General features: G+C 44.7%; 3 protein-coding genes and 1 long non-coding RNA gene across 12 annotated transcripts in view; 2 read left to right on the plus strand and 2 right to left on the minus strand.

Moving 5' to 3' along the window:
- The window catches only part of CCDC57 (coiled-coil domain containing 57), a 51,482-nt gene extending 51,055 nt beyond the window's left edge, over positions 1-427 (minus strand). The window contains exon 1 of one of the 2 annotated variants that reach the window (XM_049813496.1): positions 319-427. The gene's annotated coding sequence lies outside the window, so the exon portion shown is untranslated. The remainder of the gene's footprint in view (positions 1-318) is intronic. The other variant, XM_049813501.1, reaches the window with a different exon arrangement.
- The window catches only part of SLC16A3 (solute carrier family 16 member 3), a 12,311-nt gene extending 558 nt beyond the window's left edge, over positions 1-11,753 (plus strand). The window contains exons 2-5 of the mRNA XM_049813502.1: positions 7,520-7,764; positions 8,235-8,378; positions 8,771-9,538; positions 10,858-11,753. Coding sequence (XP_049669459.1) covers positions 7,542-7,764; positions 8,235-8,378; positions 8,771-9,538; positions 10,858-11,144 — 1,422 coding nt within the window. The 5' untranslated portion in view covers positions 7,520-7,541 and the 3' untranslated portion in view covers positions 11,145-11,753. The remainder of the gene's footprint in view (positions 1-7,519; positions 7,765-8,234; positions 8,379-8,770; positions 9,539-10,857) is intronic.
- Positions 11,754-21,180: 9,427 nt separating this feature from the next.
- Positions 21,181-41,061, minus strand: CSNK1D (casein kinase 1 delta). 8 transcript variants are annotated; one of them, XR_007507587.1, is made up of 11 exons: positions 40,758-40,964; positions 35,246-35,356; positions 33,362-33,510; positions 32,634-32,862; positions 32,093-32,263; positions 30,353-30,501; positions 29,619-29,790; positions 29,116-29,255; positions 23,862-23,928; positions 22,167-22,229; positions 21,181-22,017 (listed from the first exon to the last, which is right to left on the minus strand). XR_007507587.1 is itself a non-coding variant. In XM_049813503.1 (10 exons), exons 1-9 carry the CDS (start codon positions 40,831-40,833, stop codon positions 23,896-23,898), a joined length of 1,230 nt encoding a protein of 409 aa, XP_049669460.1. In that variant the 5' UTR covers positions 40,834-40,964; the 3' UTR covers positions 21,181-22,017; positions 23,862-23,895. The 8 variants fall into 8 exon arrangements, 6 of the variants coding, with proteins under 6 accessions (XP_049669460.1, XP_049669463.1, XP_049669462.1 ...); XR_007507586.1 differs by having other exon boundaries at positions 22,167-23,533; XM_049813503.1 differs by lacking the exon at positions 22,167-22,229.
- Positions 41,062-58,373: 17,312 nt separating this feature from the next.
- Positions 58,374-61,801, plus strand: LOC126043473 (uncharacterized). Its single transcript, XR_007507454.1, has 2 exons — positions 58,374-59,422; positions 59,809-61,801. It is a non-coding gene; the product is annotated as an uncharacterized LOC126043473 (long non-coding RNA).
- Positions 61,802-71,120: the final 9,319 nt, after the last annotated feature.

Consider the following 71,120-nt stretch of genomic DNA (forward strand, 5'->3'; position numbering starts at 1 on the left):
TGCCGTACGCGTCGCCGGCGCCCCCGCCGCTGTCGGCCTGACAGCGCTGTCCGGGCGCCGAGCGGTGCTGGCGACCGAGCCCCGCTCCGGCTGCTGCTGCGAGAGAGCGCTGCCCCCGGCTCCCCGCTTTGGCGGCCGGGTCACGCCTCGGCGCGCGGTGCCGCCGGCCCCAGCGCACGTACAAGTGCCACAGCGGTGGCTCGTGAGGCACCCGCCAGCTCGGGCTTTGTTGCCGCCATCGCTGGCTTCCTCCCGGTCGCGGGAGACGAGGGTCTCGGCGTCCAGCGCCGCCTCCACGATCCGGTCGCTGCTGCTCACCTTTCATTTCAGCGTCGAGGCGCGGGGGGGTGAATTCCGGAGCTGCCTTTGTCACAGCGGTGGCAGTTTAGGTCCGCCGAAGCGGGTGGCGCGCAGTCTGAGGCACCGTCCCCTCACAGGGGCATCGCCGCAGCCCGGGCGTGAGCTCCGTTACTCGGTCCTGCGAGTGCTCCGAGAATCGCGCGGCCGCCTCTCCAGGCGGCGTGAGCATCGGCGGCGGCCCGAGCGCTCCGCGGGAGCCGTCTCGGCTCCGGGCGCCGCGGGCTACGTGCCCGCGCCGGAGCGCCGCGCGGGCGGCCGTGGCCGTTGCCGTTGGCGGCGCCGCGACCGCCACCATTGTTCTCCGACCCCGCGCCTCCCCCGCGCGGCGGGCCGCCGCAGCCCCTCTGCCGGGAGGGAGCCCTTTTTTGCTACTGCTCGTAATCCACGTGGAAAGGTCTTCGGCTTGCCTTATTCTAAACGGTTCTGCGGGGAAAAGAGAAAGCGCGCAGGGGTGAGGTTGACTTGGAGCAATACAACTTCCTCGCCGGCGCAGACCTTTAGCACCAGTTGTGAAAGCGCGCTCTTGGCCAGCAGGTTTGCTTGCTTTTTGGGTAAAGCAGTTGGAAAACCGTTTAGCTTTAGGTGTCACAGAGTGAAGTCATGTATGGTTTTGCAATGTTTATTTCAGAGGGAGCGGTAGTTTGTTAAGGTGTGGCAGTCGGCCGTTTAAAAATGTAAACCAGAATCTGTTAGTACAGTACACCTGTTGTGGCTCAGTCTGATGTATAAGTCAAGGTAAATTATAAAAATATCAAGGTGACGTTTTAAATCACCTTTAAATCATGCGGGAATTCACATATCTCGATGTATGATGACACCGATGTTATGCAGCTGCGCTGTCCAAAGTGATGTGTAAAAAGACACCGCTTAGCCAGATGATCTTTTCCTACTATACTCAGCTACGTGTGCTAACCTAGCATGAGATACAGTGCACGTGCATGCGAGCACTTTATGTATCAGGGTAGTTCCATCCTATTCCACAAAAATAAGTGTGTCCAGCTTGGGACAGGACCAGACCCTTAATTAGTATTTATCTTGCTCTGTCACTTTTTGGTTTTAAACAAGACAAAATAAGGACACTTCTCTACTACAAACAGTTGGCAAGAATTTCTATTTTTCTAAAGCTGTGACACATTGCAAAGCCACCGTACCTGCAGGGCTGAAATTAATTTTCATGATACATGAAGAATGAATTGTAAGTATTTGACTGAAGTTGGGATTTTGCAACTTCTATTTTTGAAAGCATATGGAAAGCAGCCAGATAATTCAAGTGCAACTGAAGGCATGTTTGTCACTTTTTCTGTGCACACAGAACAGGCATATGCTGTCTGGTCTTGAGGTGCCGCTGTGATGCTGACGTTTGTGTACTTATGGTAATGGATGTCATGTAAAAAAACTGGTAGGCTTTAGAAAAATAAGTTCGCTTCTCCAGAAACTGGGCATTTGATATAGAGGCAATAATTAGGGAGGTTGAAAATGCTATTGTTATAGAACGACTGTATTTGTTTCAAAAGTGGTACCTGAGAAGATTTAGTTACTGTTGTATTTGTAATTAAAGAAAATACTTATGCAAGTATTTATCTCAAGATGAAAAGAGCTGTTTCTCTCTTGTTAAGAAGAAAGCCACTTTAATACTTCCTTCTTTAAACATGAAGTTAGTATGCAGATCTGTGGCTTATTCTTCTGCTTATGGCAAGTTAGGGGTACTTGTTGGTAACATGCTCATTAAGGAAAAATAAAAAAACCCCCAAGAAACCAAAACAATAATATAATCTGATTTTCCTAGATAATGTAAAGAACAGGGTTCTAACATTTTTATTGTAAAAATAAAAAAAAAAAGCAAGCACAAGTTCCCCTGTAGAGCACTTTACCCAGGTAATAGAATCTACACTGGTTAATATTATTTGCTACGTATGAAATTGCAATGTGAATTTACTATGTCATTGCAGTCTGCTAGTAACTTGTGATGGTCATTACTTACTGTGCTGTAGCAGTGAACGCTAAAATGGTTTAAGGCTAATTGGGGGCTGGAGATTGATTAATAGTAAGTGTTGGTATGGAACATCACCTACAGCTACAGACAGCATAGAATTACTGTAGGCTTTATCCTAGGAGTTTTGAGAGAGAGAGAGAGAGATGAGAAAATGGTGAAAGCTGGCAAATCCTGGAGAAAGGCAGATGCAGCGGAACCGGAAGACTGTCCCTGATAAAACAGAGGAGGGCAAAATGGAAGAGTGAAAGTCACTGTGGGGTCTTGCAGGGAAGGCAGGCATTGGTAAATACGGTAATGATTTTGTAGGGAACAGGACTTTGCAGCACCCTTTGGAAATGAATGTATAATTCAATTGGCTGATAGTTAAGCAGGTAAGCCACAAGAAATGCACTACTGTGTCATACCAGTGGCCCATCAAAATGGCTTGTACGAAGTACCTAAGAAAGACTTGTAATAAAAAAAAATTCGAATTAAAGATATATGCATGAGTGCTTTAGAGCATCAGGAAAGAGTTAAAGTCATGCTGAATAGGCAGATGTCAGTGATGTCAATGCAAAGGGCAGTTGTTTTATATGTAGAGGGCTATCACTAGGGTCTGGAGGATAGAAAAATAAAATCATTTTTGCAGTAGTCATTCCCTGCAAAATTTCTGTACAGCTGGTTAGTCTTAGGAGTCGTCACTCAAAACCAAGGGTAACATACATCTTTTGTTTAGTCTGCTTAGATTTTAATAACCTTGAGCAAATATAGGAGGTTTATGACTCCTATTAACCCAGTATTGAGCAGTCTATGCTTTTCAGCATATCCATACTCCCAACACCCTGTGAAAACAGAATCATTATTCTTTTCATTCCACAGATAAGAAACTGAAGGTGGATCTCTGCATTGCCCAGCTTAGACCGCCTTCCTCATTTTGTAATTGTACAGTTCTCAACCTGGTGGGGTTCCAGACTGAATTTCGGTTTCAACTGGGTTCCCTACATGGAAGTTCATGTTTTATTTTTGATAGCCATTACTTATTTTTATCCTAGGAATTCAAGGTTGGGTAGATTTCTGCCGTAGCTAAAACAAATTAATTCAGGGGAAGTTCTCAAGCTATATAGGTCAGCCTACATACTCATAAATGTGCTTCCTACCCATACTGCTGACCATAAAGTACGGCTGCGTGGCCAGTAAGGGTATTGGCTAAACACCGGTATGAGATTCGTGCCATTTCTAGCTGCTCCTTTTTATAATGCAAATGCTCTCCTTTTATATACACTGCACCATCACACCACCCACAATGCTATCTACAATCACCTAATATTTCCTCCTAACTGATCCTGTATTAGTTTCCGTGGCAACAGGAAGATAATCTCAGGAGCATGAAACGCCACAGATTTAACTACATTTGCTCCCTTTGTTTTACACCTTACCAAAGCCAGGACCCATTTATGATAGGAGGAATCTGGAATAAATACTGACAGTACTATCATGTCTGTTGTGGAGACGCTGAAACTGAGCTGCAGCCAGTCAGATGTAATCCTTTGCCTCTAAACAGGGCTGAGCTAGCAAAAGCAGAAAGCGAAGCAGACTGTTGCAATAGTTACGCAGTAGCCCCCCGTCTCAGCAGGCTTTGGCAGTATCCTAGTACTCAAGCAAAATTCTAAGTAAAAATTTTGCCTGTGCAAATCGGCCACGAGCCCACCTCTTCTAATGCTAACCCTAGTTTGCACGTTTCACACGGGAACCTCCCTGCTACTTCCTTACTAGTTCTTGAGGAGGTGAATACGGTCTAGCCTAGCAAGGCACACCGCAGCAGGATGGAGTGCATCTTCCACCGTGTTTACAGAGACGGGGTTCATTTAGTTCTGGTTAATGGTCTTTTAATTTTGATGTGTTAACGTGAGCTACTGATGGACTGAACCAGGTAAACAAGACTGATGTATGCGTCTGCGTATGTAGACCAGTCTTAAGAGGATGGCGTCTGAAGGTCTGCTGTGCTGGTTTACGGTGACTTTTAGCCAAACATGGTGATAGGCGTGACGTAAAGAAGAGTAAATGGATGTAACCGTTTCCCCATAGGCTTATTTTTATGAAATGCTGGCAGTAGGCCGGGTTCCTCCACCTCTGCAAGTCTAGCTCGTTCGTCAGGCCGGAGTACAAAGCCATGCTAGCGACCGTTCCGCCGAGGGCGCGCAAAGCTGGTAAGGCCCGCCGGCCGGGTGGAAGGAAATCCGGCTCTTGCAGGCTGCCCTGCTGCGCTGGGCAAGGGCGAGCGCGGGACCGGCCGGGCCGGCGGCCGCCGCCGCCGCCCTTTCTGAGCGGACCGGGCTCCGCGCGGCCGCGAGCGCGGGCGCTGCGCGGGGGCGCGGCCGTAGCCCCGCCCGCGCGGGGCGGGCGCGCAGCTCTGCGAGAAGCGCGGCCCGCCGCCTCTGCCGCAATGACGGTAGGAGCGCCGCCCACTCGCCCAGTCACGTCCCGCACGTCTCGGTGCGGCGGCCGCCAGCGCGCGCCTCTGCCGGGGCGGCCCGCGCCGCCGCGCGTCACGGCGGCGGGGTCACGCGGGGGCGCGGCGAGCGGGCCCTGCCTCGGGCCACCGCCGGCGGGCCCGAGCCCGGGCCCGCGGCGATCCGGCCGCCTCCTGCGGGCGGCGTTTGCATCGGGCTCGGGGGGCCGGCTGCCGAGCTGGCGGCCCGCGGCCCGCGCCCCGCGGAGAGGCGCGGCGAGGCTGCGACGGGTCTTTTCTGGCAGGAGCGGGCGCGCCGCCGAGCCGCTGTTCGCGGTGATTCGTCTCAAAAGCCACCCGCCCCTCGAGGTGGCCTGGCCGCAATTCGCCGTCGGGGCCCAGCACTGTAGGTCTGCAGAGACTGCCCCGGGAGCATCGTTGCTGCAGGCTCGGTGAAGGAGACTGGCCCGGCCTGTGTGCGGGAAGAAGCACGGCGGTGAGCGCCGTGAGCCGCTTCTCGGGGCTGGCTGTTCCCGCCCAGCACTGCGTAAGCAGTCTGGAGAAAACGCCGATTGCCATTATTCAACAAAACTTGCTCGCGTATTATTGCTGACTTTGTGTTGCCACGAGATGGTTAATACAAAAGGATTACGCAACCCTTCCCCCAGCAATTTTAAACGTGGGCTCCAAATGAAATGCTGTCCGACAGCCTGGAAGTAGTGGGAGTGACGATTCCCCCTGCCGCCTGCACTCCTTCTGTTGTACATCTTATTCCTGTTCTTCATATACTTGAGCTGAGATAACTTGAGTCAGCATTTTCCCTGTTACACTTAACACTACAGAGCTAGCGGTGTCATGAAGGATTACACTTTGTGCACCTACTCTGTGCTGTCTGGTTCTTGCTTTTAAAAAAAAATAAAATACCCTTTTTTGAAGAATGCTTTATACCTTGTATCATACAGAAGTTTCTGGGAAAAAGGGTTGTGAAGGGTAGACATCCACAGAGATGCATCTTAAGACTTTCATTTAGCAACCCAAAGCCTGGTGCAGAAATTGCCCAGTCTAACAAGCTGTGCATTTTTACAAACTCTTGCAGCAATCCGCAAATCAGCCATCGGTAGTAAGCAGGCACCTAGACATCTAGATTTACTGAGGTATTCTGTTTCACTTCTTGTTTAACTATTTTAGGTTCTGGTTGTATGGACTTAAGAAGACAAATGGTTTTCTGTTTATATTTGATTTCCAGAAAACAAGAGGTTAAGCCAGCAGTATGAGGCTTACTGTCCTTCCTGTACAGCCCAGGGTAATAGAACAGCTATAGTCATGGCCAGGTTTATTTCTGCATCATATACATAAAGTTGTTTCTTCTAAGAAGTGGCAGTGCTGGTCGAAATGCCATAGTAAGTATGCTCATACAGGCCTATTTAGAATCGTGCATTTGGTGCTCAGTTGTCTAGACAAAGTCTGCATCAACTAGATTGTTGTGCTTCCGAAATGGATCTCTAGGAACTACACAGAATTCCCAATGCACAACAATCACTATGCAGACCTATACTTCTGAGAGCAGAAGCATTCCTTAGTGATGAACATCATCTCTGATGTGCAGCTGTGCTTGCACTCCTCTTTTAGGTACTATCATACAGAAACATTGATCCAATGAGTAAATCAATTGCATTTTAAAGAAATAGTCAATTTTGGTACACGTAAGATTTAATGTGTAACTTGTTTGAAGCTCACTTTAACATTTTCAAAACTTACATAATACACAGACCCTACAAAAACCTAACTGGTGTGATGCAAATACCTCCCTGCACTCTTCACACATAGGGACACTTTATCTGCCTTTTCAGTGTCCTTCCCAACCCCCCACCCTCCCGCCCCGCATCTCTTTCTACCATGCTCATGAGAAGAGATTTTCTTTTTTAGATGCAAAGGCGCTTGTGGCTGCATATGGAAGAAGTGACAGATAAGATTCATCAAATAAAATATATTAAAAAAATCACCCATAATGTAGTAACAACAATGGAAAGTATTTGCTTCAGGCAGACAGTGATACTGAGCATTGCTGCAGTTACCAACTCCCATCATCCACAAAAATTGCCTGTGCAGATTTTCACTGCAGTTTAGCTTAGGTACTTACTTGATGCGTGAAAACAAATAGCTCATCAGAAGCTCAAAGGGATCTGTCTATCTTTTCAAGATATCGGTGCATCAGGGCTGCATTGCTGTTCTCAACAGGGAACAAAAAGCCTGGGTGATTTGTCCGCTGCTCTACAGAATGCTTCTGATGCACCAGGATTTTGCATCCAGGTCTCCTAAGTGAATCGTCCAGGCGCGTCACATAACAAGGTCTTGTAACAAAAAATCCCACAGACTTTAATGCAGTAGTTATTACATATTTGAGAAAGTCAGATACACCCCTGAACTGCTGTAATGGCTGCACTTTTTCTATGAAACAGTGATTTGATTGAAACCCAGGTCTGACTGAGAGAGCTGTGAGGGGACGTTCATTTAAAACTCAAACTGTATGCATCTCATTTTTATGTATTTTTTTGCAAACTTTGTTAAGGACTTAGCCCGAATAAGGAATAGTTAAAATTGCACTGCATCTTCCAAGATTTGCATTTAAAATAGTCCCATACCTTATTTGTAACTTTAACTGTAGTGCAATTTCTGCCTATTTTGGTTAGATAATTGTCCCAATGTCTATTAGACTGTAATTGCTTTTTGTTTCTTAGGGGAACACTCCTGACCTTCGTCATGGGAGCTGTAGTAGCTGATGATGGTCCATCTGGTGTTAAAGCCCCCGACGGAGGCTGGGGCTGGGCTGTCCTTTTTGGCTGTTTTATCATCACAGGATTCTCCTATGCCTTTCCTAAGGCAGTTAGTGTCTTCTTTAAAGAACTTATCCGGGAATTTGGCATTGGATATAGTGACACTGCATGGATTTCCTCCATTCTGTTGGCCATGCTTTATGGAACAGGTAGGTAGTTCTCTGCTTTTGAAACAGTATTGCATCATACAATGATGCTTGTACATCATACAGCCATTTACAGCATGAATCAGGATTCCGTATCATTACTTGTGTGCAAGTAAGGCATTCCAAAGAAGAATTACTATTAATGACATAAATCCAAAAGTTACTGTAAAACTAAATCTCTGTAACTCAGTAGCTACTAAAGACAATTAAAAAAAAAAATTGCATGGCACTCTGAAGATGAAAAAGACCAAGTATTTGACTATAGAGGAAAAAACACTCTTCCAGATTGGCCTGACAGTATGGACAAAGTATAGAAATAATCACAGAATCATGTAGGTTGGAAAAGACCTTTAAGATTGTCAACTCCAACCGTAAACCTAACACTGCCAAGTCTACCAAAGATGAAATGCAAACTGACATCAATTGCAAAAATTGGTTTATCTTAGCAACTGTAACTTGCTCTTCTTGCCTAGGTCCACTCTGTAGTGTATGTGTCAATCGCTTTGGCTGTCGCCCTGTCATGCTGGTGGGTGGCCTTTTTGCCTCAATGGGGATGGTGATAGCCTCCTTCTGCACGAGCATCGTTCAGATCTATCTAACTGCAGGTGTGATTACTGGTAAGTAGTGTGCATGGTTGAAAATGAGTTAGCTAATGTCTTAGGTTTAGGTAGAAGTTTTGTGTGACAAGTATCTAAATCATCAGGATCACCCAAATGGGCTTTTATGAAGATGGCAGCTAAACGTGGAATTAAACAGTCATTTATTTTTTAATGAATGTTAATTTTTCTGGTATGTCTAATAGCCGCTGCTGTAATCAGTGAAGTGTAACCGTAGAGTACAAGAATATTATGGAAGTGGAATGCTTTTAAAGATGCTGTTTTAGAAGTCTTTTGTCCATTTGAAATAAAAGTATTTTAACTCATGAATCAGAAAAACTCTTAATTAGATTTTTTTTTTTTAATACTGATATTGTAGGCCAGTATTAATTTTTATGTACCCTCTGTTACAGGTTTGGGTCTGGCACTAAACTTTCAGCCTTCACTCATCATGTTAAACCGCTACTTTGACAAACGCCGGCCCTTAGCCAATGGACTATCCGCTGCTGGGAGTCCAGTGTTTCTTTGTGCTCTCTCACCGTTGGGGCAGATACTACAACATGAGTATGGTTGGAGAGGAGGATTCCTGATACTGGGTGGGATGCTGCTCAACTGCTGTGTATGTGGAGCATTAATGAGACCTTTGGAGCCACCTAAAAAGTCTGAAGCTACCAAAGAACCAGCTGAGAAGAAAGTGAAGAAAAAACTTCTGGATTTCAGTGTGTTTAAAGATGGTGGTTTTGTAATCTATACGCTAGCAGCATCTATCATGGTGCTTGGCCTCTTTGTTCCCCCAGTTTTTGTTGTGAGTTATGCCAAAGATTTAGGGTATCAAGACACCAAAGCAGCTTTTCTTCTGACTATTCTGGGATTCATTGATATCTTTGCTCGGCCTATTTGTGGAATGGTAGCTGGTCTTAAATGGGTTAGACCACGCTGTGTCTACCTCTTCAGTTTTGCTATGATTTTCAATGGCTTTACAGATCTCATGGGTTCCATGTCTATTGATTATGGTGGCCTGGTGGTCTTTTGCATTTTCTTTGGCATTTCTTATGGAATGGTAGGTGCTCTTCAGTTTGAAGTTCTCATGGCTATTGTTGGTACTCAGAAGTTTTCCAGTGCTATCGGTTTAGTGCTCCTGGCAGAAGCTATGGCTGTTCTAATTGGTCCACCATCAGCGGGTAAGTATTCCATTTAGTTCAGAATTCAAATAATTTGCATTGCATCCCTTTACATAAATTGTATGATAAGGGAGCAGAGAAAAAGACAACATGAGTTACTCAAGAAGTACGTATTGTGCTAGTGTTGCACATGCTTCAACAATTTGCTGCAGTTACAATCTGAAGACAGGGTGGGATGAAGCTTTTCCTTCTTGGATCTATTTCAGGATTGGCTGAATTGCCATTTGGAGATGCTGTGCTTTCTCCACTGAAAGCCTACACTGGACCTCTTATTAGTAGATGGCTAATATTGTATGAGATGCATTTTACACAGGCAGTGAATAACTTTTGTGAAGTTCAGACCTCTTTGGAGTTGGGATTCAGAATATGGAACCTGTAAGTTTTCTTTGGAAGGTACTAGGATAGATTCTCTATACCCATGATAGATTTGGAGGAGGAAAGAAAACGTCAGAAGAAGGAGGAAAAAAAAAATCTTACAAAGAAGACTATAAAACTGGACTATTTTAAGGAAGGTAGACTGCTTCTATTGCACATGTCTCAGAACCCTAAGAATAAGGGGACATTACAAAATATTCAAATGCATTAATTTGAATTCAAAATTGCAAATTAATTACTAATCAAAACCCATAAATTTTACAGACCCTGAACTGAAAAAAAATCCCACCCAAACCCCACCAGTTCACTGCCATAAAACGTTTACTGTTTAGTATCAGGCACTAAAAAGCATCAAGTATCTTTATTGTGACAGAACTCTTCATGGAAAAAAAACAGTACTATGTACTACTTCCTCTGATCTTCAGGTTTGGAGAGGCACTTCCTTCACCTCCACCAAGTCCTGTGAAAATTTAACTTGACTAAAGCATCAGAATCAGTCAGTTACTCCAGACTGACTATTACGTAAGATTTGCATTTTAAGCAGACAGTGCGCTGCCTGTATAGGAAAGGAAATAAGGAGTGAGAGGAAGCTGATGATACAGATCCCGGCCATGGGTGCACACTTTTTGATCTGAAAAACATGGCACTTGTCTCATCTCTTGCATATGAAGGCTAGGCTGGTTTTATTCCAGTTGAATTGCATGACTCTGCGCGTGCAGGGGAGCATGTGTTTCGGGATGTGACGTAATGTCAGTGAATGTTAAACTGTATTGAAATAATTGAGAAATTATAGCATTTTGTTATAAACTTGTTAAAATGCTATTTCAAAAAACTTGCTTAGATAGTCATGGTACAGGAGTCGTTTAAATGTTTAAAAAAAGCAGAAAAAACTTCATTGCAAGACAATCACTATTGTTAATTACCTGGGATGTTGTCTTTTTCAGGAAAACTCTTGGATGCAACAGGGAGGTACATGTTTGTGTTTATTATTGCTGGAATTGAAGTTACCACCTCGGCACTCGTATTGGCCTTGGGAAATTTCTTCTGCATTAAGAAAAAATCAGAAGAACCACATACAAAAGAAGAAGCAGCAGAAAGAGAGGAATTAAACAAATCTGAAGACAAAACTCCTGAAGATGCCAAGGTGGACTCTATTGAAGTGGAGCAGTTTCTGAAAGATGAGCCTGAAAAAAACGGCGAAGTAGTAACTAACCCAGAAACGTGTGTGTGAGCATGACAAGAAACCAACAAAGCGTTTAGAAAAGGAAGATTTTCAACACTATTTATTTTAGAAATAGAATTAGTTTAGGGCTGGGCCATCTGCTTTATTAACTGGAGGCTGGTCGGCTCATCAGGTCTCTCTGGAAGCTGATTAGCTAGACAACCTTTTATTGGAAAATTAGCTTTATCGGTAAGAGGTGGAGCATTGTGGTTATACTTTTTATGTAAACTAAGAAGCTTTTATAAACACAAGTAGAGTCTTGCTATGCATCACCAGAAACTGCTCACTTGGAAGAGATATAGGAAGAATATATTTTAAGAAAAGTGGAATTATATGTTTTCAGACAATATTGGTGAAATTGCTGTGTTGTTGTGCAGCTAAATATAATTTCCCTTTCTGTGTTCTTTGTGAAGGGGAGAGTTTGAGATGGAAAAAAAAATCTCAGGAACTTAAAGGTCTCCAATAGGTTTTTGAACTTCTTACTTTTTTAGATTTTTAGATTACTTGGCTCAGCCATAATTTAATTTTGATAATATCTGGTACTTTGATTTATGTAAATGTATTTCTGAGTTTTGTCTAAACCTGTAATCTTTGTAATTATCATCTGGAAATACTGTACATGGAAAGGCACATTACAGTTCCTGTCCTCAACAGATCACGTAAGTGGTATTCCAAGGTAGTACTAAAAGAAAAGAAAATGAGCAGAATCAATCCTGACAGACTGTAAGCAAACAAAGTTCACCTATGTTTACATACAGGGTTTTCAGTTTCCCTGCAGCATTGAAAAATATTACAAGTAACATGGAGAAGACAGATATTAGGTTTAGTAGAATCTTCTGAAAGTGTGCATTTTGTATATAAAAGAAACTGTAAGTTTCCAGATGACCTATAAATTAGAGTGGGTAGACTTAGGGAAGGGCTGGACTATTTTGAAATGAGTTAGCCATCTTTAAAATGCAATGTTAGCAACATAGGAAGGTCTTAACATGTTGCGGGTTGGTTTTCTTTGGTTTTGTTTTGTTTTGTTTTGATTTACCCCACTTCCCTATGCTTTTGCTTAATCTATGGAAGTTCAAGGTACCATTCTTGCTGGTTGAGGAAACATGATAGAACTGTTGATCATATTTACGATAGCAATGGAAAAGGACCAATCAAGAATGGGGTCAGCTCTGCTACTCATTACACAAACAGAACGGGGGGTCTCTGGCCAGTCTTCAGATCTTCTCTGACATCAGTATGGGGGAAGGAGATGAAACAGAACAGATTAGACAAGGCAGTGACAGCACATTTGAAGAAATGTGGAAAGGGAAAAGATTCATTGTGAGGACACTGAATAGAAAATGAAGGTAAAAGGAAGGCATTCTAAACTTTATTTTTTCCCACCCAAACACATTCAAGAAGTGTAATCTTTTATACAAAATCATGCTACCACAAGCCACCTTTCAGATATGTTTATAAAACACTCTCTAGGCTTTTTGACTGCAATAACAATCTTCAAAACAGACTAATTGTAACATTCAGTTTTCTTGTTGGTAGCAAAGGCATATTGGCTTTCAGGTGCCAAAATTGTTCTGCTTAATAACTGAAAACTAAAAGACCCTAATCCCTTAAAACCCCGTATCCCTTTTAAAAATAACACCGTTAGTTGTTTCATACTCTACCATTTTAACAGAAACATACAGTAAATCCAACAAAGTGCCAAAACCATGAACCTAATGGAACTATCTCAGATACCAGCTTCCATTCTGGTAGTTTCTTCAAAATGGTTTTGCATTGTCAGGACAACCTTGCACAGAAACTGAAAAGTTAGGATTGTGATGATTTTTTTGAGCGATTTTAAAAAGAAATGGATGCTGCACCGAATAAACTGTTTATTTTTATATTGCATATAGTGCATTACTTTAAAACTTTCTTATTAATTTAGTGGCAGGAATTGCACTGGCATATCCTAGTTATAAGAACTTAGTCACTGAACTTAGCTCCAGTTTGCTAAAGACTAAATCAGTACTTGGAACACAACACTGCTAGCTCCAGAAGGCAACCATATGAAAGAGCAAGAGGAAAATGGAATCCACAGATCAGCTTATGATATCCCTGGAGGCTGCTTCAGATGATATGTGAAGGCCTGATAATAGCTTTCAGATTGGAGTTCCCTGTTCTGTTTCAAAAAGCAAAAACTAGAATCCTTCCCAAAGGTGAATTCAGATTCTCAAATAGCCATTTTTGTCTTACTGTGGCTTTTGATCACCAGATTTCTTTGCTAGATAATGCTATACTGTTATCACAGAACTATTTATTCCTTTGACCTCAGATTTTGGCACAATTTTAAGTTTCTGTACATTCTGTGAATTGTCTAGACTGTAACATCTCAAAAATTTGGGTTTATACTGATTTTCCAGACTATTTTCCAACCATAATACCTTTATGCTTAAGCTGGAAACAAGAAGTGTTATGTTACACATTTTTATGTGATTGGGGCAGAAGAAGTTATTAAGACAAGGGAAACACATTTCAACAAGACACCACAAATAATTCCTAAAGTAGTGTTCATGGAAAGCACCTCGTTGGTGTATACAAGTTCTTTTCCTCAGCTCAAAGATGTACTACTCTGGGACTGCCAGTGCTCTTGTGCTATTTTCAGCACAGACCTACCACTGGATTGCAGTATTTGTGAGAGCAGGAGATGGTTACTGCATGAGAAAGGTCAAATCACACAACTCTTACCGAGTGTGAGAAATAAGGGTTGGAATTAAATTTGCTAGAGCAGTCTCACACAGGCTATAAAATCTTTTACCCTTTTGATTATTTAAAAGAAGCATCAATGCAGAGATGAGAAACTCCTAACGCAGATCTCTGAGCAACATCAAAACTGGCAGGCTTGAGAGTACTTCTGAGTTCTGGAGCCAATTAAGCTCCCTTGCTTCCATTCTGTCCCATTCAGGGCTGACATCCAGGTGTGTGCTAGCCTTCCAGTCCTCCTTCCCTTCAGCTGCCTTTATTTCCTTGGAAAGAGATTGATTATACTAACGAGAAGGAAACCTCCATGCATGCCAGATCCCTAGCACTGACAACTGCGAGCCAGTGTGCTAGGCTGTGCTGAGGCATGTACCCAACTGCTCCGATGGACATGGCCACAAAGGCCTTTACACTGAGCTCCTGCTTTATAGACCTCCCTCCTTCCTACCCCAAGATGTTTAATAAAAAAAGCAAGCAGCGAGTCCTTGGGTTCCCAGCACTGTCTTAGAACACCAGCTAGGAGCTGTTACATAGAGAAGGAGAGGACTGTATTGGAACCCTTTCTCTTGGCAAGACTAACCTGGCTCCTTGTTAATTTAACGCTGGCTATTTTAAATTCATGAGGAACTGCTTTTAAACCCCTCCAGGTAGCAGAACAGTTCCATGCAACATCTATCTGGATGAACCTTTGTTCAACCTTCACCTGGTTAATATTTAGTGATTTGAAAAAAAGGAAAGGGAAGAAAGGGGGAAAGGGAAGGGAAGGCAGGTAGTGACACAACTGAATTGCCAAGCATCCCAAAGACAACATTAGAATTTGCTCTTGTATCATACGCTATTGGAACAAATGTAATTTCTTTAGACACATAGTTCATGAATCTATTTAAGAAGTCTGTGAGGGAAACAATTGAAAAACACAAGTGCAAAAAATCCAAGTATAATACTATAAAACAGCTGAAAGATAGTTTTCATACATTATTTCTCTGAAACTAATGAATGGTCTTTTAGCGTACAGGCTAGCATAATTTTTAAAGCTTTTTAGATCTTTGCACATTCTATAAATTGTGTACTATAGGATTTATGGTTAAAATATCGTATATTTGATCAGGTAATGGATCTTAGGCCCTTAATTTCCTAATGCAAGGAGAGGGTGTGTGTATAAATGCCTGTAACACACAGACAATATATAAGGAGGTGTATATGTGTGTGCATATATATGTATTTATATATGCATGTATCAATCTATACACATCAAACATGCAAAATACCCAGCAGAGTAGAATAGAGACAATTTGCCTGTTTACTAGACAATAAGCAAGGCAGTTAAAACTATTTTCTTCCTCCTCCTATACAAAGATAAGTTTGCTTTTTTAACATTCCTAAATAAAATATCTTTAAGCTATTTGGAGCCTAGAAGATCTCAGCGTAACTAAAAATCTTAAAGTGATGCAGCTGTGTGTTTCAAATCATGATCTCTGGATTTTTCTCCAGTCCTTAAATACATTACAGTAAGTCTTCAGGAGTACCTGCTGCTAAAGCAGCTAGTTCCCTAAACTTGAGACTTGTGATGATACGAAGGTATGGTGTGAAAGACTGGACAGATCTTGTGCTTGTTAATACTAAATCCCATCCAAACAAACGCGTGTGTTAGACAATGTAAAATCATTCTCTAAAAAGAAATTAAACATTCCCCTAACCAAGCAATCAAACTTCAAAATGAAAATTCAAAATACTCATGTATGCACCTTGTTACGTCCCAAAGAAAAGCTTCAGTCTGGTAGGCAATCGTGAACAGAGGGCTTTCAGAAGAATGCAAACTCTTACACGTTACAGCAGTAAGTACTGACTTGTGTATGTGTGTCTGTGTCTCTCTGCCACACTTGTCTTTAGGATTATGGGAGTACACTTCAGTTTTGTGGAAGTGAGATGACTTTTTGTTTCTTGTTAACGCACTTTAATGTGATGTGTACATTTATACTTAGATTTTTTTTTTTTTATGCTTTTCTAGCAAACTGTTGCAAATGTGAATAAATATGTATTTGGTTGTCAAAAACTGTGGGTGTGAGAAAATAAGCTTAGAAAAAAATAACTTTTAACACCCAGATTTGAAAATTTGGCTTCATTTGCACATGCTCAAATAGCTATACAGAAGCGGACTGCTTATAGAGAAGAAAATAAGAGGTGACACCGAGCTGACAGGCAGCCAGAATTTAATGTGGGCGAGGGGACTGCTTTTGCCATGACTCATAGTTTGGCCAGTTCCAAAATGGAAATGGGCTCCTGCTGTAAATAATCCTGAAGACTGTTTTAAAAGCATCAACTAATTTATACTAATAGCTATTAATTTTGTGGTGCTCCATGCAGAAATTATCGTCCTTGTCTTCTGAAGAGTGCTCCAGGTTTTGTTTGCAGGTGAAGTTTTATGAACTGCTATGACTAAATATCTTGAGTACTGACCTGCCAGCCATCTGTCTTTATCATCATGTGATGCTCTTTAGAACTGGAAAGCTCCTAAGAAAACACAGTTTAAGAATACATTTATGGTGGGGTTTTTTTGGATCCTATGGTACCCCAGCTAAGACTGGCTCCTCAAGGTATAATCTCAAGGCTACACCCAAGTGAATCAAAATTAGAGTCTCCAATGTAACAAGAGCTACATTTTGCTATCTAGAAGCTATCTAGAAGGCTCACACCTATTTGTGCCTAATTCTAAGTACCTGCTGAGAAATTTTGGAGGAATCTCTCTAAGCTCAGCTTCTGAAGTGTCTCTGTAGATTTACACTGAAAAGATCATAGGTCTAGTTTACATAAAACCCCATGTTTGAATAAACATATGCTTACCTTTTTTGTTCTAGTTTAGTTAAAATTGGTAAGACTCAAGATGTAATCAAATGCTTTGCTACCCCGCTGGCCAGATCAAGCCATACGCTACTACCGGAATTGAATGTTACCCGGTGGACTGAACTGACAGAATTTATTAGCATGCAGTCAGCATGTCCTTGTGACAGAAAACCAAAGAGTTTATCTTTGCCTCTGGTACTCTTTGAGTCTGAAAGAAAGGAGTTGGGCCATTTGCTGTGGAGCAAAATGGGCATGACCCGAGTTGCACAGCTGTTGTTCCCTGCTGCTGGACCTGTTGAAGGAAGGTGACCCACCAATATTTGAAGCGTTAACAACTTTGACAAATAGCAAAGGCACTGCATATGAGAAGCAGCAGCTTTGGAATGTATTGTTTTAGCAGCCTTCTCAACACTTCTTGAATAGAGCTCATCTTTGTGCAAGTAGGAAAAAGGTGCATCTACTGCAAAAGTCAGGGCTTTTAGAAGTATCTCAGTAGTGACACAGTCCATCGTCTGAGAAAGTATGGAAAGTTAGAGGCAGACAGAGTAAAAAGCTACTTACCTCTAGTTATACGGTGTTCGTTCCTTGACTGTTCTCAATACCTGCTTCATCATCTCAGCAACATTCCAGCTGGCAACTTTCCTCACTATCCCTAGATAAATGCTTTGGAGCAGTAAGAAATGAGGATAGCTCTTGCTCTTCTGACTCTTCATCTGCTACTGTTTCAGCAGTTTAAAGCCTTTCACTGGAAAATTCTGAATCCAATGAAGAAGCGTATCTAGATTTTAGTATTTAAAATTCTTTTCAGTCCTGCTGAAAAATGTGGCGTAGGACCCAGTGGCTGACAATGTCAGACAAAATTAAAATACAATTTCTTAGCAGTGAGAGCAGAGAAACATTTGCTGTTTGGGGTCTTTTAAGAAAAAAAATTCTGTGTGTGACCTCAAAATACTGTGAATAGCTGGTTTATCCTTTCCTTAAGGATTATGGGAAATACCAGAACCTCTGCTTGCCTTTGTGCCTGTAACGCTTGCAGCTTTGAACCAAGCTGAGGACTGTAATTAAACTAAATGTTTTGTCTGGTTATGAGATCAGGACTAGACATTTTCTTCCTAGTGCATAATGTACCAAATGAATTCCTGTTTTGTTCCACATCCCACTCTACTCCAAGTATCCTGGACTGGTCACAGCAAAGACGCAGCAGACTAGGGCTTAATGCTTTAGGATGATATACACAATTTCCCTTTTTTCCACATTCCTACTTGTCCATTATACTTCTCAGACCTAGATCTTATCTATGCATTTTTAGTCAAGAATTTTCCCAAAATGAGATTAACAAAGAACACTATCTTAAAAAAAGATTTTTTTTTTTGGTAGGCTGCATATTTTTGTAGATCATGTATATACAGATCTCATCTACTTTTCTGTTGTCCTCCTGCCTGCAGCATGCAATGGTTTTGTCAAAAAACCCGAAGCATATTAGTCTTAATAAGATTTAAGCAGGAAAAAACAAATGTCTGAAAAAAAAGTCATGAAGTGTTACTCCTGTGCAAATATTTGCTGGTAAACTTAGTAGGATTTTGCTGTGAAACAGATTTTTATTGAAGATCAGGCCTCTGAGCACTCTCCTGGTACAAAACTACTGAATGATGCAAATAGTCCATACAATTCAGGTTCATACAATCACTTAAATCTAGACATACACGTGTAACGGCAGTAATTGTCACCTGAATGAACCAGAGGGAAGTGTACTGTTTTAATAATGAAGTACTGCATTCTTTAACAGCAAACCCTTTTTATTATTAACCTGTCTCATCCAGTGAATTTTAGAAGCTATTTTGCTGTAGGATTAAGTTAATGGTGGATTACACTTCCTCACAACTGGATTAAATCTAGATTTCTGACCAGATGGCTAAGCACTATTAAAAAACCAGCAGCGTTGTTTGTTTTCACTTAGTATTTTGTACACATGAAGTGCTGCTTTTGTAAAGCAAAAGTTAAAGAACAAAATAAATACCTTTTTATTCTTTTACAAAGAGAAAATTAATGTTCTTGAAATGAACATGTATGCTTTAGCCAATGATCTGCTTACAGTCTGTAAATTCATTGTAAAGATTCTTGTCAGGAAATTAAATTTCTGAGTGTTGCCTTTGACAGATTTTATGGAGGAGCTGCTACTCACAGGTCTGGAACATGGGGAAACAAAGACAACAAATAGTTGTGCTTATGATATTTTTCACTGGAGTATGAAGGATGAGGTGCCTCTGAGTTCTACATGCTTTCCTCCAAGGGAGATTTTGAGTACTTTCATGAAGTTACCATGGAATATATGCTTTTTTACTTAATATCTCTCTTGAAGCGTAGAATTTATTTTCAGTTGTTTTCAAGGTACTTGTACCACAAAGAATTCAGGGACTCTGTAATCATCAAGATTATGTAAAACAGCAGCACAGGTGGTATTTTCCACATAAAAGCACATAGGCAGTTCTAAGTGAAAACTGTGAGGATAAATTAAATATCCTTCCAACTTTTAAAGGCCTACTAATCAGAAACACAGAGGATTCTTGAAGGTGCATTTGCCCTCCGATTATGAATAGTCTTTTGAGAATTACATAGCAAAAGCCAGGACTTCTATTATACAGGGCATTGTGGGTAGAGCTCAGTATTGTTCTTGCTTTTACCCTAGCTCCCATAACTAATCAAGTCTCAAAAGCAATTCTCTTCCCATACTTCCTATCAATACAATGTATTACTTGATAAGAGACAGCGTTTGTAAAAGAGGCTTCTGGAAAAAAAGCAATATCCAAACAAAAACATTCACCTTTTGTCTCTTTAAAGACATGCTTTCTGTGAGCAAAGCAAATGAATGCCTTCTCTTTCTTCCTGTATACCCTAACTTCTGCATTCTGACCCTGACTATGAAAATCCTTCAGTTAAAGTTTTAGTACCATGTCTTCAAATGTTTACAACTGACAATGCTCTTTGTAGGTACAGAAACCCCTTATTAAAAAAAAAAATAAAAAAAAATAATAGAAGAAAGCAGAAAGTTACACCAAGTAAAGAGTAAGTAAGTTACACCAAAGAAGAATAGAAGTTATTATGAATGTATTTACACAATTGTTAAGGTACACAAATACAGTGGTAGTACAAATGAAGTGCTCTGAGATACTGGTTTCCAATACACAGGTTTATATAGACAGTCTAACTATTTTCTGCATGATGGAATTTAACTATTATGAAGGACAAAAACTGCCCACAAGTGAGTACAATTCTAGAAGTCTGCAGTCAACTTTTAAGTATAGTACAGCAATCTAATGTTCCAGATACAGAGAGAATAAAGAGGCTGCCTTTGTAAGTCCCTCTAACAGTACATTATTAACCACAGATATTTACAAGGAAAGCACAGTGAAGTGTAAAACTCTTCAAATGGTAGTGCACATGCCTAAAATACTGAAGTTTATAGTAACCGAGGAAATAATTTTCCTATGGAAACTTACCCATGGATCAAACTCTTAAGCTTTTCCACTATACTCTCCCCAAACAGAGTTTTCCCCAGTCAGACTCAGAGTACACACAAGCAAGTAGCTAATGTTCTGAAAACATCCAAAGAAGAGTGACTAATACTTAATATGTGAACTTTTGAGAGGGGCAAAAAAGAATTTTTAAGCAGTGAAACAACAGAAATTACTCTTCATAAAGCTTTGAAGACCAATAGGCCTTTAAAAAAATTTGTTTTCCAGCAGGGAAGAATTTCTCAAAATACCTAACTGTTCAAACAAAATCTCTGTACATACTTTCATTTCCAACGTGGAACTTCCCATTACTTCAGTCATACTAGTATAAACAGTACTTCTGATACCGTTCCAAGTACTGTGAGAACAGAATACCTACTTTTATTTTACGAGACCATTTACAGTAACAAACAATGTGAAGAATCTCCCATATTCCATAACCAACAGATGCTAATAACACCTGCAACAGTTTTTTTGGACAACCTAAGCATGCTGAGTCATTCATTCCTAGCTAATGATTCTGGGCATACTCAGGTTGAATACAGTTAAGAATTAAATATGGTATGCACCTGAACTGTACTCAGGATTTCACAGCAAGAATAGTTTTGTTTGTTTTTTTTTTTTAGTTTTTTTTTTTTTTTAAATAATTCCTTTTTTGAGTCTTGGCATGAAAGAGAAGGCCTGAATCTATTTATTTATTTATTTTTAAACATGTAGATGCTGAATGAAACATGCAAATTCACTGAAGACTCAGTAGCAACGTGTATTTTCCACTTGCAACACCCTCCAAGCTAACCAGCCTCAGAGTGCAGGAAACAAAATTTTACCAATAAAAACAATGTTTGACACTATCCATTTACCCAAACTAAGCAGAGAGATAGGACAAGCTTTCAAATTCTAAATCCCTCAAATGCCAGAGTCTTTCACTTTATCTTTCTTATTCTTTACTAAAAAAGAAAAAAAAAAAAAAAAAGAAATCCATTATCACCGTCTCTACTATACTTAGACTCTCCTGCAGGGTATTTAGTTCTTTTATGTAAAAGAACGAGTATTAAAAATGAATTTGTGTTACACGGAAAGTTAAATGTTAAGTGTGAATGAAGACAGCAAACAGCAAAGGAAAATCCTAAGTTTTAAAAACTTCATGAGAAAACCGTCTCAGTCAATATAGGACCATACAAATAAGTAAACTTTTAAAATAAAGTCAGATGGTTTTGATTCATTTACATGTTCCCTGCCAGACTAATTTTTTTAAACAAGAAATTTCAAGCCATTGCCTTTAGTTTAGGTTTGTTTATATTCTACATTTTTAAATCAGACAAAAGCAAGAGTTCTTTACAGAGAATTAAGCCAATAATTTTAGCAAAATGATACAAAAAACTTTCTTAAACCAAGTAAAAGATTTATAGTTACAGTAGAATAATAAAAAGGGGGTAAAGTCTGCCGCCTGTGGAGGTAAAACTGAAATGGCCATCCGATAACAGGCGGTCAACTCTGTAAACCATCTTTCTTTTCCAGCCCTGATACCACAGGGTTCTCTTAAGGTCATTGGGTTTCTGGCAAAAGCGTCCTGTAATGGCAGCTGCTGGAGTCTGTCCATGTTCCTCCAAGTGCCTTTTAAGTCACATGGAGAACTCCAATTGTAATGTTTCCACTCTAGTTTAGGGTATTTTTGCTAGTAAAGCCATTGGTAACATAGGAGATCAGCCATGCATTATTTGCCCTCCATGGCAAAATAATTTTCATCGGTGCACAGCAGACTGGAGAACACTGGTAGTTACCCGAGCAGGAATCTACCAAAGCCAAAAAACAAGACAACATCAGCAACATACTCTTCCAGTTAACATACAAGTGGCTCTCAATGCACTTTTAAATAATTCATTGCCAAAAGTTAAGTGTCTGAATTGGAAATCCAATGAGCTACACAATGTTTCGCACCCACCTGTAGCTACACGAAGTTCCCTGTATTTTCCTCCTTTATTAGAAGTTAACATGGAAAATTCACCTTTCCAGCCAGAGGGGATGTTTTGAAGAAAAGTAAACAGAGCATAAACATGCACAGAAGAAAGAACAAACCAGATGAAAACACTACCAATGCGCAGAAATAGACTCAATGAATAATTAAGGTTGGAGGAAGAAAAAAAAAAAATCCCAGTAAGAGAGTAAAAAACAATTAATTATTTTCAATGGCTTTTCATTTTTCATGGGACTTTGTGTTAAAAGACACTTCATTAATTTCCATAGCTTGACCTATTTCAGTAACAGTGTAACATTATTTCAATAACACTTTCCCTGTGAAAGTGAAAAACAACTACACATCACTGCAATTTAAGAAGCGAGAAATGTCTAAGTAGGTGAATCAGTATTCAGTATTAACTTCAGTTGTAAACAGCTACAAATAGTAAGGCATACAGTAATAGACAACCAATGCACACACAACCCTGAGCAGACCAGAATCTGCATGTCTCCCGCACATGAGCTTTCCAATGCAAAGCTTTAGGTTTGCCTTTTAAATTTTTTAAAATTTTTTTTATTTTTGACTGATGTCTGATAATTGGACTTTAAAGTGTTAAGGTGCCATTTGCAGTTGGATCTTTTGAATGTGGTTTACGAAGCAGCTTGTGCACAGTCAGCCAAGCACACAAAGCAGAAGGAGAAAAAGAAAGAGAAATAGCAGGAGTCTTCACCAACTAGAGATACAGGATTAGTGCAAGCTTAGGCTTTATAGAGAAAGTGAGGCAGCAGATGGAGTTATACAACAGAATTTATTAAGGAACAGAAAAATCTCACAGCCTTTTTTTAATAAGAAGCAAAGCAAAGAAGCTCCTGAAATACTTAAGAAAGCATCCTTCAGCCATCAAGGTTCAGATTCCAACTGAAACTTGTTATTTCCCTGATGAAACCTGTTATTGCCAAAAGCAGAACAGACTAAAAAGCCAAAAGCTGCACACAGAAAGGCAGAAACTTCTACTGCACTGAACTGTGGAAAGGAGTTCTAAATACCCAAATCCAAGTCTGTCCACCTCCGAGATGCTCGTGTTCAAGCTACTCTCATTAGAATGTGAACATTTTTAAAATATAGATCTGAATAGATCTGAGTATTTTTAATACAACAGCTTATAAGGAATGGAGAAGAATATAAACCAGTAGTGACAAATGGATAGGGCTGTAGTAGGACATTCCATTCATGACAAGACAGAGCCTCATTTGAGTAATATAGTCAATTGAGTCTTCACACAAGTATTTTGCTTTTATGATTCTGAAGCAGATGTGGTTTTGAATGGATGACCCACTGCTGCATGAACATCCCTGGAAAGACATGTAATTCTCAAACAGCTAAAATTTAGACTTGGTTATTTTATTTTATTGTTGATGCTTGAACGATTTTAGGGACTTTTAAAGTCACTATTTTTGTAAATTCTGCTTAGGAGTCCAAGTGGAACAGCAGCAATAATTCAACTTTTGGAAGGACATTTACTTTTAAGTTAGAGAAAAAACAATGCTTCATCAAGCATCTGACCAGAAGGCACAGGTACAACTATGAGATAATGTGAGGAGAAGAAGCAAAGTTGGATGATTCCAAAGATTTTTTTCCCCACCCCATCCAAAGTTTTGGTGTCTAATGAGAAGCACTCACCCAGTGCTGCCTTCCAACGAAAGGAGACGAGCAGCTACTTGCCATGGTGTTCGAAAGGAATGCTATTCTGAGGTAGGGGAAAAGACAGCAATTTGTAACAGTTCCACTGCCCCAATATATAAAGATGTCTAACAAATATGCAACCTAAACTTGCAGTAGCAAATGTATCTTTTGAGGAACTCTGATTTCAGACTTCTGTAAGACATTTCTATCATATTAAGAGATACGTAAAAGGAACAAATCATTATTCCTCAAAGAAAGCTGACAGGGTCAGAAGAACAACACGGAGTATGATGCCTATTAAGATGGATATATGGAGAAAGATTTGCTCATGAGGAGATGGAAAATGCAGAGGCATTGGAAGTATGTTGCTTTTTCCCCAGGGAAGTGGCACAACACTTAAGTTGTTCAATGCCAGTGTTGGTTACAGTCTTCTAAAAACTTCTGCTGTCAAAGAGACTTAATCAAATATTTCTTTGTGCAGCATTCCAATCTTTTCTTCCAACTACAGAAAGAATACCTCTATTACCAGTAGGATTTATGCACAGTTTTGACTGTTGGGTGCTGAACGTGATACATTTGGGAAAAAAAATGAAACAACTTACTCTATACTATGAACAGTCAGATTGAACCTTCTGTGAAAGGAAATGAATGCTACTCACCCATAACTAGACTCTTGAGATGATCACTGCTTTCAGAATGCAGTCTGTGCAATGTGGACCAACAGAACTGATTCAAAATAGTGTTTACTGGAATACTCATGACCTCCTTTACTACATTTCTTAACGTTTAAAGACTGACTACGTAAAGGAGACTTAGTGAACAATTCACCCATACAGCTTAAGAGAAGAAGGACAGTTTAACAGCTGGTGTGATCTTCCATCCAGCACAGATCATAACTCTTCATTGCACAGAAACCTGTAATTTAGGCTTGCTTTAGACCTGAATGCGCCACCTAGAAATGAATCCAGTTTTGATGCAAAGGCAAAGGGGACAGATGATCTGCTTCTTCTAGAAGTTGTTTCAGTGGCTAACTGCCTTCACTTAGACCTCGGCTTTGCTTTTCTCTAAATGTGAGTGGTTTTAATTTTAAGCAGTAGGTTCTCCACATATGTTTTCTGCATAAATGTCAGTTCCTGTTAAAATTATTGTCTCTAAAATACTATGCCAACTAATTCAAGATGATCTGTCTGTTACCTTTCAGAAAACTGAAAGATGCTGATTTGAAACTCTTGCATTGTACAATCTGTTTTCCCAAGCTCAGTTTTTATGGCTCTTCTCTGTGTTACTTACAGTTTTCCAACAATTAAGATACTGAGAACTGAATTAAGCATAATATTCCAGCATCTGTCTCATTAATGACATGAAATAACCTCTCAATTTCTGTTCATTACTGTATCATACATAGATTCAAGGATGAAATTATGCCCTTTCATTATGACACCACAATAACCTCTCCAACATTACACCTAAAACCTCCTCAGTCATTGCGTACCACAGATATAGTTACCACATACAAGACAATGGGCTCCACACTCCTTCATCCTAATCAGGTTTTGGAGTACTGCAGTAATACATGTTTTATTTGTATAGGCTTTACCTGACCGCTCAACTCTTACTAATGTTTATCACTGTCAAACATCTCACAGCTTGCAGGTTTTTAGCTGTTGCCTTCATTTCCATATAACTGAGAAAAGTACTGAATAATGTGTGCCATGAAATTTTCGTACTTTCATTAGAAACACTTAAGTTTCACAAACCATTTCCTAGACATGCTAGCTGTTACTCCAATAAACACTCGTTACTTAGTGTTACAAAGTGCTAGTATTTCTAATGAGAATGATTTAGGTACTATGTGGACAATACCTTGGAGGTGGGGAATATACATGACACCTATTTTACTATCCTTACCAATTATAATTTTTCCATGAGTGTTAAATTTTTCTGAGAAGACCTATTTTCCATAAGACAATGTTGGTTCATATTATCTACATTCCCAGCCCTAGATTTCAGTTTCAGTCTGAACTGATCAGAACTCATTTTGGAAAAAAGAAAGATAAAAATGCAGAGTCATCTTTAAGAACTCTACTTAGAGGTAAGTAGCCTTCATTATTTCTTTAAGTAACCTCTGCACATTTCCATTGCCCAGAGTTTAACAAGCAGTAGCCCTTCCTCTAGATGATGAGAGGTGGAGATTACAAATGCAGCGTTGCCTTACCAAACCATGGCATCCAAATAAAATAAAATAACAAAACTAATTTATCAAGTTATAAATATAACAACTCTAACAAATGTAGTTTTTAACATAAGACATCTGTAGATCTGCATAGCAAACTTTAATAGCTGCTTTCTACCAGGAGTATGGTCTAAGCACTTCCTGAAAAAGGAACAGTGGTAGCATATTTACTTAAGACTTACAAAGAAAACTAACACACTTGGAATGGGCATGGACAAATAGTTGCTGTTCTTTACTGTTCTCCTGATAAGAAGTGGTATGGATGATTTTCTATATTCTTACACCTAGCCAATCAAAACTCTCCTTAATAACCATGCCATGCGAGTTGGATACTTTACATTTTTCTGACTAAGAACAAGGTATAAAGATAATGGGAAACTCATGGCTTTAATTGGTAACCTGGTTAACATCTAAGGATAAATTTTGATTATGGAAGAACTACTTTAACGCTACGAAGATAGTAAGAACGTAAGCTATGCAAACTTGCAACTTGAGCCATTCTGCCTGCTGTGGAGTGAGAATTGGGAAAATGAAAAGCAATTTTCTCTAACGAGCTTAAGGGGAAGTGTTATAAGGTAAAGTCTAAGTAAATCTCTCTTGCCTTCCAAATCCAAGAGGCCCATGGGAAGCTGTTTAAATTATATTACAGTTGCACACTGTTAATCAGTTACCGTGAATGGAGACCAGCAGTGGTTCACTGCCTTGATAAGAGCTAAATGAAGACAACAGATGATGAATGATTAATTCTAACAAACTCAGAGAAGATCCCAACTAGGCTGCTACTGGAACTGTAAAGAAATCGACTAAGTGATCCCATACTTGGAGCAGAGGGTTAAAAAGAGCAGGTATGGAAATGTGCCATTAAGCCAGATTGTACTGTTGGCCCACACCACAAATTATACATCTGGATATTCAAAGACTACTCAAAAAACTTCACAGTCCTACACAACCTGAGTATTCTCATTTTACAAGTTATGCAGAACCGAAATGTATCTGTAAACCCATCGGGATTATTTGTACCTTACAATGTTTAGAAAAGTGTCACATGCACACTGAGCTACATGTCAGCAATATAGCAAAAAAGAGAAAGATGTACTCTTTTCTAACATCGTCAAGTAACATCACTTCACTTATTTGTTACTCCCATTAATTATTTATCTGCCTGGTAACAGAGACAAAGCTTCTGAGATCTGCTCAGAATGCCAGAGACAAACCCTGGGCACACACATTTTACCAGGAAACCATCTTTATATTTGATTAAACACTCGGGGGATCTCAGTGTCGCAGCCTTACAGAATAGCTGAGGTCAGAAGGGACCCCTGGAGATCATCTAGTCCAATGCCACTACTCAAAGCACAGTCAACTAGAGCAGGCCCCTCAGGACAACGTCCAATTGAGTTCTGAGTAGTTCGGAAGAGGGAGACTCCACAACCTCTTAGGGTAACCTGTTCCAGTCCTTACCCACCCTCACAGTTAAGAAGTTTTTTCTTATGTCTAAATGAAATTTCTTACATTTCAATTTGTGCCCGCTGTCCGTTGCCCATTCACTGGATATTGCTGAGAAAGTCTGGCTGCACCTTCTTTACATCCTCCTATCAGGTGTTTATGCATATTTACATGATCTGTAACTATGCACAGTTCTACCCTCTTTGTTTTCATACTGTTTACAAACTTCAGCCATAAAATATTTCAACGTCAGAATTTCTGGTGGCAAGAATTGTAGTTCAGTCTTGTCCAGTCATTTCTGCTCCTGAACTGTTCATCCCCTGTGCAAGCACAAACATTTGTGCAGCTACATGGTGAAACAATTCATTCAGCTGAAAACCAACCCCCAAAATCCCTCTTCACTTTTGTTACAGCAGAATTGTTTCTCCAATCCAGTTCACCCTCAGTCTTCATTAGATATACTCACCTGGCCTCCATCTAAAAGAGTGCTCCCTTTAGCGGTAAAAGTCTATATATAAGAACACATACTATCCCAAATAATTAATTTTGCCAATTAAATGATGAAGCCAAAAGGAACTGAGTTAATTTTTATCAATATGCTCTGCCAACGAGAAGTAAAATGAGTCCATGGCAAAAATTATGCAGTTAGAACTCCAGCACAGCATTGAGGCGTGATGGGAAAACCCCTAGGCAACTGCATCAGTCCTCATAACCGACTACTCTCCCAGTAATGTGGCAGTATGCCTACAGTACAGGTGATTCCCCATTCTGTAGGTAAGACTGAAGGTAAGTTGTACAAAGCCAGGCCACACACTACTTAGGACAAGTCTGTGTGAATACCCTGAAAGCAGAATGTTTCAGCTATAGCGTAAAGAGTTAAAAATATATTTAAACATTGCTTGTCAGTCTTAAAAAGAAGCATTCCTAAAATCTCTTTGCTACGTCACTGTGACCAATGAGGATGATTTCAGTGCTGACTATGGCTATGAATCACTCTATCATTCATCCTCCTGCCATCCTCTTCAAATGAGCCTTCTGTGACCTATCCATCATCCACGTATGTGGCTTCTTATCTGCTCTGAATTACAGTGCTGCACTACAACATTTCTTCACTTTAGCACTTTTCTGTTCTTCACCAACTGTATCTTGTCTACTCTGCACCAATGTTCTCTGCTCTGTTGATTTGGAAACGTGACTCACAACTGCCTCTAACTTGCTTTGCTTCCTCATTGATAACAGATATAAGAAACCGAATGAGCAAAGGAGCTAAACACTATAATGGTACGTAAAAATGCTGCATCTCCAGGATTTTGCATCATCTCATACACCAATGACTCTGAGTATTTTATGCTTATTGCAGCCAAGGTAAAAGAAAAAATTTTTTAAAAAAATTTTCTTTACAGTAGTCTACAGCCACATCACAAACATTCAGTTAAAATGTCAAGTATTTATACGTGTCATCATCATCTACAAAATCCGTATGAAATCACATCACTTAGCTGGTATGTTCTTTTGGCAAATTAACTTTATCAAATCACCCTCATTTTTCCATTACGCAGAAATCTTTTTTACCTGCGAAGTTGACATGCGAGAGGTATCTTGCCGGCCTGTTAAGTCAGACGACGAGATATTGACTGGGGCGCCGCGATGCAATCTCATACTCACTTTCCTTTCTCGTTCCATACCAGATACTGGCCGAGGAGAGGTGTTGGCTGTGAGAAAAACAGCATTAGATTCTCATAATGAGAAATGGGATTATAACACAGTCACCAGAAAAACTACACTCTCACTGTCTGCATATAAAACTTCCACAGAGTCAGACAAGAGAAATCAAGGGCTTTGTTTTACATTTACAGTAATCTAAGTAGCAATTGGCAGGTAATGAGTGTATACAATTACCTTCAACCTACTGAAAAGCAAGGGGAGAAAAAACAAAACAAAAACCCCAAACCCTGACCAGAGATAAATACCACTCAGGTATCCTAATTCTAATTTCTAATTCCCAATGACCAGGAACAAACTGCAAATTAATAATAGTCTACAAGGTGCATCTATACAGGTATTTGCTTACTTACCAGCGTGTGAAGTTGGGGTAAGAGGAGTAGGAGGAGCTACATCTTGTGTTCCTCTCAGCCTGCCAGAAGCAGTGGAGGGTAATCCACGCACAGCTGGATTTCGTGTATGTCTCAATCTTTCTTCTCTTTCTCGTCTTTCACGTTCAGCATCTTCAGCTGCTCTGCTTGCACCCTACGGGTCAAGACTAGTGAACAACTTGGGGGATTATTGAGCTTACAGCTATATGTTCGGATAAAATTACTGAAAATAAAGAACTGGACAAGCCATGAAGTTTGTTAAGACATTAATTGTTTTGGTAAAATTTCTTGAGAACTGCCATAAACTGTGTTGACACAACTGCTGGGATAGTCTTCAAAATGCTAATATACACACATACTGTTATGGCAGCTGAATACCTCCTCAAAAGTTGCAAATGACCTGTGCTGAAGATCAAGGTGGGAGAAAATAATAATTCCGCAACCTAGCCTAGTGACTGCCCTGAAGGAAGTATCTCAGAAGCCTTACATGCTTAAAACCCTGGAACTTCAACTTACTTGTAATTCAACCCCCATCTCATGGCTCCTGCATCTCTTGCCTTTCCTCATTTCCTGATCTTTTTTTCTAGACAACAGAGCTTCCAGGAGGAAAAAGGCAAGATAATCTTACGGTATCAGTTAAGATACTCAAAACTGACAATGTTGTAAAAACATACCATTACCAAAAAAAGTTTTAGAAAGCTATGTCAGCTACTCACAAATTTCAGCATGTTCCAGTCAAACACATAGTCATAGGAGAACCCTTGTCGGTGGAAGAGGTTTCTGAATAATTGCCTCAGATAGGAATAGTCTGGTTTGTCATCAAAACGCAAAGAACGGCAGAAATTCAAGTATGTGGCAAATTCAGCTGTAATAAAAGAAAGCCTGTTTTTGTCCTTCAGCTTCACATTTGCTTTTTATAATTCTGAATCCCAAAAAATCCCACAACCACCCCAAACCCAAGAAATAGGGAATCTCCTAAACATAAGAAAAATAATAATGACCTAATAGTAGAAATCTACTGAAGGCAACACTATAGCCCATCTATCAAGTCAACCCTGAAAAGGAAATTGTCTATCGCAGAGCATGTAAAGATCTCATTTGTTAACAGAGAGGATCCAATATGAGAGTACTTTAACAACAGTTGGGGGGTGGGGAGGGCAGGACAGCTTTAAAACTACAGTTGAGAAAAAGAAATAAAATGTATTTTTTTGCCTTTCTTTGCTTTGAATATATTTAAACAGAATTTCTTGCAGGACACGGAATAGCATCTCTTTGTTGTTAAATCACGTAAAGATTCATGTTCGCTACCTCACAAAACATGCAAAAACTAGGGGACCCATACAAATTTCCCATGTAAGTCATGCTACAATTTTACATTTGCAATAGTCTGAAAACCTGTTTTTATATGGCACATGAAATACTAGTTACACAGCAAAAAAATGCATATTCTTGTCAATGTGCCAGAGATAACAGCAGTATCAAAATACCAGCTTTTGAGTTCAAGTCCTTCTGGCTGAAATAATATATTAATAATTTACCTTAAGAAAGAAATCCTAACAAACAGCACAAGGAAAATTGATTAGTCTTCCCTGTAAACCCCAGTGAAAAAACATAGTTAATGAATGTAAAGGAACATGTATGAAGCGACATTTGAAACAGATCAAAGACAGTAAACCCTAACAAAAACTATAGTTCTCATTATCATACCTAGCTGCCAAAGCCAGGAGTGTGGAAACAATAGAGACAGAACTCTTCATGAAACATCAACAATACTCTCTGATGGCAGCTAATGTTAACAATTTTTAAAACAGATTTAAGTATAATTTTGCAGGGCTCAAAAATGTCTAGTTATTACTGTGGTGTAAATACCAAACTGAGAAACAGAACAGCTTTGATGCATGATGCTAGGATATAGGAGGGTTTCTTATGCCTCTCACAGATGCTGACCATCATCAGGCCAAACCAGATGAACCTGGAATGACAATTCCCAAGTGAAACAACTGCAATAGGAAAGAGGTACATCTAACTATACAGTCCGATTCATCCAAGAAACAGTACCCACACATAGGAAGAAACAGGTAGTTTCTCAAAAAGCTATTTGTCTGTTACAGTTATCCAGCCAGCATAGACGCACGCACACACAATACAGCGCAAATCATATGTACCAAGTTACTCCTTGACTCGAGGGCACCACAATGATTGTTTACTAATAGTTAAGGGATAATTAGAAATGGTCTACAAACACAAAGATCCCAGTCTTGAGAGCACAGTATCTTTATCACAGATGTGCCCAATCATGGCGGGGGAGGTGGGAGTGGTGCAGAAGGGTTTAAAAAAAAAGAAAAAAAAGAGAGAGAGAGAGAACTAAAAAAGACTGGTAGAATTCAGCATAAAGAAAAAAGAAATGCCACTAAAATGTGAACATGTAGACCTAGTGCCACAAAAAAGTAACTTACAAGGATATCCTTTACATAAAACCTCAATGGGTGTAGACATTTTCTTTTCACTGATACGTTCGTATTTCTGCCTCTTTGTTGCTGCTTTCAGTCCCTGCCAGGGGAGGGAGCCCAGGTTAAAATACATCAGTACATAGCCCAAGGACTCCAAGTCATCTCTGCGAGATTGCTCTACAACAGCATAAAAAAGTGGACTCATTAGGTTTCATTTTCTAATGGAAAAACAAAAGACCGTGCAACAAGACTGTCATAAAAACCTTTACAAAAACAACAGATAGCTGAGTTACTATGCCCATGATAAACTCATCCAGTACAAGAAAAAGCCTATTACCCTTGCAGTTATTAAAAAATGGGCTAATTCCTGACAATTACAAACTGACCGAATCCCACCCGATCAAGAGATACAAGGCCAAGCATGCTGCACTGTTAGTACCAGAAATAACAGACTATCTTCTATTCCTCCATAAAACAACTCTACTTGTACTAAAGTTATGTGCATCGACATTTTAAAAGTTTCTATTTATTGCTTTCCCCAGCTCACCAATTCCGAGATGAGTGTTGATGGATGCATAACGGGCAGTTCCTGTTAAGTTTTTATTTTCACGATATGGAATATGTTGGTGAGTTCGAGCATCTCGATACTTCTTTGCTAATCCAAAGTCTATTATGTAGACAAGATTGCCTTTCTTCCCCAGGCCCATTAAGAAGTTATCTGGCTTCACGTCTCGGTGGATGAAGTTCTTAGAGTGAATATATTCAATTCGACTAATCTAAATAGAGAGAGGAGAAAAAAAAAATCATCATCAAGAGACTGGGCATAAACCTTTTTTCTTACAAAAACACTAGCAACACTGTCTTAATGATGAAAAAGGTAAACAAACTTTTTATTGTAAAATGTAAGGGCATTAATGAGAACATAATCACATAATTTAGAAGACAATAGATAAACCTCTCCAGCTCTTTGCCGCTGTCTATTTTACATTTGTTTCAAATAAATTTCTTGGGGGAATTTCTTTGTCTTTGAGCAGTGCAACCCCTGGTTTGCAAACAGTGCAGGTCCAGTTTTAAAAAAATCAAATTAAGACTTTTATCACTTTTGATGGGACACTTTATATTTACAGAAACAAATCAAATTTTGGGTCTTTTCTCTAATGGTACAGCCTGTTCACCCCTAAATTACAGAAATAAAACATAGCTGATTATGATCTCTCAAGAACTTTTAATATCCCAACATACTGCACTATCAAGATCAACAAAGCAGTTTCCTACCATTTGGTCAGCAAGTAATAGGACTGTCTTGAGACTAAATTTCCTTGAACAAAAATTGAAGAGATCTTCAAGACTCGGTCCCAACAGCTCCATCACCATTACGTTGTAGTCCCCTTCAGCTCCACACCACTTAATTGTGGGAATACCCACTAGGAAAAAGGAAACAGCTTATTCAGTATAACAATTTGATTTATACAGTTCATACACTCAAATCTTCAAGGTTCTTAAGATGAATTCTAGGAGGGTTATTACTGTGAATGTTTGTATTTACAGTGAAGCTTAATATTTTATGCTATCGTCAGCCATTCCAAAATGAAAAGTTTCCCAAACTGAAAAATCTTCCTAAATGAAAATTTCAGAGCAGAACCAATATAAAATTATAGCAACAGAGGTCTAAAAATAGTTTTTTTTCCTCTTCCCCAGAAACCTCCCAGTCTTTGTGATTAGCTTTTAACTTGAAAGTATTTAGTGTTTTTGCCGCATTTGAACCTTAAGCATTTTACAAGTACTAATACTCATGTAGTCTTCAAGATGGCAATAAGGAGCAAATTGGAAGTCTGAAAATAGACACTGAAAAATCACTAAATATTATTACTGAAGAAGGCCTTAGAAATTAACTTCTTAGTTTCAAACCCTACAAGATCACCATAAAATACTTCTCTCTTCCATTTCAATTTGGAATAAATTTTCACCCTTGCTTCACACTCTTGTCTTTCCTCCAGTTCCACCGAATTTGCCGTTTGGTGATTCTCTACCAAAGTAGCATTGTTTATGAGATGTGTTACATATTCAACTTGAGAGAGCTAAAATTAGCCCTGCTTTATGGAGAAAGTCAGGAAAGTTATTTCATGCAAAACTGCAGAATTGCTCAAATATTTTGAATTAAACCTGCATGTAGGTAGCCTTATTCAGAATTTCAAATGCCTTTATTTTTAGTTAATTTCATGCATTTTGGAAGTCAAATGGTTTAATTCACCCATTTTAAACTCTTACCTTTACTGGACATGCATTATTTTTACCTGAATTCCCTTCACAGAGAAATCCTTATTCAGATGGAAACTTAACGTCCTGTCACCTGCCTCTGCAGCATCCGTCCTCAGAAAGAACCCACCATCACAGCCTTAGTAAGCCCATAAAGGAAGCATTTTACTCTATGAAGGCTATTGAGGTTACATGCAGGCAGCAACTGAATGAGGCAGTAATTAAAAAGTGACTAAATGCAAATACACATTATCATCCATGTCTAGATGTATGATTATTGTATTTTGCATTTGAGATACAGTGTGGAAGGCAGACTTTATGCGAAGTATAGCCTCATTTAGGAAAAATCAAAGGGGCTATGAAACAAAAGCAAAACTTAACTACACCGAGCTTATATCCCAGAACTGCATGGGAATCTTATATCTGCAGAATTCCAAAATATATTGAGTGAGTTATCCTAGCAGACTACAATGCAGTAGCTACAAAGTTGCTTCACTCCTGTTCTCTACTACTAATGCCATTTTGTCTTAGAATTCCCACAGCAAAGAAATATTTTTAACTCAGAAGAAAGAATGCTAACAAAAGTCAAATCAGTGCACTGCCAGATGGGACCAAACTTTGCCCCACGTTGCTCGGGGTTTTCACATTTTAATAGTCTGGGACCATGAGCAACACTGAAGGATCTTAGTGGTTATCATGAAGTTTGGTAGCCATGGATTTGGAACTGCTACTCTACATTGCTCACAGAAGAGCTGAGGTACTACTCTTCACTTAGCCTGCCACCTTTCCCACCTTCTCCTTATACGTCAAAAGAGATCTTAACCATTAAATACCTCCAGGTGGTACATACATCAAAGACATAAACCCAGTTAAATCTCTGAAGAAGGAAAATAATTTGCTTGCCTCCACCCTGCATCATTTTGTAGATTTTGCTCTCGATGTGGAGCTGAGGATGTTTGGTTTTGACACATTCCAACTTAATTGCAACCTCCTCTCCGGCAGCGATATCAGTTCCTAAAACCAGAAGAATTTAAAACATTGGTCAAAATATTTTTTAAGATGCACTTCCTTTGTCAAGACTGAAACAAAACAAATATTGACAAACTACTACTCAATGGCAAACATCCAGAGATTATTAAGAACTTTCTCCTGGAATTATCTAAAAATTCTTCTGAAGTCTTACAGATTCTCTCCAACAGGCTACCAGTTTAAGAGACAACTATTAGACACTTGTAGCACAGGAAGCCAAAACTGCTGCTATCCCATTGCAAAAATATACGAGTGTAACTTCGGAGAGGTGTCTTTCCACTTCCAGTTTGTGGTAAAAGTGGTCAGAATGAACATTTACAGGTGTGGCATATATCCCTGGCAACCTAAGAAATGCTGGGAATTCAGATCACCCCCTCTTATGCCTTGGAAACAGAGACTACAACTTCCCTAAATCTCAACATACTCCAGATGTATTCTGACACCTTATGATTCTATCTGGTTGGGAGGCAGATTATCAAGAATCAAGAATTTGTCCTCTCAAAAAACTTTTTAAAAATCTCATTACGTTTCTGTTTTGGGAATCAAGTGACTGAAAAATTGGCTTACCTGTTCACTTTCAAAGTTTAAATATATTTAGGGAAAAATTAACATTCTTAAAAAGAAACAGAGTCAAGAAAATACATACTCTGACAGCCAAGCAACTTAGGAATGACAGAAACAGGAATTGGCAAAAGGAGATGTGTGACGCTTTTTAGACATATCACCAAATCTCTCTACTTTCAGAATTTGCTTTCTCTTTTCTGCACTACCTAATGGTTTAGGATCACGTGAAGTACATCACCTACCGTTTGTTCTGATCCCCACTCTTAAAAGCTTAACCTGAGGTCCGCTAATTTTTGTTTGGAAAGAAACAGCAAACAATCATTTTCTGCTCACTTTCTCCATGATGTTCAGGATTTCATAGACTTCTACCCTACCTCACTTTCCCTTAACTCTTTTCAGCATTCAAAAACTCTTGCCATTCTTTGTATATAAGTAATTTTTAATTACCCCTAATTATTCCCCTTATCTTTACCTTTTCCAGTTCCATAATGCCCTTTTTGACAGTCACACAAAGCAATTAAGACAGAGATGCACAATTATAATTTTTTCCTCCTTATCTATTTTTTCCCACATACTTTTCTTTGACCATGATGGAGTACGAAGCTAATGTATTCACCTAACTATAACTGCAAAATCTTGTTCCTGAGATTAAGGAGCTACTTCAGAGCTTTATAGGGTTTTGTCTATAAAGTCAGGCTAACCAAGGCTAACAAAGACAGGCTAGCACCCCACACCTCAAAATGGGCAAGGAACTGACGGTACATGGAATTATCTACGAGTTTAGGTTAATAAAATGTCTTCTTGTGTGTGCGCACACATGAGCATTAAGGTGGTGTTGCTGATACAGTGAGTTGTTCTGAGTGAACACTGGGGTCGATATTTATTAGGCATTTCACAATGCATCTTAAGAAAACAAACCATCTGAAGCTCACTCTATGTACAATAAGCACAATTCAAGGTGAACAACTGGAAGACACAAATCAAAATAAGGCTGTTCATATGACTCCTTTGTAACTGGCATAATAGGTGGCAGGATCCTTGACTGCTACTGTGGTCACAGCGCTGTGGAAACTCTTAAATCTGTAATCTAAGGTTTTCACGTTTTATGAATATATTACTTTGGTGGACTGTAAATGAGTTATGGTGCACATCAATCCAGAAATGTAAAAGGGCAGATCAACAATACAAGGAGGAACGCATTATCTTCTGATCTAATACTGAACTCTCCACCCCAAACAAGTAAAAATCTTGATTTTGAACCACAGAACTCTGGCCCTTTCTCGCTTATCCCTACATTTACTACCTGTTCTCCCCAGTCCCACAGTAGCCAAGATCAGGGAAAGTGTAGACTGAAGACACTATTATCTGATGGGTGATCAGCAACAGACATGGTTGTTTTGGGGTTTTGGTTTGTTTATTTTTAACTTTTCTGATCCAAAACAGACCAAATTGCTGTCTGAGTACGCTGAAAGACACATCTCTTTGTAGTTAGCTGCAGACTTCTCTGTTTGATTAAGGCAAAAACTGCATGGGAGGATCAAGACCTGTATTATCGGTATCAAGTTCTGCTCAACACAGTATTAAACTGTTAATTGACAGACCATGGTCTCAACTTAATAGGTCATTTCTTAGGATAGCCTTTATCACCTAAGGTAGCCAAGATTGTTAGCCTGAACTGTGCTTCTGTATAAATCCTCTCCTTCAAGACCAGAGATTTCATATTAAAATAATGAAATTAAAATATTTGAGTCCAGCAAAACTGATGAGAGGGGGACAAAAATACAAATAATTCTTCCAAGCAATGCAGTGCTTGTGCCCAAGTAGGGACTTTTGTCCCCACTTAAACCCTGGGACAAAGTTTCTAAAATAACTCCATAAGCACCAAAAGCTTAGCTTTCTTTACGGAAAACATAATAATATTTTAGAAGTAGCAAGAAGCAGTATTATGAGAAGAATCAATAATTAAAATTAGTAACAAGCAGTATAATGAAAAGTCACCATTTGTAACTGAAAAATAAAGTCTAGAGTTGTTGAAGTATTTTCTTTTAAACTGCAAAATTTCAATTTACTTGGAATTGCAAAATCCTCTACCCTAAGGAAAGCCTTGGAAATTATTTCAATTAGTTTACAAGCCCAAACTCATTATTAAGAAAGATATATATCTAATGCAAAACCCATGAAATCACAGCGACTGCAATGCCATCGTGGCTTCTATTTGACCTCATGGACTGAGCAACAAAACAAATGCTTATTCTGACCCCACACTTCACCCCTTGTCCATCTTTGACACGATTTAGAATATCTGGGAATCTATTTCTTTCCTATCTTCCTCTGGAGGGTAACTTCAAAAGATGCAGTTACACTAAATTCCTAAATTTTATTTTAAGTTGTCCACAACCCTTTATTTACAATAGTGCCTTACATTTCAAAGTCCTGTCCCACAGACACTGCCATTCTAAGCAAGCAAAGGGGCCATTCCAAATTCCAGAAGACATATTTTGAGGTATGAGGGAGAATAGGAAAGAATACGAAAGAACTATGATAATAACAACAGAGTTGTTGGCTTCATATTCCAAAGAACTGACTGAAAAAAACAGAAGGAAAGAAAGAGAGAAAGGAGGGAAGGGAGGAAGAAGGTCCCTCCTCTCTACTCTGGAATGTCTTCAATACCCTTGTAGCTGCATGAAAAAAAACATACAGGGGGACTGGAAATAGGCAAAAATAATCAAATCTTCTTCTTCAAAGCATAAAACCGAGCTGGAAATCTACATGGAGGTAATCTACAAATTCACTAAGGGCTATCAGAAAGCATGTGCACAGAAAAAAATGTCATGACTTCTGAAAGAATTTTAAAAGTTATTTCAAGGCACTTACATCCTACAGCACAGTCTGAACAACCAAGTAGAAACTTGTTTTTTAAAAAACCCACACATTTCATTATCACAAAAAGCACATATTTCGAACACCTCTGTTCTACCAGATAATGGTATGCAAACCAAATGGGCCTCTCTACAAAAGGGTTCAGTTCTTTAGAGGCAGTTATTTCCCCTGGAAAATGAAACCAATGCCATTAGGTGGATCTTCCAGGCATATAATTCTCTGCTAGTTACTGGCTCTGGCATGACATTTGCAGCAAGCCCTAAAAGTAAATCCACGCTGGCTACTTAGAGATAAAAAGAAGAGGTCAAAAACTGAGGATAAGGAATTCTTGTGAAAAATGCAGCATGGCAGTAGTACTAATATACAGAGAACTATTATTTCCTGTGCAACTTTACTGGTGTGGGCTGTATGCATAAAGATAAAAGTGACAAATAAAAGATGTTTATTTTACTTGCACTTTATATTTATATTATAATATAAATTGATTTACCTGAGCAGTAGTCAAATGCTCAAGTAGAAGTTTCTCAAATCATCTTAATATTTTTCAGAGTTTAACCGCTGTTTTAATCTCCACCCAAAATCCCAATGGTAGCTAATGAGGATTTTTGCACAAGCGTTACCACCATCTTTCTCACGATAGTCTTCAATCTTTCATGCAAGCATTGCAGAGAGAAAGAATCGTGTTCTCCACCTCTAGACAACCACATGCCTTCAGCTAGAAACATGGATTTTCATCAGGCATATGATCTATATTACTGATAACCAGTATTTCATTATCTGTAAACAAGCACCTTTAGCTAACAAATCATTTTGGAATGCCAGCTGTGCGCTGCAACATGAAACACTGCTGCCTAGGAAGAAAAAACACCTCTCATACTCCGTACACTGCTAAACATACTGCATGCGTTAGCTAGACATTGTTTTTACCCTCCAGACGTATGCAGTTAATGTACCTTAGCCCCTGCATGTTCCACCTCCCTCCCCTTTTTGACTTGCTTTTCTAAGTTACCACAATTTTCAAATGCAGAGTACTCATTTCTATGCAGCAGGATATAAAATTTTTATTTCTCTGGATTTAACTATTTCTTATGGTTTGAGAGTTTGCAGAATATATTGAGTATTTTAAAAATACCTGCTTTCAAAACTTGTTGTACCCACCACTGCTTGTCATTATCATAAGCAGTGAGCCATTATGATAGGTACATAAGCAGACAGGCAAAGACAATGCCAATCCTGCAAATTTTACAATTGCATAGAAATCATAGTAGTAGAATAAGAAATAGGCAATAAAGCATTAAGGCAACATTCAAGCAACAGAAGAGCCAAACTATGATGATTCTTTGAAGGATTTGAGGGGTTTTTTTTAACTGCAACCTAGTCATCCGTAGTCGTGTAATTTTTTTTAGGCCTTGCAGGAGAAACAAACATCCCTGTGACAGCAATTTTTCCTAGTCCATTGCAGTGATATTTAACCCTGATGCACATTTCTTTCGCAAAACATTTTTCTGAACATGGTGTGGTGCTTTGGTTTTTTTTTTTCTTCAAATGAGGGGATTTATACCCTTATCCCCATTTTACAGATGAGAAGATTAACAATGCCCAAGGTCACAAGACAACAATGGGAAGAGGCTGCTAAGTAAGTCAGAATTCCCGATTTCCGCACTGTCCAAATTAGGACATGATGTCAACGAAATATTAAATGGCTATTGCTGTGCCCCTGGCAACGTACTTCATATCAAAAGGCATTTCTCGGACAGCCGCACAGCCTGAGCTCCAGCTGGGGTTAAACGAGGTCCCGGGGGCTACCCCCGGCCCAGCCTCACCGGGGGCTGGGAGCTGGCACGGCAGCGAGCAGCGCCCGGCCCGGCCCGGCCCGGCCCCCGACTCTCTCCACAGAGCCCCAGACTCGCCAAGTACGTCCCCAGCAACCCACCCTCCTTACCCAGGTAGATGTCCCCGAAGGAGCCGCTCCCGATCTTCCGGCCCAGCCGGTACCGGTTGCCAACCCTCAGCTCCATGAAGGCAGCTCGGTTCGTCCGCGACCCGGTTCTGCGGCTCTGCCCGCCCTGCCGGCTCGACCTCCGCTGCCTCACAGCCCTGCGGTTCCTGATGCCATCGCGGCTTTGGTCCAGCCGCTCGATACTAGCGAGACAGGCAGCACCGTCGCCGCAGCTCCCGGGAAGGATGGACGCGGATTCCGCGCAAGACCGTCCCCTCAGCCGCTTCGGCTCCCAGCCGCCATACTGCGTGACCTCACTTCCCTAGCAACGGGGGCGGGGCGCGCTGGCTGTGGGGACGAGCGCGATGCCTCGCGTGGCTAGCTGTGGCGCGCGGGTGCGATCCCGCCTCCCCTGTCTCCCGCCTCTTCCCGAGGGGGGTTCAGGCGCTGCTGCCGGCCGCGCGGGCCCCGTGGGGAGGAGCCGTTCGCGGCGGCGCCGGCTGCTGCCCCATCGCACGGCGCCGCCCCACCGGGCCCACGGGCCGGGCCCGCCCCGCCCGGGCCGTCCCAGACGTCCGTCTGCGCCGCGCCGCGCCGCGAGTGGTCTGCCGGGCAGGGAATGCGGCCCGCGGCCTTCCGTGTGCGTGTGTCGTCGTCGTCCTCCCGCCGTGGGTCACTGCAGTGGAGAGGTATGCCGACTGCGCTGGGCTCCGAGGAGGGCTCTTTTGACCGTGGGGTGTCGGGTCAAAGTCTGAGTCACGACCCCGCAAATTTCAGGGGAAAAACGGGGAGGAGCGTTGGGGTCTCCTCTGCGGGGTAGAGGAACCACCTGTCTGCTACAGTGGAAGAGCAGTGGTGAGAAAATAGGTTTCTGTTTGCACGTTTCCTCCTTTTCTTGCAGCAACACCCCTTGACAACACAACCTTGACAGGCTAGTGGTCGTCTTACATTGGACAATTCAAGGTTGCCTTCTCTTGCTGCAAGCAGGGGACCGCACTTGCAAGTGGGAAGATGGATTATGAAGCCAGCTTCTGGCATGAACAGGGTTGGGCTGCAGATGGCAGTGGACTGTGATGTAAAGGGGCTGGAAGTATTGAGAGAGGTATGTGTGGCAGAGGGAGGGAAAGTGAAGTCAGGATAGGTTTCTAGGCAAAGAGTCTCTGAGTACCCTTCCAGTTGTTTCACATGCCATCCTGCAAGGGGGAATTTTTCTGTGTCCTGGAAGTGAACAAACTGTATAAGCCTCCATCTTGGAGATACTTGCTTCCTGCCAGTAATGCTACTGAGATGCAGGGTTTTCTGGATCATTCTGCCTGAGTGGTGTTGGAGACCCAACTGTGTGGGCAGTGATTGCTGTGTTGTGTGCCAAGGCCTAAGCTACAGCTGCCTGTCAAGTAGGAGCTGCTGTATGCTCCTCAGAGGTAAGAAGTAGGATGTGAGCAGGAGGACTAGGCTACATGGGTACCCATGTTTTTCTGTGGAGGGTGGTTAAGAGCCTGCAGTATAAGTGCACGGGGAGGGGTGAGTCAGAGAATGTGTGCAGTAGGAAGCCAATGGGACCATCTCACCCCTCTTCCAATGGGTGGCACATGTAATGTACTCCTCCCTGCACCATCAAGGTCTGCGTCCTGCTGCAGAGAGAGGGATCAAATACCAGCAAAACCTTGTACGTGTTAGGATGTGGAATGTTCCTGTGGAAAATGGGTGGGAGTATGTGTTGATTTTGCATGGGAAGTGCTTGTAGAGCACTGCAGACTCAAAACTGGCAGGGATCTTTGTACTGAACTTTCGGGGGTTTGGCTGTTTTTCTCCCTGTCATGCATGTGATCCCTGTGATTTGGCCTGCAGCAATGCTGAGATAATCATGGTTCCCTGCAATCTCCTGTACTGAGAGGAAGAGCTATGCTGTGGTATATGTGCTAGAATGGAGAAAATGAGAGTAGTGTCCTCCTTGCTGTATGTATTAGGGAGTGCACTGTGCAGCCTTGGAGTTGGAGGTGTCCTGATGGGCTCAGCAGAACTAGTAGCAGAAGTGCACAAGAGCAGCTCAACCGAGGGCAGGCACCCAGAGACAGGGGAGGAAGCAGTGCTCTATTAGTTGGGGTGTTGGACCACGTGTACAGATTGAGACGTGGATTGTGTAGTTCATACTGAGTTATTTAAGGCAATGAAGGTTTAGGGCACAGTGACAGAGGCAGTGGGTTCTACTAGTGTTCATAAGAGGGCTAGTTTTGTTGATTTCTGCTTAGGTACGTAACCTTGTGCATGTGGAGGAAGCTGCAATGCTGGTACAGAAATGGAACCTTTTTTTTTCTACAGTCTTGGCCTTTGCAGTAGGAGGCAGGCTGAACATAGGACCAGAATTGTTGATCGCAGCTGAGTAAGAGAGTTTCCATGCCCTTGACATTCACTAAAAAGTGTGGCTGTGGGTATACAGAGGGAACAGTGTGGTGTCTTGGAATGTCATCTGTCAAAGGCTGGCTATGGGTCAGTGTTCCCCCTTTCCATTGGTAGTTTGCAAATCACGGGTTATTACTCATGGCTCTGGCAAGGATGTTGCAGAGGTATCTGTCACTCCAGCTTTCTTATCAGGACCAATCAGAGTCATTTGCCTTCTCTCTGATCTTGCCTGGTGATGACTGCTAAAGGTGTGAGCATCGTAGCTTGTAGTTCTTTATGGCAGTGCATGCCATTATGTGGTTTGCTAAATGTCTGTAACTAACACAATTAATAAACCTAAGTATAGTTGCTGAAATTATTACTAAAGAGCATGGAACCAAGTGAGAAATTTCTGCAGTTGCTGAAAACGTCTCCGATGCTGACAGAGTGAGACACGTACACACAGTACCTATAACTGAAGGCTAGCAATCACTGCTGAGCAATGTTATTCTGGCAGGCCATGTATCTCAGCTCCTTGGTCTTGCCTCAGTGTCTCCATCATGGCATTACAACTTTATCAGCCATTGCTTATCGATGGTAAAATCTGTCATTCTTCAAAAACATACAGTAAAATTCAATGTCCTCCAGAAAACCTACTAGGTTTGAAGGGGGAAGGGAATACAACTAGGCTTACCAGAGATGAGCCTAGGAGCTGCATGCCACTGTTAGGGGTGGAATCGATAGCCCAGCTCAAGTGAATCCATGCCAGTGCACGCAGCATGGGCAATAAACAGGAGGAGCTGGAAGCCATTGTGCAGCAGGACAGCTATGACTTAGTTGCCATCACAGAAACATGGTGGGATGACTCTCATGACTGGATTGCTTCAATGGATGGCTGTAAGCTCTTCAGAAGGGATAGGCAAGGAAGGAGAGGTGGTGGGGTGGCTCTCTCTGTTAGGGAGCGTTTCAATTGTACAGAGCTCCATGATTGTGATGATAAGGTCAAGTGCTTATGGGTAAGGATGAGCGGGAAGGCCAACAAGGCAGATATCATGCTGGGAGTCTGTTATAGACCACCCAGGTTGAAGAGGCAGATGAAACATTCTGCAAGCAGCTGGCAGTAGTCTCACAATCGTGTGCCATTGTTCTCATGGGGGACTTCAACTTGCCAGATGTTTGCTGGAAATACAGCACAGCAGAGAGCAGTCTAGGAGGTTCCTGGAATGTATAGGAGATAAATTCCTGACACAGTTGGTAGGTGAGCCTGCCAGGGGAGGGGCCTCACTAGACCTACTGTTCACAAACAGAGAAGGACTGGTGGGAGATGGGGTGGTTGGAGGCCATCTTGGGCTTAGCAACCATGAAATAATACAGTTCTCGATTCTTGGTGAGGTAAGGAAGGGGGTGAGCAAAACCACTACTATGGACTTCTGGAGGGCAAGCCTTGGCCTGTTCGGGACACTGGTTGAGAGACTCCCTTGGGAGACAGTCCTGAAGGGCAGAGGGCTCCAGGAAGGCTGGACATTCTTCAAGAAGGAAGTCTTAAAGGCTCAGGAGCAGACTATTCCCATGCGCCACAAGATGAACCATCAGGGAAGACGACCGGTCTGGCTGAACAGGGAGCTTTTGCTGGGACTCACGGTAAAAAAGGAGAGTTTACCATCTTTGGAAGAAGGGGCAGGCAACTCAGGAGTAGTACAGGGATCTTGTTAGGTCATGCCGAGAGAAAATTAGAAAGGCAAAAGCTCAGCTAGAACTCAATCTGGCCATTGTTGCAATAGATAACAAAAATGTTTTTACAAATACGTTAACAACAGAAAGAGACCCCAGGAGAATATTTATCCTTTATTGGATGCAGAGGAGAACATTGCCACCAAAGATGGGGAAAAGGCTGAGGTACTTAATGCCTTCTTTGCCTCAGTCTTTAATAGTGAGACCAGTTATCCTCAGGGTACTCAGCCCCCTGAGCTGGAAGACAGGGACAGAGAGCAGAATATACCCCCCATAATCCAGGAGGAAGCAGTTAATGACCTGCTATGCCACCTGGACACTCACAAGGCTATGGGACCAGATGGTATCCATCTGAGGGTACTGAGGGAGCTGGCGGAGGAGCTTGCCAAGCCACTCTCCATCATTTATCAGCAGTCCTGGTCAACATGGGAGGTCCCAGAGGACTGGAGGCTTGCCAATGTGATGCCCATTTACGAGAAGGGTTGGAGGGAGAATCCAGGGAACTATAGGCCTGTCAACCTGACCTCAGTACCAGCAAAGATTATGGAGTGGTTCATCTTGAGTGCTCTCACACGGCATGTGCAGAACAACCAGGGGATCAGGCCTAGCCAGCATGGGTTCATGAAAAGCAGGTGCTGCTTGACCAACCTGATCTCCTTCTAAGACCAGGTGACCTGTCTAGTGGATGAGGGAAAGGCTGTGGATGTTATCTACCTTGATTTAAGCAAGGCCTTTGACACTGTCTCTCATGGCATACTCCTTGAGAAACTGGTGGCTCATGGCTTAGACAGGTGTACTCTTCGCTGGGTAAAAAACTGGCTGGATGTCTGAGCCCAGAGGGTTGTGGTGAACAGACTTAAATCCAGTTGGCGGCCGGTCAAAAGTGGTGTTCCCCAGGGCTCAGTTTTGGGGCCAGTTCTCTTTAATATCTTTATCAATGATCTGGATGAGGGGATCGAGTGCACCCTCAGTAAGTTTGCAGATGACAGCAAATTGGGAGGGAGGGTTGATCTGCTCAGGAGTAGGAAGGCTCTACAGAGAGATCTGGACAGGCTGGATCGATGGGCCAAGGCTAATTGTGTGAGGTTCAACAAGGTCAAGTACTGGGTCCTGCACTTGGGTCACAACAACCCCATGCAGCGCTACAAGCTTGGGGAAGAGTGGCTGGAGAGCTGCCCGGCGGAAAAAGACCTGGGGGTGCTGGTTGACAGCTGGCTGAATATGAGCCAGCAGTGTGCCCAGGCGGCCAAGAAGGCCAACGGCATCCTGGCCTGTATTGGAAATAGTGTGGCCAGCAGGAGCAGGGAAGCGATCGTCCCCCTGTACTCAGCACTGGTGAGGCTGCACCTTCAGTACTATGTTCAGTTTTGGGCCCCTCACTACAGGAAAGACACTGAGGTGCTGGACTGGAACGTGTCCAGAGAAGGGCAACCGAGTTGGTGAGGGGCCTGGAGCACAAGTCCTATGAGGAGCAGCTGGGGCGGTTTAGTCTGGAGAAAAGGAGGCTGAGGGGAGACCTTATTGCTCTCTACAACTACCTGAAAGGAGGTTGTAGTGAGGTGGGTACTGGTCTCTTCTATCAAGTAACTAGTGATAGGATGAGAGGAAAGGGCCTCAAGTTGTGCCAGGGGAGGTTTAGATTGGATATTAGAAAAATTTTTTTTACTGAAAGGGTTGTCAGGCATTGGAACAGGCTGCCCAGGGAAGTGGTGGAGTCACCATCCCTGGAGGTGTTAAAAAAATGTGTAGACGTGGCACTTCAGGACATGGTTTAGTGGGCATGGTGGTGTTGGGTTGGCGGTTGGACTTGATCTTAGAGGTCTTCTCCAAACCTAATGATTCTAATATATAAAGGGGCCTTATAAGAAAGATGGAGAGAGACTTTTTATCAAGGACTGTGGTGACAGGAGAAGAGGTAATGGTTTTAATCTAAAAGAGGGTAGATTTACATTGGATATAAGGAAGAATTTTTTTACGATGAACATGGTGAGACAGGTTGCCCAGAGAAGTTGTGGATGCCCCATTCCTGGAAATGTTGAAGGTCAGGTTAGATGGGGCTTTGAGCAACCTAATCTAGTGGAAAATGTCCATGTCCATGACAGGGGGGGTTGGAACTAGATAGTCTTCAAAGGTCCCTTCCAACCCAAATCATTCTATGATGCTATGAAAAGCATAAAACAACAAAGTTACTATATAAGCACATGAGGATATCTAATGCACACATGGATATGCTGCCATAAGAAATGAAAATCTCTGAACTCTGTTTTAAGTTGAGATTGATTAGTAGGAGTCTTTATTTCACATGAGACTTAATCTTTCTTCTAGGTGTCTGGGTTCCTGTTTCCCCAGTTACAACACCCAGGTAATTAAAAGGGGGTTGCAGTACTGTTTCCCCAGTTGCAACGCCCAGGTAATTAAAAGGGGATTGCAGTAATTGTGCCTTACTGAAGTTGATCTCTTAATTTTAAAACTTCTCTCACACATGTTCTGTAGCTCCACACACTGGAATGTCATCTACATGAGATCATGACTTGGTTTCTTGTAGCTCTCAATGTCTTATAGGTCTTAGTATTAAACACACACAGACATATATATATATATTAAAAAATGTATATGTACACACATATATTCCATATGCAGATGGATTCCAGATGCAGGGTTGGTGGTCTATTAAGTATGATCACTGTTAAAATAGTACTAATAATATATCAAGCCTCATCAATAGAAATAGGGTTTCTCTTGTTTGAAGACAAAGGTGCTTTTAAACTGGATCCATTTTATTTTATTTCCTCCATTTGGGTATATTTTCCTCTTGCTTTTAACTTTAGTCATGGCAACTAATGTAAAAAAGCCTGCCCCAACACCCAGAAACCACCCATACCCCTGTGTCCTGGGTTCAGCTGGGATAGAGTTAATTTTTACAGGAACCTGGGAGGTGGGGGCATAGCCGGGGCAGCTGACCTGAACTAGCCAAGGAGCTATTCCATACCATGTGACATCCTGCCCAGTATATAAATGGGGAGCGGGCCGGGGGGTGGTCTCTGTTTTTTTCGGTGGGGGAAGTGGCGGAGCGTCGGGTCCCGGGTGGTGAGCAGTTGCACTGTGCATCACTCTTTTTTGTATACCTTTTTTTTTCATTAGTGCCGTTGTTGTTGTTGTAATCTCTTTTGTGTTTGTCCCAGTAAACTGCCTTTATCTCAACCCTCGAGGTTCCAGTTTCTTTTCCTTTTCTCTCCTCCGTCTCCTCCCCATCCCACCGGAGGGGGGCGGAGGAGTGAGCGAGCGGCTGCGTGGTCCTTTGTTACCGGCCGGGCTGAAACCACGACAGTCCTTTTTGGCGCCCAACGTGGGGCAGAAGGGTTGAGATAACGACAGATCTGGCCAGAGCGTGTTGAAACAAATTTGCCAAACGCATTTCTTAGATATATAGATGTTAGTCACAATGTTGTTTCATTTGTTTACATGGTGGCGTTTTGTAAGCTCTTATATGCTCTATGTATTGCCTGTAGTTGCGTATCTCATCTCTGGGAGAGTGATTGGGATTATCATTTTGCTGTACTGGGCAATGTCGACTTATGAAATGATTACATCACTGGTCATGAGGTTAAGCTGGTATCTGTATGAGGCAGTGATATCATTTCCATACTTTGGGCGCCTTCTGTCGGATTTTATTGGTAATTACACCCAATCCATGGGGAAATTAGGGGGGGATACCTCCCCCCGTCCGTTCACCTCCCTCTTCTCCTTCCGACTAATTACAACAGCTTTTGAGAATTTTGAATATCCTTGGGATGCGCAAGCCAATGTGCTGTTAGTGCTATGCCTCCTGAATATGTTTCAGGTCTTGTTTAGGGCTACAAAAACGCTCTTTAAGAGTACCACTCAGAGATCTCCCCCAAAGCTGGAGACTCATGGGTGGCACGGCATGTGGGAGCATATGGGCAAGTATCTAGAGAACTTCTCACCGCCAGTGACTTGGAAGTTCACTCCCGAACAACTACAGAACCCTTATGAAGTGACAGAATATTTGAAAGAAAAATGCTGTGGCTATTCCAAAGACATACAACTCGCTGCACTGTGCTGGGCTCTGGCCAATATCTACCAAACACTGCTTGATATTATGCAGCACCCTCGGGGGGAAAAGGGGGAAAAGATGGAAAACAGGACAACATGTACCGTGGCTACCCAAACCCTGACAACAGACACCGTGGCTGCCCCTACCCCGACAACAAGCACCGTGGCTGCCCCTACCACGACAACAGGTACCATGACTACCCCTACCCCGGTGACAGACACTGCAGCTGAACCAGAGAACCAGCCTGTGCCAGTATCAGTCGCCCCTGTACAGAAAAAGAAACACACAAAGAAATCAGTTCGCTTAGCGAGAGATGAAGATGAACCAGGGTCATCGCGAGAACAGGAGGTAGAGGCAGAACCTGAAATAATTACCCGATCTCTATCCATGAGTGAGTTGCGTGACATGCGAAAAGATTTTAGCCGCCACCCAGGTGAGCACATTGTTACCTGGCTGCTCCGATGCTGGGATAGCGGGGCTAGTAGTGTGGAATTAGAGGGTAAGGAAGCCAAGCAGCTGGGATCTCTGTCTAGGGAAGGGGGCATCGACAAGGCGATTGGGAGAAAAACACAAGTCCTCAGCCTCTGGAGGCGACTTTTGTTAGGTGTAAAGGAAAGATACCCCTTCAGGGATGAAGTTACATGTCACCAAGGCAAGTGGACCACCATGGAGAGAGGTATTCAGTACCTGAGAGAATTAGCCGTGCTGGAGGTGATTTACAATGATCCAGAAAATGCGCAGTCACCCACAGATCCAGATGAAGTCCAATGCACACAACCCATGTGGCGGAAGTTTCTACGAAGTGCACCACCAACCTATGCCAACTCATTGGCAGTAATGTCCTGGAGAGAAGGCTATGGACAAACGGTGGATGAATTGGCTGTCCAACTCCGGCAATACGAAGGGAGTCTCTCTTCCTCCCTACGGGCCTGTGTCTCAGCTGTGGAGGAGTTGTCCCGAGAGTTCCAGCAATTCAAAGTGGATCTGTCCTCCTCCTCACCTGTACAGGCCCGCATCGCAGTTATTGGGAGTAAGCGTTCCTCTGCCCAAGAGAGAGGAGAGAGAAAGTACACTCGACGGGCTAACCTGTGGTTTTACCTGCGTGACCATGGAGAGGACATGAGGAAGTGGGATGGAAAACCCACTTCAGTCTTGGATGCACGGGTACAGGAGTTGCGAGAAAAAGCAACCAGAAAAGAGAATTCTTGGAAAACTGCTGCTCCAGTTTCCCGTGAGCAGTCCCCCAGACGCAGTAGATGGGCTGATCTCATTTCCGATCCCCTTGAAGGGACTTCCGATTTACGTGTGCAGAAAGTGAGTAACGGATGTTCTAACCAGGATTAGAGGGGCCCTGCCTCCAGCCAGGTGGAGGAGAGGGACAACCGAGTCTACTGGACAGTGTGGATTCGATGGCCTGGCACATCAGACCCACAGGAATATAAGGCTCTAGTGGACACTGGTGCACAATGTACCCTAATGCCATCTAGTTATAAAGGGGCAGAACCCATCTGTATCTCTGGTGTGACAGGGGGATCCCAAGAGCTAACCGTATTGGAAGCTGAAATGAGTCTAACCGGGAATGAGTGGCATAAACACCCCATTGCGACTGGCCCAGAGGCCCCGTGCATCCTTGGTATAGATTATCTCAGGAGGGGGTATTTCAAGGACCCAAAAGGGTACCGTTGGGCCTTTGGTATAGCTGCATTGGAGACGGAGGAGATTGAACAGCTGTCTACCCTGCCGGGTCTCTCCCAAGACCCTTCGGTTGTGGGGTTGCTGAAGGTTGAAGAACAACAGGTGCCAATTGCTACCACGACGGTGCACCGGCGACAATATCGCACCAACCGAGACTCCCTGATCCCAATCCATAAGCTGATTTGCCAACTGGAGAGCCAAGGAGTGATCAGCAAGACTCACTCACCCTTTAATAGTCCCATATGGCCCGTGCAGAAATCCAATGGGGAATGGCGACTAACAGTAGATTATCGTGGGCTGAATGAAGTCACGCCACCGCTAAGCGCTGCTGTGCCAGATATGTTAGAGCTTCAATATGAACTGGAATCAAAGGCAGCTAAGTGGTATGCCACAATTGACATTGCTAATGCATTTTTCTCCATTCCCTTGGCAGCGGAGTGCAGGCCTCAGTTTGCTTTCACTTGGAGGGGCGTCCAGTACACCTGGAATCGACTGCCCCAGGGGTGGAAACACAGCCCCACCATTTGTCATGGACTGATCCAGGCTGCACTAGAAAAAGGTGAAGCTCCAGAGCACCTGCAATATATTGATGACATCATCGTATGGGGCAACACGGCAGAAGAAGTTTTTGAGAAAGGGAAGAAAATAATCCAAATCCTTTTGAAGGCTGGTTTTGCCATAAAAGAAAGTAAGGTCAAGGGACCTGCGCAGGAGATCCAGTTCTTAGGAGTAAAATGGCAAGATGGGCGTCGTCAGATCCCTGTGGACGTCATCAACAAAATAGCAGCTATGTCCTCACCGACTAATAAAAAGGAAACACAGGCTTTCTTAGGTGTTGTGGGTTTTTGGAGAATGCATATTCCAAATTACAGTCAAATTGTAAGCCCTCTCTACCAAGTTACTCGGAAGAAGAACGATTTTAAATGGGGGCCTGAGCAACGACAAGCCTTTGAACAGATTAAGCAGGAGATTGTTCACGCAGTAGCTCTTGGGCCAGTCCGGACAGGACAAGATATTAAAAATATGCTCTACACTGCAGCTGGGGAGAATGGCCCTACCTGGAGCCTTTGGCAGAAAGCACCTGGGGAGACCCGTGGCCGACCTCTGGGGTTTTGGAGTCGGGGATATCGAGGATCCGAGGCTCGCTATACTCCAACTGAAAAAGAGATCTTGGCAGCATATGAAGGAGTTCGAGCCGCCTCAGAAGTGGTTGGTACTGAAACACAGCTCTTCTTAGCACCTCGACTGCCAGTGCTGGGCTGGATGTTCAAAGGGAAAGTTTCCTCTACGCATCACGCGACTGACGCCACGTGGAGTAAGTGGATCGCACTGATCACACAGCGAGCTCGCATAGGAAACCCCGGTCGCCCAGGAATGTTAGAAGTGATTACGGACTGGCCAGAAGGCAAAGATTTTGGAATGTCGCCAGAGAAAGAGGTGACACGGGCCGAAGAAGCCCCGCTGTATAATAAACTGCCAGAAAATGAGAGGCAATATGCCCTGTTCACTGATGGGTCCTGTCGCATTGTGGGAAAACATCGAAGGTGGAAGGCTGCTGTATGGAGTCCTACACGACTAGTCGCAGAAACTGCTGAAGGAGAAGGTGAATCGAGTCAGTTTGCAGAGGTGAAAGCCATCCAGCTAGCGTTAGACATTGCTGAAAGAGAAAAGTGGCCAGTGCTCTATCTCTATACTGACTCGTGGATGGTGGCAAATGCCCTATGGGGGTGGCTACAGCAATGGAAGAAGGGCAACTGGCAGCGCAGAGGTAAACCCATCTGGGCTGCCGCACTGTGGCAAGATATCGCTGTTCGGATAGAGAAGCTAGTGGTAAAAGTACGTCACGTAGATGCTCACGTACCCAAGAGTCGAGCCACTGAAGAACATCAAAACAACCACCAGGCAGATCAGGCCGCCAAGATTGAAGTGTCTCAGGTGGACCTGGACTGGCAACGTAGAGGTGAGCTATTTATGGCTCAGTGGGCCCACGATACCTCAGGCCATCAGGGAAGAGATGCAACATATAGATGGGCTCGAGATCGAGGGGTGGACTTGACCATGGACACTATCTCACAGGTCATCCATGAATGTGAAACATGTGCTGCAATTAAGCAAGCCAAGCGGCAAAAACCCCTGTCACATGGAGGACGATGGCTGAAATATAAACAGTGGGAGGCCTGGCAGATTGACTATATCACACTCCCACGAACACGCCAAGGCAAGTGCCATGTGCTTACAATGGTGGAAGCAACCACTGGGTGGCTGGAAACATACCCTGTGTCCCATGCCACTGCCCAGAACACTATCCTGGGCCTTGAAGAGAAAATTTTATGGCAACACGGCACCCCAGAAAGAATCGAGTCGGACAACGGGACTCACTTCCGAAACAACCTCGTAGACACCTGGGCCAAAGAACATGGCATTGAGTGGGTGTATCACATCCCTTATCACGCACCAGCCTCCGGAAAAATTGAACGGTACAATGGACTGCTGAAAACTACATTGAGAGCGATGGGGGGTGGAACTTTCAAGCATTGGGATACACATTTAACAAAAGCCACCTGGTTAGTTAATACTAGAGGATCCGCCAATCGGGCTGGCCCCGCCCAACCAAGAGATCCACATACTGTAGAAGGGGATAAAGTCCCTGTAGTGCGCATGAGGAGTATGTTAGGAAAGACAGTCTGGGTTAGTCCTCCCTCAAGCAGAAGCAAACCCATTCAAGGGGTTGTTTTTGCTCAAGGACCTGGGTACACCTGGTGGGTGATGCAGAAGGATGGGGAGGTTCGATGTGTACCTCAGGGAGATTTGATTTTGGGAGAGAATAGCCAGTGAATTGGGCTGTATGATATTTAACTGCTAAATAACCTGCCAATGCATGTCATTGTATCTATAGTGTCTATATGCCATATCAAGGGTATTATTGTGAGAATTATCCAAATGACTACAGGATGGACTTTTGAAACTGAGCCAAGTACAACAGCGATAGAACTTGAACTGGCACCCACCAATTTCCTCAAGATCAACATCTTCGACCTGCAGACCAGGGGCATGAGTTGCACCAAATGTACTAGCCACAAGTTCCAGAGGCAGCGTACAACAACCCAACATCTCACACCATCTCTCTCTTATCCTGAAGAACTGTTACAACAGATAGAGCCCCAAAATTGATGGACACATTAGAGGGATAGCCCATAGGCTAAAGGAACACCGTGTGTGTGTGTGCGAGGTCAGGGGGTGGAGTCCATATACTTATATATAAGACAAGGAAAGTTGTAGTGGTTGATTGGAAAAAAAAAAAAAAAAATAAAAAAAAAGTAAGATCTGGGCATGATGTAGATGGTATAGAATAAGGGGTGGATAATGTCCTGGGTTCAGCTGGGATAGAGTTAATTTTTACAGGAACCTGGGAGGTGGGGGCATAGCCGGGGCAGCTGACCTGAACTAGCCAAGGAGCTATTCCATACCATGTGACATCCTGCCCAGTATATAAATGGGGAGCGGGCCGGGGGGTGGTCTCTGTTTTTTTCGGTGGGGGAAGTGGCGGAGCGTCGGGTCCCGGGTGGTGAGCAGTTGCACTGTGCATCACTCTTTTTTGTATACCTTTTTTTTTTCATTAGTGCCGTTGTTGTTGTTGTAATCTCTTTTGTGTTTGTCCCAGTAAACTGCCTTTATCTCAACCCTCGAGGTTCCAGTTTCTTTTCCTTTTCTCTCCTCCGTCTCCTCCCCATCCCACCGGAGGGGGGCGGAGGAGTGAGCGAGCGGCTGCGTGGTCCTTTGTTACCGGCCGGGCTGAAACCACGACACCCTGCCTGCAGGCCCCAGATGACTCTAGATGTCTCCAACCTCCTGCCACCTGGTTCTGGCTTTCTGGCACTCACGGGGATATCTGTGCACCCTCAGTGCCGTGCCACAGGGCAATGGGATGTATGCCCCAATGCTGCTAGGCCAGAGGCATGGAGCCCTCAAGGGGGTCCAAACTAGAAGAAATAGTTGCTGCTCAACCAATAGATGAATGTAGCTTCACATAATGTGATGAGAAGCGGTTCCATCAATCACAGTTAAAGCTTTGGAAAAGTACTCTGAAAATAGGTTAAATTAATGGCCTCGAGGGTCTTTTTGGTTTGTTTTGCAGGGTAGTACTTTGAGGGCCAATAACTTGAAGAGATGCAGCTTGACTTGATTTGTTGATTTCTAGTGATATTTTAAAGAAGCTTGTAAATATAGAAGGAGCATTAGGAAGAAAGGAAATAGCAAGGAAGGTTTGAAACAGAGGGAGAGCTAAGTACTGTGACTACTGAAGTTGGTAACGTTGGAGAGAATTTGCGATTATGCTGAACCTTGGCCTCATTGGTGAAGAACGAACCTGTGTGCTAGGCATGTGGCGGGGTGAGTGTATCTGGAGTGTGGTGAGGGGTGGGCTGGGCTGTCTGGTCTGGGACATACAGGGAGGGAGGGAGGGGAAAGGCAGGAGGATCTGAAGGAATATAGGGTGCAGGCTTTTCCTCTCTGATGGCTTCTCAGGCATGCAGGGTCACTCACGAGGTCCCCCATGGCTCCTCCTGGAACTTGGACAGCCACACAAAGCACCCAAGGCACTGGCATTTGCACAAAACCAGGGTCACTCCGGACCACCAGCCTAACATGCTGCCAGCAAAAGCCCTCTGCCTAAAGGCTCTGCAGACGTCCCTCAAACCAGCCCCCAAATCCCCCACAGCTGCTAAACCCTGCCCCAAGCCCACCATCAACCCTCCAAGCCCCAGGACTTGAAAACACCCCCAGGCCTGGACCAAAAGCCCCCAACCCCAAACCATGCCGCAAGATCACCAATGATTCCCAAACTGCTCTGAACCCCATCCCAGAACTCCAGTGCCCCCAAACCCCCAAACAATGCTCCGATACTGCCCCCAAACTATACCACATCATCTCGGCTTGCAGGCTCCCCCTCAATCCTGGATGTTTCCTATCTACGTCTGCTGGCCAGCCCGGACCTCCTGGTGCCCAGCAGAAAACTGTGTGCCCTTGTACCACACCGTAGGGAAACAGGATAGATGGCCCGATGCTGCTGGGATGCGGACACAGTCCATCAAAGACCCAGCAGGGGAGAGATGCTCCTGAGGCACGCCCCCTGCCCCCCCCCCCCCCCCCCCCCATTCCCTGTTCCCATCCCAGGAAGGTAAGCACGAGCTAGCCCTTGACTGCACTTTACTGTCAATTAATGCAGAGGTCATTGGATTCCTTAGGGGACAGTAGGACCCAGCCAGGCAGCCTCCCCAAGCCTGGGGTCCCCGAGATGCTCTGGTCATCTCAGTGGAGCTGTTCTGGAGGCCTGTGGTGGGCTGCTTATGCGTTTACAGGATGCTGTGGTCTCTCTGGGACTTTATAAAGTCTCTGGGACACTGGGGATGGCTAGTGGAGCTTTTCCTCCTCACCTATGGGCTCTGTTCATAGTGTCTGTGGATGCATTTTTGGGGATCTGCAGGGCTGTCCCCATCATGTTACTACCATGTTTGGGGTGGTGCAGAGGTCTTCTCAGGCCTCTGCAGCTTTGGGGGATGGGTCTTGGCAGTATCGTGGCATCCCTTTCCTGGGTTTTGGGGGGTGGTAGGTTCCCCTCTTTTGGGAGAGTTATATCAGGGTCTTTGGTTCCCTTCCCCCAGTTTCATTTGATCGCTGTGTACTCTTTAGTATCCCCTTCAAACAAATATTAAATATGGAGGGGTTTTCCTCCTGACTGGTGGAGGGAAGGACAGGACTACAGTACAAAGTGATAAACACAAGAGATTACACATGCACTTTCAAGCTATGGTCTTTGCTAAAACTCTGTCCAGAAGTCTAGGGAGAAATAAATGTTCAGTTGCTGCCCAGTGAGTTTTACTGCCACGCTGTAACACAGACCGAAGAAAAGGGGGAATTACAGGGAGATGGTGTCATAAGCAGCGCTGCGAACAGGAAAAGGCTCGGCTCGTCTGCCAGCCGTCCGCACACCTGCCTGAGCAGCAAGACCGGCGTTCGCAGGGCGGCACCGTACGGCAGCCGTCCTCCCGCTAACGCGGCGGCGGCGGCGGCGGCGGCCACCCCCGCGCCCCTCTGCCAGCCGCTACGCATGCGCAGCGGGGGACGCCTGGCCGAGCCCCGGCGGCAGCCGGGCAGGGCTTGGGCTCCGCGGGGGGTCGCGGCGTCCTCGTGGGAAGAAGTTAAGGGCACGGTTTATCTTTTTGCTACAGAGACGCGATCAATGATAGAAAATGCGGACAGATAACAGAGAGAAGACTGGTGAACAGGTTTTTATGAATAATACCTCAGAAATCGGATGAAACAGGGAAGCAAAAATGCAGTTCGGCAGACCCTTGATAGCACTAGAAACTCCTAGAGGAGGAGGTGTTCCTGCCTGGATAGCCAAGGTAACTACCGATAAAAAATGGTTTGTTATTTCTGTCTCTCGGGCAGCTCTAAGGACTAATTAATCCATTCCCACCCTGTGGTGATACTGAAAAGCCGGTCGAAGAAACTCCCTAAGACTCGTTTTGGAGTTGTAGAAAGCAGGCATTCTTCATTGCAGCGCCGGATGCACGGGGGATAGTTCCACCTAGCGTGCATGCCACAGCTTTAGCACAAACAGGTTATATAGAATAACTAATTGTTTATTAATCAGATTAGTATACATATACATAAAAATAATGGCAACTAATTATCTTAGTACTGCCTACATCCGATCATGCGCAATGAAGGATCCATTTGAGTCGAAGGGCTGCTTTTGTGACCACCGACCCATTTGAAGTTCTTGCTGGCTGTCCTCGAAGTCTTTATTCCTGGCCTTGTTCTTTGATCTTGAAGCTTAATGCAGTTTCAATCACATGTGGTCAGTTTCAGCATTGTTCTCATCTGGCCTACAGGAACATCTAGACATGAGAGCAAAGAACTGCAAAATGTAATTACAAGTACCTACCTCTGCTAGTTAATTGCTTGGCTATACTTTTGTCTATTGTTTCAATCATAGTGTTAGTATAAGATTTCTAATAATTATTTACCAAATCTCACTTTTGCAGTCACCTAGCAGCAAACTAGTCTCCACGGCTGGTACAAAGTATTAAAACCATCAAAATATTTAGACATACCATACAGAATGTTTGGAAATATGCTATCAGTGGATATTGTTAATTGTGTCTGGACTAGCTTTCCTTTGGTAGTTTCTTGTTTGTTTTGGTATCGGGTATGTGTATGTGAAAAGGAAAACATGTAATACCTACTTTTTAGGTTGATTGCTGTGGCTTAAGTCGATTACAGCCTGCCTTATGGCCCCTTCGGTGTGCACCAAGGTTCTGCATGTGCTCCTGAGCCCCCCAAGACCTTCAGTTCATATTTCAAATTGCCCCCAAACCCTCCACGTGCCCGTGTGCCTCTGGGCCCTGTGATTGTCTTGCAGTATGCCACAAAATTTTCTGTTTAGCTTTCGTCCCTGTCCTGGAATTTTCTGGGTACTTTCTGGTGTGCTCCAGGATCACGTTGTCCTTTATGCACCAGGGCTCTCCCTTTGCTCTTCGGTGCTTGACCAACGCGTCTGCTACTGCCACCTTGTGGGCAAAGTGCGGTACTGCAGCCCGGCGTTCGCGCGCCGGCTCTGAGCCCTCCGCCGCGCCGTCGTACGGCCCGCGCGCATGCGCGGTCCCCGGGAGCAGCGTGGCGGCGCGCAGGGCGCGGGCGTCGGCGGCAGCGGGCGAGCGCCGGGACCGCGGGTGAGGCGAGCGATCCCCTCCGGCGGGGGCGGCGGCGGGTGCCTCCTGCCCGCTGGCCGCCCGGGGCTGGCGGGACGGGAAGCTGCGAAGCGGCCGCCGCGGCAGGCTCCCGGTCCGCCGGAGGCGAGCCGGGCCAGGGCAGCGCCGGGCAGGTCCCCGAGAGCCGACAGAAGGGAAGAGGGGACGGAGGCGGGCACCCCATAGGCGCGGCCAGCGGGCGCCTCCCCGAGTCGCCGGAGCTCCCCCGGCGCCTTCCCCCGGCCCCGCTCGGCCCGTGCGGCTTCCCCCAGCTGCAGCCCCTCCCCTGAAGCCTGTGCTGCAGCCGCAGGCAGCCCCCGAGCCCTGTCGTGAGGGCGGCAAGCTGGCCCTCCGGTGTTCTCGAGTCTCCCTTAATGTAGGTGCCGTTAGCAGCGGCGCGGGGATGGAGCGGCGTCTGTCTGCGGAAGCCCCTGCGGACAGAGGGGCTCCGGCCAGGGTGGAGCTGCGGTAATAACGGTCGCTGCTGCCTCTTTCCCTCTGCCAGAGGCCATGCCGTGAGCGGGGTTGTCCGTTCGTCCCTGGGGATGCCGTTGACTGCAGCAGCCTCAGGCTCGCGTGGGCTGTCTCTGCCCGGCCTCCCTCTCCTCGTGGCACGGGAACACAGAGGGACAGGCAGAGCGCTTACTGGCTGTGGACAGGAGCTGCTGAAGCTGGAGAGGCCACAGAAAGGTAAAGAAGAAGAAACGGAAGGCCATCTGGCTGGCAGCTGCCTCCCGCTGCAGGGCAGAGAGACCCTGCCTCTGTGGGTGTGGGAGGATCCCTCCTCGTAGTCCACAGCAGGTCAGACCGCCAGGGTCTGTATGCGTGACCAGCAGCACGGTACGGCCACGTAGTGAGCGAGCGAGCGAGGCTACGTGTCTAGGAGGCCTCATCTCGCAAGAGCTGCGAGGGGCTCGCGTGTTCCGTTATGCGGAGGACAGCCAAGCGACTGGAGTTACAGAAGAGGAAGGGAGGAGAGAAGGAGAAAGAAGCAGCTGAACCGGCAAGGTCTCCTGGCAGCTCCAAGAGCTGTGGTGAGTCCTGGGCCCAGATGTGTTGCTGTGCTCTTTAGCAAAAATACTCAACTTGGGACGTATAGGGTGATGGAGCCTTGGCTATACTAAAGCTTGAGAAAATGTATGTAGGTGTCTGTGTGTGTCACCTGCGTGTATCTAGGAAAGTGAGTTCTAGTGAAAGTAAAGTTGCCAATGAGTCAAAAAAGAAAGGAAAAAAAAAAAGGCACAGTTGTCTGAAAAATGGAAAAGCTCTAATGGCCTGTGTCAACAACTGTACTGAAGATGACGCAAAAATACTTTTTCCTCCGCTCAGTTGTACTGTCTTCACAAACCTTCACAAAAAAAAGGCAGCTTTGGATTCCTACCCAGCTTTGTGCTAATGTTTTTTTTTTTTCTTCTCTCAGCTGGATGTCAGCTGGCACCGTTTTGCCATGGTTGCCCTTTCTTCTGCCATGATGGTACGAGACAGAGGGAAAGATTACGTAGTGGCCTGCAAGTACAAGGCACACCTACGATGTGTGTCTGCATTTTTGCAAAGGTACTTGCGGTATGGACTTTAATACTGAGAGGGTGCCAACTCTCCTACTTTTTTTTACATGAAATATTTTAACAGAAATACTAAAATTAAGTTCTGTTCTGGAGCATGTTACACCTATACAAAGTTTACTTCCCTCAGTTTATTTTCTCTTCCTGAAATCATAATCTTCTGTTTCTGTGTGCTTGCTAGTAAATGATACTTTGAAAATAATTTTGTACTAAAAGAGGGAAGAAACTGTTCGTAAGAGTTCAGCTCTTCAGAAGAAACAGACTTTGTTTTCTTGATAAAAGCTTTATGCTTTTACAGTCAATGAGTTTTTTAAAATATCTTATAGTAGTACTCAAAAACGTTATGGAGATAATTAGCATCTGTACTAAAAGCAATCAAGGTCAAAGAAGAGACATGGACAAAACAGAACAAACGGGCGTCGCATCTGTGTGTTTCCCAGGCTTTCCCAGGAAGCATTAGCAGCCTTGTAACTAGTGACAGTGAGCCCTGAGGTGGTTTTGATGAGTTACTGCTTCAGTAATGTATTTTTTCCTTTAACCTACAGTGTGTAATTTTGACTTCAGTTGGAATGAGGTTTTCCAAAATGGAAGTCTTTCTCACTCAAAGAAATTTTGTTTTATGAACTTCCCATCAGAGTGGATCTTCAGAGGTGATCGACTTGACAGTAGAAGTCATCAGTAACGAGACTTTTCACTCCCTTTAAAAAAAAGAAGAAAAAAAAAAAGTCAATTTCCTTCCAAAGACCCAAGCACAGCCCATCTTCCTAAAGTTGATGGCATCACTGGTCTTTGGTTTCTCAGTTGTAACAGTCGAGATAACATGAAAACGTGTTACTCTGCCTGCTTCAGTACCGCCAAAAGCATTAGGAAATCCACCAGTGCTTTTTGGTAGTCTGAGGTATTGCAGCACTGAGGATTTTACAAACTGACTTGCACTGTTTAAACTGTAACTGCCAAATAGCTGTAGTATATGATGTGTTAGGTGTATGTAAGCAGTTAGGTATTTTTCTAAACGTTTAAAAAGAGAGGCAACTGAATGTTATGGGGTTTTTTTCCTGATGTTTTGACGGAGTGCTCTGAAGTACTTTCTTTCTGTCTGGCTTTCAATGGTGCATTTCCCTGGCAGTTCAGTAGCGCCTCTCTTGGGCAGCTCGGCTGGCCAGGTGTCCCTCCACGTTACGCAACACGCACAAAACCCCCTAGTCCCATTATAACTGTGTACTTTGGAGAGGGATAATTTAATGGTACAAATTCAGAGCTGTGCAAGTTAAGGTAATGGGAAAGGGAGATCAAATACTTTTACAGTATAAGTATTTTCATTGGATGTATATAAACATGGGCACCTCTTTTTAGTGTAAAGTGAATTACTGAGATTTATTCTTTATTTTTCATTTTGGTCTTTGAAGTTTTCCACTTCACTTTCAGCTTTATTCACCAATCAAGCAAGATGCAAAGCAGCAGCAGCAGCGCAAGGGCTGTAGCTGTTGTGGTGGATCCGTAAGTGTAGATTCTGATTGTGTACGACCTCGTCCCGCAGCCTCCCAGGGTTATCTCCCTGCAGCAGTGCTGTAAGGAAGGGAGGAGACAGTTTTCCAACACCGGCAAGAGTGTTTACTTGTATGCTAAGAAGGTGTTCAAAATGGTATCGATAAGCCTAAATGCTGATTTTAAGTGTTCAAATCGCTCTTAACTTTTAGAGGAGGTGGTGTATTTCGAGCTGACCTTTTTTACCTGGAATCCTCCTTTAGCTCAGCGACTCTTCTTGTGCACCCCCAGCCTCTGCTGGCAGGGCGGTATGAGAAGCTGGAAGGTCCTTGACTTAGTATAAACACTGCTTAGCAACAACTACAACATCAGTGTGTTGTCAACATTATTCTCATCCTAAATCCAAAATGGCCCTGTACCAGCTACTCAGAAGAAAATTAACTTTATTCCAGCCGAAACCAGGACAACCCCAAACCCCCTGATTCTGGGTCTGCAAAGGAAAAATACCAAACAAATTTGGGACTCCTGGGAAAGCCAAATCCGCCTGGATTTGCGCAGCTGGAAAGCAAAAACCCCACCCCATTTGCATGCACAAACCACAACCAAAAGATCACCCCTTTTTATGTTGTGGAAAAGCACTGAAACTCACCCCAAACTGAGTATTTTGAAAGAGCAAAAGACTCCCCAGTTTGGGGAAGACTGGGGGTAAAGCACAGCTAGTTTGAGGGGCGTTGCTGGGGGTCCTCCCGGCGTGGATGATCTGGTGTGGATGCTCTGTTGCGGGTTATCCCAGGTGAGTTACCTGCTGTGGATCATCCTGGGTGGACTCCCTGGGGTAGGTCATCCCCACCCGTGTCCCACCATGCACCTTTGTACCCTCACCTACCCTCTCCCCAGCGTGTGTTTCTCCCCCATATGCCCTCCGCTGCTCCAGCCCACCCCCTTCACCCCTGCGAGTTTCTAACCCACGCGAGTTGTTTCCCCCTGCACCCCCTGCTCTCCTATCTCCTGCTCCCCCCCCCCCGCTTCCTTTCCCTCCTCCATATTCCACACCACCCCCTCCGCGCCCCCATCATCCATCAGGCTCCAGACCCCTGGTGTGCTGCCTGCACCCTGTTCTCTGTCATTTTTTTTTCCTCCTTTTCCTTACAAGTTGTTGTTGTTGTTTCTTTTTAATCATGATTAAACTGTTTTCATTTCAAGCCACAAGTTTTCTCACTTTTGCCCTTCCGATTGTCTCCCCGTCCCGCTGGGGGCGGGGGAGCGAGTGAGCGGTCGCGTGGGCCTTCGTTGCCGGCTGGCGTTAAACCACGACACGAGGTGAGTTGCAAGCCCTGCCTGGCTAATGCTGGAGGCTCTCTATGTTCCTCCTGCCATCTCGACGGGCCGTCCTTGTTCTTCATTGCCGCTTTATAGCGAGCGCCTCTCGCTCTGTAAGCGGCAGTACTGGGGCCGTGCAGGTACTGCATGTTTTGCAGGCGGCAAAGGGCAATTGTGACGCTTGCTGGCAGGAGCAGCAAGGAGTGCAGAGCCACGCTCCTGTGGGGAGCAAAGATGGAACCTCGGGGGCTCTGGTCCTCTGCTGAGGACATCTAATATCCCGACAGGCCTCTTTGCTTTCCCTGCCTCAATGTCTGATTACTTTGCACGCTAGAGGACAGGGCGGTAAGTAACACCGTGCAGCGTCTCTTCCATAAGAGACAAGCCCCGCGCAAGGAGCCTTGTGTGCATGCAGGATTAGGAGAGCAGCGTTCTGATTGCACGGAGGTGCCCACCCCGACTGAGCCCCAGGGTCGCCGGGGTATCGCTGGCTTGCAGGTGGGCCGCTCGCATCTGGTGCGCTGGGCCGCGGCCTTTCCTGCCGAACAGAGCTGCCCCTCTGGCACGAAGCAGCTTTGGGTCTCTTGTGGCCTGCCTTCAGGCTGTCACCTGAACCAGGCGTTATTTTTTGTTGTAAATCTCTCGCCAGCATCTGCTGACTGGCTGCTGTCGCTCCCGCAACCCTGATGCCCCATGCAGAGGGATACAGCAGTCCCTGGGGCTTGCTCCAGGGGACACCCCTCTTCCCCCCCTCCTCCCAATTTGCAGGTTCCCTGTGCTGCTTCTCCTCTCTAGATAATGGGGGGGGGGGACGGGGGGGGGGACAGGGACAGAAGCGGCCACCCGAGTTGTCTGTTCCTTGCACTTGACTGCTGTAAACGCTCCAGCCGCTCGGGTGCTTTTTGGAAGGGAGGCGATGAAGAGGAGTGCCCGGGCTGCGAGTGGGGAAAGGGCAGGGCGACGTCAGCCCTGTGCCCCCAGTAAGGAGTTGCCGCCTGCGGCTGGTCTCTACTGGGCCGAGCTGTCAGTCATCCCTCATGCAGCTGACGCTCAGAAGAGGATCATTGCGGGGGTGCGGATTCTGCTGCCCCGTGGCCGAAGGTGGGAACTGGCGTTGGGGAGGCGCGCATGCGCGGTGGCGTGTGTCGGTGCGCTCCTGCTGTTGACGGGTAACCGAGACACGGTAAGGCATCTCGACCGGCGCGCATCTCTCGCCGCTGTTGCTTGGCAACTAAAGGACATTATGGTAGCTCGGCGTCCGCGCATGCGCGCCGCGCCTTGTACGTTGCAGGCCGCTGTTGCCTGGCAACCAAAGCTCGACGCCTTGGTAGCCGCGCATGCGCGGCGTCGCGGTTTACGGCGCTCCTGTTGTCGCCTAGCAACCAGAACGCGTTACGTCAGCTCGGCAACCGCGCATGCGCGCTGCGCCTTCTAAGGCGCTCGCTGCTGTTGCCTAGCAACCAGAACGCGTTACGGCAGTTCTGTATCCGCGCATAGGAGCTGCGCCTTGTACGGCGCTCGCCGCTGTTGCCTGGCAACCGGAACGCGTTACGGTAGTTCTGTATCCGCGCATGCGCGCTGCGCCTTGTACGGCAATCGCCGCTGTTGCCTGGCAACCAAAGCGCGACACGGCGCCTCGGTAAGTACGCATGCGCGGCGTCGCGGTTTACGGCGCTCCTGTTGTCGCCTAGCAACCAGAACGCGTTACGTCAGCTCGGCAACCGCGCATGCGCGCTACGCCTTGTACGGCTCTCGCTGCTGTTGCCTAGCAACCAGAACGCGTTACGGCAGTTCTGTATCCGCGCATGCAAGCTGCGCCTTGTACGGCGCTCGCCGCTGTTGCCTGGCAACCAAAGCGCGACACGGTGCCTCGGTAAGTACGCATGCGCGGCGTCGCGGTTTACGGCGCTCCTGTTGTCGCCTAGCAACCAGAACGAGTTACGTCAGCTCGGCAACCGCGCATGCGCGCTGCGCCTTGTACGGCGCTCGCTGCTGTTGCCTGGCAACCAGAACGCGTTACGGTAGTTCTGTATCCGCGCATGCGCGCTGCGCCTTGTACGGCAATCGCCGCTGTTGCCTGGCAACCAAAGCGGGACACGGCGCCTCGGTAAGTACGCATGCGCGGCGTCGCGGTTTACGGCGCTCCTGTTGTCGCCTAGCAACCAGAACGCGTTACGTCAGCTCGGCAACCGCGCATGCGCGCTGCGCCTTGTACGGCTCTCGCTGCTGTTGCCTAGCAACCAGAACGCGTTACGGTAGTTCTGTATCCGCGCATGCGAGCTGCGCCTTGTACGGCGCTCGCCACTGTTGCCTGGCAACCAAAGCGCGACACGGCGCCTCGGTAAGTACGCATGCGCGGCGTCGCGGTTTACGGCGCTCCTGTTGTCGCCTAGCAACCAGAACGAGTTACGTCAGCTCTGCAACGGCGCATGCGCGCTGCGCCTTCTAAGGCGCTCGCTGCTGTTGCCTAGCAACCAGAACGCGTTACGGCAGTTCTGTATCCGCGCATAGGAGCTGCGCCTTGTACGGCGCTCGCCGCTGTTGCCTGGCAACCAGAACGCGTTACGGCAGCTCGGAATCCGCGCATGCGCGCTGCGCCTTGTACGGCGATCGCCGCTGATGCCTGGCAACCAAAGCGCGACACGGCGCCTCAGTAAGTACGCATGCGCTGCGTCGCGGTTTACGGCGCTCCTGTTGTCGCCTAGCAACCAGAACGAGTTATGTCAGCTCGGCAACGGCGCATGCGCGCTGCGCCTTCTAAGGCGCTCGCTGCTGTTGCCTAGCAACCAGAACGCGTTACGGCAGTTCTGTATCCGCGCATAGGAGCTGCGCCTTGTACGGCGCTCGCCGCTGTTGCCTGGCAACCGGAACGCGTTACGGCAGCTCGGAATCCGCGCATGCGCGCTGCGTCTTGTACAGCGATCACCGCTGTTGCCTGGCAACCACAGCGCGACGCGGCGCCTCGGAAACCGCGCATGAGCGGCCTCGCGGTTTACGGCACTCCTGCTGTTGCCTGGCTACCAAACCACGGTGCAGCAGCTCGGAAGCCGCGCATGCGCGGTCGCGGCCCCATGCGCCAGCCCTCTCTTTCGCCACCTAACGACCAAAGTCCGATACTGCAGCTGGGGTGCCGCGCATGCGCGCTGGCGCGTTCTGCCAAGCCCTCGCCGCTGCCACCTCGCGACCAATGTTCGGTACTGCAGCTCGGAGGCTGCGAGTGCGCGGGCCTGCCCTGGTCCTGCATGTGCCGTCCGACGGTACTGGCAGTGCGTCCCCGGGGGAAAGTGCTGCCGCGCTCGTTGCTTCCTCCCTCCCGGTAAGGAAGCGCCGCTGCCGCCTCGCGGGCGCGGTGTCGGCGGGTGCTCCGCGCGCAAAGCGCGGAACAGCAGCGCTGGCACTGCACAGGTGCGCAGCAGCAGCGCCGCCGCCGCTGGTGCCGCCTTGTGGGCAAAGTGCGGTACTGCAGCCCGGCGTTGGCGCGTCGTTGTACAGCCGGCGCGCATGCACGGCCCCCGGGAGCAGCGTGGCGGCGTGCAGGGCGCGGGTGTTGGCTGCAGCGGGCGAGCGCCGGGACCGCGGGTGAGGCGAGCGATCCCCTCTGGCGGGGGCGGCGGCGGGGGCGGTGGGTGCCGCCTGCCCGCTGGCCGCCCGGGGCTGGCGGGACGGGAAGCTGCGAAGCGGCCGCCGCGGCAGGCTCCCGGTCCGCCGGAGGCGAGCCGGGCCAGGGCAGCGCCGGGCAGGTCCCCGAGAGCCGACAGAAGGGAAGAGGGGACGGAGGCGGGCACCCCATAGGCGCGGCCAGGGGGCGCCTCCCCGAGTCGCCGGAGCTCCCCCGGCGCCTTCCCCCGGCGCCTTCCCCTGGCGCCGCTCTGCCTGTGCGGCTGCCCCCAGCTGCAGCCCCTCCCCTGAAGCCTGTGCTGCAGCCGCAGGCAGCCCCCGAGCCCTGTCGTGAGGGCGGCAAGCTGGCCCTCCGGTGTTCTTGAGTCTCCCTTAACGCGGGTGCCGTTAGCAGCGGCGCGGGGAAGGAGCGGTATCCGTCCGTGGAAGCCCCTGCGGACGGAGGGGCTCTGGCCAGGGCGGAGCTGCGGTAATAACGGTCGCTGCTGCCTCTTTCCCTCTGCCAGAGGCCACACCGTGAGCGCGGTTGTCAGTTCGTCCCCACGGATGCTGTTGACTGCAGCAGCCTCAGGCTCGCGTGGGCTGTCTCTGCCCGGCCTCCCTCTCCTCACGGCACAGGAGCGCAGAGGGACAGGCGGAGCGCTTACTGGCTGTGGATGGGAGCTGCTGAAGCTGGAGAGGCCACAGAAAGGTAAAGAAGAAGAAATGGAAGGCTATCTGGCTGGCAGCTGCCTCCCGCTGCAGGGCAGAGAGACCCTGACTCTGTGGGTGTGGGAGGATCCCTCCTCGTAGTCCACAGCAGGTCAGACCGCCAGGGTCTGTATGCGTGACCAGCAGCGCGGTACGGCCACGTAGTGAGCGAGCGAGCGAGGCTACGTGTCTAGGAGGCCTCATCTCGCAAGAGCTGCGAGGGGCTCACATGTTCCGTTATGCGGAGGACAGCCAAGCAACTGGAGTTACAGAAGAGGAAGGGAGGAGAGAAGGAGAAAGAAACGGCTGAACTGGCAAAGTCTCCTGGCAGAGCCAAGAACAAGAGCTGTGGTGAGCCCCGGGCCCTCGGGGCCCTGTCTCCCCTCTTCAGCATTCTGGTCCCTCCCTGCCCCTCCGTCCCCTGGTCCCCTCTCTTTCCCACACCCCGTCCTTTTTTTTTCTTTTTTTTTTTCTTTCCTCCCTTGTACCTCTGATACTGAAAAGCCGGTCAAAGAAACTCCCTAAGACTCGTTTTGGAGTTTTAGAAAGCAGGCATTCTTCATTGCAGCGCTGGATGCACGGGGGATAGTTCCACCTAGTGTGCGTGCCACAGCTTTAGCACAAGCAGGTTATATAGAATAACTAATTGCTTATTAATCAGATTAGTATACATATACATAAAAACGACAGCAACCGATTATCATAACACTGCCTACATCCGATCACGTGCAATGAAGGATCCATTTGAGACAAAGGGCTGCTTTTGCGACCACCGACCCATTTGAAGTTCTTGCTGGCTGTCCTCGAAGTCTTTATTCTTGTCCTTGTTCTTTGATCTTGAAGCTTAACGCAGTTTCAATCACATGTGGTCAGTTTCAGCATTGTTCCCATTTAGCGTACAGGGGAACATCTAGTCATAAGAGCAAAGAACTGCAAAACTTAGGAGTACCTACCTCTGCTAGTTAATTGCTTGGCTATACTTTTGTCTATTGTTTCAGTCGTAGCGTTAGTATAAGATTTCTAATAATTGTTTACCAAATCTCACTTTTACAGTCACCTAGCAGCAAACCACAGCTGGTACAAAGTATTAAAACCATCCAAATATTTAGACGTGCCATACAGAACGTATGGAAATATGCTATCAGAGGTGTCCGAGGGGCAGGGGGAGAGCCGGGGGGCGCCCCGAGCCCCGGAGCAGACTCGCTGGCAGGACTCGATAGGCGCGCGACTGACTGAATAGACGCTGGCTGTCCGTCTCCTTTGCCCTCCGGGCTGTGTTTGCGCTCCCTCTGCACGGGGCGAGGGGCTGTGAGGGAGCCCAGGGGAGGAGGAGGTGAGGCGCTGGGGGGGGTCGGGCCGTGCCCCCCCTGTTCCTGCTGGGCTCCGGCTGTTGCAAATATTCTGCTAAAGAAATCAACATTTAATCACATAGAAGAGTTAGGTTTGATTAAGAAGTAAAATTGTGAAGCATAACCTATAGGATTGTTAAGTTTGAAGTGTAGCCATAGAAACTTTAGGAGCTGTGTTATGCGTGACGCTAGGAACTGTAATATTGTTAAAGTTTGAAACAGCTAACCCTAGAGACCTCACCAGGACGTTACTGTTTTTTCTGCATGCTGTTTCAGGAAACTAAGGAAACCGTTGTGGACACCAGTTTGCTGCTGGAAACCCCCTTACCCTTCCCATCTTGATTTGAGTATCGAAGATGCCAGTCAGCAGAGCCAAGTGTCACTGACCAATGATTGTTTTTAATAAGAATATTGATAAGGTTATATAATCACAGGACCGATCATTACAAAGGTTAAATTTAAGAACGAGCATAGTATGCGTTTTTACAGAAGGAGCTTAGGTAACAATGACCTGATGGGAAAAGCCTGTAAAAACTGATGGATTTTGATACTAAGTGGGACACGCCTTTGGAGGAGCGATCCCCCATGTCCCCAGCGCTGCGATAAACAAAGTGCCTGCTTCTTAACTTCACGTTGGTGTTAAGGAGTTTTATTCTGGATTTCGGTAACGGTTTTGGCGACCCAGATGGGACCTTGCGAGTGAGACTGGACGAGATCGAGTGTCGATCGAACTCCGGCCGGCACCGAGGTATTCTCGGGGAGAACAGTCACCCTTGACACGCAAAGCTCCTCGCAGCGTTCCCTGGAAAAAAGGTAAGGCACTGCTTCTTTGGAATTTGTTTGGAAAGCCTGCCCGTGAGGCGTGGCGAAAGCTTCGCAGGGTTGGTGCTTGGAGGGTAGCTGTCTGCAGTGGAAGCCTAGGCGTCTGCCCGTAAGTCATAAGCGGAAGCTATTGCTCGGTTGGACTTTGTGTATTATTTGGGACAGCTGTCGTTTGCATTTGTTTGGTATTTAGTATTTGAATGTATATAAGTGTAATGGCATTAGCAAAATTGTTTAAGAATAAGAGTGCAGGAAATAGAACTGCTGATGAAAAGTTACCAGAAACATCACCGTTGGGATGTTTATTGGCACATTGGGGTGAATTGCAGGAAAAATGGTAAACAAACAGAACTTTGAGTTACAATACTATATTGCAATTACTGTTTTGTAGGAGAAAGAGTAAATGGAATAAAGTACCACATGTAGATTTGTTCTTTTAAAGTGAACGTATCTGACGGGGACCGGAGGGAAGTCTCCCAGCAGAACCTCTGGTTACAGCTTGTTACAAATATTCTGATTAGTTAAAATTTTATATAAGCTGGGTTTGATGAAAAAGTAAAGATTGTAGAATATATAGGGGTTTGAAGCTCGCAATGTAGTCATCGAAACTTAGGAACATACAAAATGTGCTGTATACAGTCATAAGAAAATAAGTATTGTCTAAAATAAGTTAACCATAGAAACTTCGACCGATTTGTTAGTTTGTAGCATTTCGTCCTAAGAAACTAAGAGAGATCGTTATGGATCTTAGTTCTGTTGCTTAGAAACCCCACTTTGATCAAGATTCCAGTTAGTGGAATTAAGTAAGATTAACCAATGAATGTTTTAGTATAAGAATATTGAAAAGGTGGTGTGACTGAGGGCCAATCACTAGAAATGTTAAATTCAAGAATTAACATTGAATGTACTTTTATGTAAATCTAATACATGATGGCGAAAATCATACTGCACAGAATCACATAAGAGAGGTCAACTATCGGACAAAGTGAAGAAGACTATGGAAGACCACCAGCGGGCTTCTGAAGACCACCAGAGGCTTCATCATGCCTGCGTAGAAGGACATTTACATATGCTAATGATTTATCGGACAGTTGATGATTATGTATGACATTTCCCAGAAATTTAGTGAATATGGATAACAGGTGTGTATTTAACCTGCATGATTAAACTAGACAGGTGCACATACTAGGTGGAGTGATCCCCTGTATGCCCAGCGCTGCAATAAAGTACACGCTTCTTAACTTCTCATTGCTGTTAAGGAGTTTTATTCCGGATTTCGGCAACAAGCTGAACTGGGAGAAGAGAAAATTGAATTTGAGTTGACACTAGAGTCACCTTTTCAGTTTTAAATACCTTAGAGGGAGAGTTAAGTTTTGAAGAAATTGGTGGTGGTGGTGCAACAAGCGAACGAGAAACTAGACCCTTCTTTAAATCTTTAACAATGAAATTAGGAAAGCAATGGGTCACTCAGCAGTTTTTGTATGTGCCAAATTCTCCTAAACTCCTGTTAAGGAGAGATCTATTTGAGAACTTAGAGGCAGAAATTAAATTTAAAAATGGAGAGATTAAAATTTTAATTCCAGAAACTAAACGTATCGAAGCAGTGGCTTTGTTGTTAACAGGATGTTTACCAAAAGCAGAAGATTATACCAGTCCAAGTATAATGCTGTCATTCCAATCGTCTGGACTGGGAAGTTCCTGGTAAATCCAAAAAGCAGAACCTGTGAGAGTTGATTAAAGCCAGGATCGAATCCGGTAAGAATTAAACAATACCCCCCAAAACCAGAAAGTTGGAAAGGGTTAGTAATGGTAATACAAAAATTTTTAAGATACAAATTGTTAATAGAATGTGAATCCAGATATAACACCCCGATCTTGCCTGTTAA

Source organism: Accipiter gentilis, chromosome 10, assembly GCF_929443795.1.
Source record: "Accipiter gentilis chromosome 10, bAccGen1.1, whole genome shotgun sequence".
Taxonomy (NCBI): domain Eukaryota; kingdom Metazoa; phylum Chordata; class Aves; order Accipitriformes; family Accipitridae; genus Astur; species Astur gentilis.

What these genes read in the sequence shown, in the direction of transcription:
- CSNK1D (XM_049813509.1), bottom strand. Translation starts at nt 40,833, where the DNA reads ATGGAGCTGAGGGTTGGCAACCGGTACCGGCTGGGCCGGAAGATCGGG. An exon ending in CAACACTCATCTCGGAATTG is followed by an intron (nt 32,264 to 32,633) that starts GTGAGCTGGGGA and finishes ATGCTGTTGTAG; the next exon opens with AGCAATCTCGCAGAGATGAC. An exon ending in TTTATGTAAAGGATATCCTT is followed by an intron (nt 30,502 to 32,092) that starts GTAAGTTACTTT and finishes CTTTTATTACAG; the next exon opens with CTGAATTTGCCACATACTTG.